Source organism: Petromyzon marinus, unplaced genomic scaffold (genome assembly GCF_048934315.1).
Source record: "Petromyzon marinus isolate PM22_M1 ecotype Great Lakes invasive population unplaced genomic scaffold, UKy_Petmar_22M1.pri1.0 PM_G_Scaffold_19, whole genome shotgun sequence".
NCBI classification, from domain to species: domain Eukaryota; kingdom Metazoa; phylum Chordata; class Hyperoartia; order Petromyzontiformes; family Petromyzontidae; genus Petromyzon; species Petromyzon marinus.
The window spans coordinates 2,164,246-2,236,334 of NW_027422750.1; the positions used below are offsets into that span (position 1 = coordinate 2,164,246).

At 47.5% G+C, this 72,089-nt stretch overlaps 2 protein-coding genes and 2 long non-coding RNA genes across 7 annotated transcripts in view; 3 read left to right on the forward strand and 1 right to left on the reverse strand.

The window, feature by feature from the left end:
- Nucleotides 1-5,563: 5,563 nt before the first annotated feature.
- Nucleotides 5,564-10,232, forward strand: LOC142912110 (lysophosphatidic acid receptor 1-A-like). Its single transcript, XM_076060427.1, has 3 exons — nt 5,564-5,632; nt 7,197-7,969; nt 8,922-10,232. Exons 2-3 carry the CDS (start codon nt 7,234-7,236, stop codon nt 9,251-9,253), a joined length of 1,068 nt encoding a protein of 355 aa, XP_075916542.1. The 5' UTR covers nt 5,564-5,632; nt 7,197-7,233; the 3' UTR covers nt 9,254-10,232.
- A 13,239-nt stretch (nt 10,233-23,471) lies between these two features.
- On the reverse strand, nt 23,472-28,784 carry LOC142912153 (uncharacterized). 2 transcript variants are annotated; one of them, XR_012933933.1, is made up of 3 exons: nt 28,695-28,784; nt 27,911-28,103; nt 23,472-23,642 (listed from the first exon to the last, which is right to left on the reverse strand). It is a non-coding gene; the product is annotated as an uncharacterized LOC142912153 (long non-coding RNA). The 2 variants fall into 2 exon arrangements; XR_012933934.1 differs by having other exon boundaries at nt 27,911-28,052; nt 28,695-28,778.
- A 630-nt stretch (nt 28,785-29,414) lies between these two features.
- Nucleotides 29,415-35,850, forward strand: LOC142912111 (uncharacterized). The gene is made up of 4 exons (XR_012933924.1): nt 29,415-29,791; nt 31,578-32,106; nt 32,835-33,179; nt 34,958-35,850. It is a non-coding gene; the product is annotated as an uncharacterized LOC142912111 (long non-coding RNA).
- Nucleotides 35,851-69,658: 33,808 nt separating this feature from the next.
- Nucleotides 69,659-72,089, forward strand: part of LOC142912112 (uncharacterized) — a 10,625-nt gene continuing 8,194 nt past the window's right edge. For all 3 annotated transcript variants that reach the window (XM_076060428.1, XM_076060429.1, XM_076060430.1), the window contains exon 1: nt 69,659-69,847. The gene's annotated coding sequence lies outside the window, so the exon portion shown is untranslated. The remainder of the gene's footprint in view (nt 69,848-72,089) is intronic.

Consider the following 72,089-nt stretch of genomic DNA (forward strand, 5'->3'; position numbering starts at 1 on the left):
GACCCACAGACTCACACAGAGACCCACAGACTCACACAGAGACCCACACTCACACAGACTCACACAGACACCCACAGACTCACAAGAACCCACAGACTCACACAGAGACCCACACACTCACACAGAGACTCACACGAACCCACAGACTCACACAGAGACCCACAGACTCACAAGAACCCGCAGACTCACACAGAGACCCACAGACTCACACAGAGACCCACAGCCTCACACAGAGACCCACAGACTCACACAAAGACCCACAGACTCACACAGAGACCCACAGACTCACACAGAGACCCACACTCACACAGACTCACACAGACACCCACAGACTCACAGAGACCCGCAGACTCACACAGAGACCCACAGACTCACAATAACCCAATGACTCACACAGAGACCCACAGACTCACACAGAGACCCACAGCCTCACACAGAGACCCACAGACTCACACAGAAACCCACAGACTCACACAGAGACCCACAGACTCACACAGAGACCCAAAGACTCATACAGAGACCCGGAGACTCACACAAAAACACCACACACTCACACAGAGACCTACAGACTCGTACAGAGACCCACACACAGAGAGACCCACACATTCACACAGATACCCACAGACTCACATAGAGACTCACACGAACCCACAGACTCACACGAACCCACAGACTCACACATGGATCCACAGACTCACACAGAGACCCGCACACTCACATAGAGACTTACACGAACCCACAGACTCACACAGAGACCCACAGACTCACACAGAGACCTGCACACTCACAGAGACTCACACGAACCCACAAACTCACACAGAGACCCACAGACTCACAAAGAGATCCACAGACTCACACAGAGACCCACAGACTCACACAGAGACCCACAGACTCACACAGAGACTCACACAGAGACCCGGAGACTCACACAAAAACACCACACACACACAGAGACCTACACACTCGTACAGAGACCCACACACACAGAGACCCACACATTCACACAGAGACCCACACACTCACATAGAGACTCACACGGGGGAGGGGGAGTTTACCTATTGATGGTGTGAAAAGGGAATTTTCACACCATCAATAGGTAAACTCCCCCCCCCCCCTGCGCCAAACGGCAAGTCCACCGGCACGTACACCACCTCTTTCCTAAAATCCGCCAATCAAATGCTAATTTTTATGCTAATTTCTTTGTCAGAACACCCTGTTTGCTCGCACACAGTTTAAAGGTCCGCTGTCTGAGCGTGGTTGTGTTTCGTTAAATTCTCCTCTTTGATGAGTACTAGGTGCCTCGGTGAATGTATATGCTCTGACTTTAACATAGCTATTTCTGTGACCAGTTACAAGCTAATCACTCAGCAATTTCAATGCTAAATTCTATGCTAATTCCTTTGTCAAGGGGTACCTCTGCGGATGTGTATACTTTAACTTAGCTATTTCAATGAGCCATTTCAATGCTAAATTAAATGCTAATTCTTTTGTCAAGGCGCTTTGTGTTTTTCTTCTCACACAGCTTAAAGGTCGTGATCTAAGCGTGGCTTCTCTCACTCCAGCGCTGTCCTCCAGACAGTCTCGTCCCTTCACCTGATGAAGGCCGCTTATGTTGTGGCCGAAACGTCGTGATTTTTTGTTATTTTATTTTCACCTACGTGACTTTACCCAATAGAACCAAAGAGTATGCATCCACACACTCACACAAAGACCCATGGACTCACACAGAGACCCACAGACTCACTCACACAGAGACCCACAGACTCACACATAGACCCACAGACTCACACAGAGACGCACAGAGACCCACAGACTCACACAGAGACCCGGAGACTCACACAGAGACCCACACACTCACACAGAGACCCATGGACTCAAACAGAGACCCACAGACTCACTCACACAGAGACCCATAGACTCACACATAGACCCACAGACTCACACCGAGACCCACAGACTCACACAGAGACCCGGAGACTCACACGAACCCACAGACTCAAACAGACTCACACAGACACCCACAGACTCACAAATAGACCCACACACTCACACAGAGACCCACCGACTCACATAGAGACCCACAGACTCCCACAGAGACCCACAGCCTCAAACATGAATCTACAGACTCACACAGAGACCCACAGACGCACACAGAGACCCACACACTCACATAGAGACTCACACGAACCCACAGACTCACACAGAGACCCACAGACTCACAAGAACCCGCAGACTCACACAGAGACCCACAGACTCACACAGAGACCCACAGCCTCACACAGAGACCCACAGACTCACACAAAGACCCACAGACTCACACAGAGACCCACAGACTCACACAGAGACCCACACTCACACAGACTCACACAGACACCCACAGACTCACAAGAACCCACAGACTCACACAGAGACCCACACACTCACACAGAGACTCACACGAACCCACAGACTCACACAGAGACCCACAGACTCACAAGAACCCGCAGACTCACACAGAGACCCACAGACTCACACAGAGACCCACAGCCTCACACAGAGACCCACAGACTCACACAAAGACCCACAGACTCACACAGAGACCCACAGACTCACACAGAGACCCACACTCACACAGACTCACACAGACACCCACAGACTCACAGAGACCCGCAGACTCACACAGAGACCCACAGACTCACAATAACCCAATGACTCACACAGAGACCCACAGACTCACACAGAGACCCACAGCCTCACACAGAGACCCACAGACTCACACAGAAACCCACAGACTCACACAGAGACCCACAGACTCACACAGAGACCCAAAGACTCATACAGAGACCCGGAGACTCACACAAAAACACCACACACTCACACAGAGACCTACAGACTCGTACAGAGACCCACACACAGAGAGACCCACACATTCACACAGATACCCACAGACTCACATAGAGACTCACACGAACCCACAGACTCACACGAACCCACAGACTCACACATGGATCCACAGACTCACACAGAGACCCGCACACTCACATAGAGACTTACACGAACCCACAGACTCACACAGAGACCCACAGACTCACACAGAGACCTGCACACTCACAGAGACTCACACGAACCCACAAACTCACACAGAGACCCACAGACTCACAAAGAGATCCACAGACTCACACAGAGACCCACAGACTCACACAGAGACCCACAGACTCACACAGAGACTCACACAGAGACCCGGAGACTCACACAAAAACACCACACACACACAGAGACCTACACACTCGTACAGAGACCCACACACACAGAGACCCACACATTCACACAGAGACCCACACACTCACATAGAGACTCACACGAACCCACAGACTCACACAGAGACCCACAGACTCACAAGAACCCACAGACTCACACAGAGACCCACACACTCACACAGAGACTCACACGAACCCACAGACTCACACAGAGACCCACAGACTCACAAGAACCCGCAGACTCACACAGAGACCCACAGACTCACACAGAGACCCACAGCCTCACACAGAGACCCACAGACTCACACAGAGACCCACAGACTCACACAGAGACCCACAGACTCACACAGAGACCCACACTCACACAGACTCACACAGACACCCACAGACTCAAACATGGATTCACAGACTCACACAGATACTCACACAGAGACCCACAGACTCACACATAGACCCACATACTCACACAGAGACCCACAGACTCATACATGGATCTACAGACTCACACAGAGACCCACAGACTCACAGAGACCCGCAGACTCACACAGAGACCCAAAGACTCAGAATAACCCAAAGACTCACACAGAGACCCACAGACTCACACAGAGACCCACAGTCTCACACAGAGACCCACAGACTCACACAGAAACCCACAGACTCACAGAGAGACCCACAGACTCACACAGAGACCCAAAGACTCATACAGAGACCCGGAGACTCACACAAAAACACCACACACTCACACAGAGACCTACAGACTCGTACAGAGACCCACACACAGAGAGACCCACACATTCACACAGAGACCCACAGACTCACACAGAGACCTGCACACTCACACAGAGACTCACACGAACCCACAAACTCACACAGAGACCCACAGACTCACATAGAGATCCACAGACTCACACAGAGACCCACAGACTCACACAGAGACCCACAGACTCACACAGAGACTCACACAGAGACCCGGAGACTCACACAAAAACACCACACACACACAGAGACCTACACACTCGTAAAGAGACCCACACACACATAGACCCACACATTCACACAGAGACCCACAGACTCACACAGAGACCCACAGACGCACACAGAGACCCACAGACTCACACAGAGACTCACACAGAGACCCGGAGACTCACACAAAAACACCACACACACACAGAGACCTACACACTCGTACAGAGACCCACACACACAGAGACCCACACATTCACACAGAGACCCACAGACTCACACAGAGACCCACAGACGCACACAGAGACCCACAGACTCACACAGAGACTCACACAGAGACCCGGAGACTCACACAAAAACACCACACACACACAGAGACCTACACACTCGTACAGAGACCCACACACACAAAGACCCACACATTCACACAGACACCCACAGACTCACACAGAGACCCACAGACGCACACAGAGACCCACAGACTCACACAGAGACCCACAGACTCACATAGAGACCCGCACACTCACACAGAGACTTACACGAACCCACAGACTCACAGAGAGACCCAAAGACTCACACAGAGACCCACAGACTCACACAGAGACCCACAGACTCACATAGAGACCCGCACACTCACACAGAGACTTACACGAACCCACAGACTCACAGAGAGACCCAAAGACTCACACAGAGACCCACAGACTCATACAGAGACCCACAGACTCACACAGAGACCTGCACACTCACACAGAGACTCACACGAACCCACAAACTCACACAGAGACCCACAGACTCACACAGGGATCCACAGACTCACACAGAGACCCACAGACTCACACAGAGACTCACACAGAGACCCGGAGACTCACACAGAGACCGGAGACTCACACAAAAACACCACACACTCACACAGAGACCTACAGACTCGTACAGAGACCCACACACAAAGAGACCCACACATTCACACAGAGACCCACAGACTCACACAGAGTCCCACAGACTCACACAGAGACCCACCGACTCACACAAGGATCCACAGGCTCACACAAAGACTCACAGAGACCCACAGACTCACACATAGACCCACACACTCACACAGAGACCCACAGACTCACACGGCCTTGGTACACGTGTATATATAGGCTATAGTGTATACTATAGTGTACACAGTATGTATATATACTATTATTCTATAGTGTATACTATAGTGTAAACACTGTATACTGTATAGGCTGTAGTGGATCAGGACACGTGGACTGAGCCCTCTGCTCCGCCCCCTTTCCTCTTGTCCTCCCCCGAGCTCCGCCCCCGGCCACGCCTCCCGCGTCACGTGTCCCCGGGCCCTGACATTCGGGCCTCCTGAACTCGCCTGGGCTGTCACGTGCAGGCAGGGCGCTCTTCCGTCAACTCCCTGCAGAGGAGGCCTCGGCGAGGTGAGGTAATTTACTCCTTGTTTTTACCGGGGTAAAGGGTTAAAGGTTTCGACGTGCCGAGGGGTTAGTCAAAAGGTAAAGGTAGGCTCGTTGTTTTTGTTCACTTGCCTTGCCGAGGCCTAGTGTCGAGGTCCGTGCCCTCACATCGTACAAACACTCCGTAGCGATGCTACTCACGTCCCTACGTACAGCCTACAGGATTCTGTTAGGTTTGCATTGCGTTCATTATTATTGTGCAGCGTTTGCATAGAGTGTGAACGCCACAAGTAACCGGGGCTCACCTTCACACTCACGGCCTTCTCTGTCTGCTTCTCCTCTCAGCCCTCTCAACCCTTGCCACAGGGCCGATTGCGGTTCAAGCCCCTTTGATTGTGTCCCCAACTCCAACGTGAAGACAATCTGCAATATAAACCATGACATTGTCATATGTAACGTGGCATTCCTTCCTAAATTACAAGCAATGTGAGTGTGGGAATGTCAACGTAGCCTTTGACCAACTCACTCACAATGCACGCAGTCTTTTCCGATTTTGTAAGCTAAGCAGGATTTCTCTGAAGTGCTTTGGATGGTTGACCACCACCTTCACCACAACCCCCGCTGACCAGCGTGGTGAAGTATGGTGAAATATCGCTCTCGACCCGACGCACAAGACGTGCGGAGGTCCTCATCCAGCAGTGGAATTAAACCGGACTGTACATGTATGATGCGAGAGTGCCTATACTTGTACACGCGTGTACGTACGTGTATAGGGAGTGTGCCCAGATGTGATCACCTCTTTTCGCGACCCTGAGCCAGTGGTGGAAATTCCACATTCCCGTGGGGGTCATTACATAGGACAATCAGTCACGGACGCCAGTGCAAATAATAAGATTGTGCAATTGTCTATGATTATGACGCTCACAGAAGGAACGCTATCGAGATGTAATTGTATAGCAACAGCTCTTTTAATGCATTGTTGACAACGACCCAGTATACTATAATACAGCGTGGGGTAGAGCGGTGGCACAGTGGGTAGCGCGCAGCGCTCCGAACCTGGCAACCTGGGTTCGATCCCCAGACGCATCTGACATCCGTAACGAGTGACATGCGGACCAGTCGTGAGCCCCTCGCTGTCGCTGACCCACACTGATTAATTATTCCACTCATCAGATGGCCCTTCGAGTGACACAGCATGCTGGGGGGGGGGGGGCGCTTTCGTCCATCATTGGGTTGAAACGAGAGCTGTAAATTATTATATAGTCAGCACATATCACGTACAATGTTATTGTTGTTGTGTTCATCTGTGTAAGATGAGATATACAAATAACAAAATAACAACTCCACAAGTTTGTCATAATAACACCGTGGACCTTAAAAACGGACAAAACATCTAACAGGCGATGTTTCAGGCAACAGTCGTCTTTCATAGCACAATATAGCCGCCTCATGAATTACCTTGTAACTTGACTACACGGCAAAAAACAATACTCAATTCGCCTTTTTTAAATATTAATCGGTCCATTTAAAAACATTTGGTTCGGGACAAGAGTGTAACGTTTCTCTTTAATGAATCTTCGCTTTGCAGGTGGGTGTCGGCGTGGGAAACAAAACGCGAGAACGAGATGGACGGCAGCTGCCACCACAATGAGACGATCACCTTCTTCTACACCAACATCAAAAGGCCGCTGTATGACGAGTGGTCTGGCACCAGCATGCTGGTCATGGTGCTCGGCATCACCATGTGCCTCTTCATCATGCTGGCCAACGTCCTCGTCATGCTCGCCGTATACATCAACAAGAAACGCCACCACCCCATCTACTTCCTCATGGCCAACCTGGCCGTGGCGGATTTCTTTGCGGGAGCGGCGTACGTCTACCTGATGTTCAACACGGGACCCAACACTCACAAGCTGTCGCTGCCGACCTGGATGCTACGCGAGGGGCTGATCAACACGAGCCTCACGGCCTCCGTTGCCAGCCTCCTGGCCATAGCCATAGAGCGGCACATCACGGTGTTCCGGATGCAGATGCATTCGCGGATGAGCGAGCGGCGCGTTGCGGTCGTCATTGCGATCATCTGGCTCGTGTCCATCATCACCGGTGCCATTCCCAGCATGGGCTGGAACTGCATCTGCAACATCAGCACATGCTCCACCATGGCGCCCCTGTACAGCACCAGCTACGTCATCTTCTGGGCCGGCTCCAATCTCTCCACATTCCTGATCATGGTGGGACTCTACGGTCACATCTTCGTGCACGTGTGGAGGAACACAATACCCGTGCCGCCGAATACCTCCAGGTCCACCCAGAGGAAAAAGGCCACCATGAGCTTGCTCATAACGGTCACCATCATGTTGGGTAAGTGTTGTGGGTCTGGGCAGCAGGTGCTCATATTCGACAACACGATTCACATTCGTCTTCGAGCGTGTGTGTGTGTACAGCCCCTTGTGTCGATCCGGTGCATGTGTAGGGAGTCATTTTGTAGTGTGGGTTGTGTAAAGGTGGGGTAAATAGACGTGGGAGCATAGAAAGTGTAGTACAACAATGGAGATTGTTGCACTGGCCACCATGTAGCCTCCGGGGCAGGCTACATCAATCTGACGTGCGTGACAGTCGCCTAACCAAGCACCGTCTTGGCTCAACACTCTGCTCAGCTTCTGATCGGATTTTGTGAATGTTCTCTGGGTGATTTTGGTTGTGGGCAACATTCATGGCTCATATCGCATGCCGAACAGCTTTAGGGGAAACAGTGGCCCAGTGGTTAGCGTACTGGCGCTATGAACCCAGCGACTGCTGTTCGATTTCGAACCACGGCTAACGGTGGCGAGTCGTTATCGGCACCAGGTGCGGCACCTCCCCAGTCGTTTCACCAAACTGCACCGGCTAGGTTGAAGTAGGCAGAGGATTGACGAATGCCTGCGAATTATCATTCGTACGACGACTATTCTAGCACAGCGGTTGAAACAACGGGGCAAAGTTTTTTTTTATCTCCCCCCCCCCATCGCCTCTGTCCACCCGGCAGTACGTAGGGGTCTAGCCACAGTTTGTCGATCGGCAGGTCTGGGTGTGGCGAGGTAAAGTGTGGTTCCTCGTCTGGCCAACGGTGGAAAAGCAGGTGGGAAAAGAAGCCTCTAAAGGGCCTCTCCACAGTTCTCCTCTAGTGGAGGGGCCCTCCTTGCAGCAGTCGTGGAGCAAGCCATTGCAGGGTTGCGCCTTGACCTTCCACGGTTTTCAGGGAACAACGCTGATCTTGTTTCATACGTTGCTATCAAAATGCCTGACTCGTGTGTCTCGTGCCGTCGCCTCTCAGGAGCCTTCATCGTGTGCTGGACGCCAGGCCTGGTGATTCTGCTGCTGGATTCGTTCTGCTCGGACTGCAATGTCCTGGGCTTTGATAAGTACTTCTTGCTCATAGCGGAGCTCAACTCCGCCATGAACCCCATCATCTACTTGATTCGGGACGAAGAGATGGTCGCCACTTTGCAGCGAATCCTGTGCTGCCAAAAGGCAGAAGCCATCATCGCCAATGGCTCCGATAACGTATCCAATAAATCAACGTCCACGGCGAATCACAACCTGGTCACGCCTATCAGTCACGTGACCACCACAAGTGCGATGAAGATGAATCAGTTTGTCGTCTAATATCTAATTGGGCTAACAATGCATGGTTTTCCTACCTGATGATGATGATGATTGCTTGTGTTGCAATCGAAATGTCGTGATTTATTTTATTTTATTACCTACGTGACTTTACCAAAAGAACCAAAGAGTATGTTTCTCTTTGCGATAAAATATCATTGAACCTGGGTACAATGTATGTGTGTGTGTGCACCCTTGTGGAGATAATGCATACTAGAATTTAAATACAAACCTAGTGGCATTTGGTACGCTTCGTACCAAGACAGTTATATATCCATACGGTTTTATTTTCTGGGTGAGATCACTTCAATATAAGTGTCGTTAAACCCGCCAACCAATTGGTATGGTGTCACATAAATAGAACGTGGCCAATTCCTTACTAGTACAGCACACCGGTATGTTTGAGGGTAAATTGAACGTGGCCAATTCCTTACTAGTACAGCACACCGGTGCGTTTGAGGGTAAATAGAACGTGGCCAATTCTTTACTAGTACAGCACACCAATGTGTTTGAGGGTAAATAGATGTGGCCAATTATTTACTAGTACAGCACACCGATTTGTTTGAGGGTAAATAGACGTGGCCAATTCTTTCCTAGTGTAGAGGAGTAGTGGAAGACGTCATGTCACTCAGGGGGGTGAAAAGGGATGATGTCAGAAGTTACGGGGGATATATAAGGGGGAACCCGTGACGTAGAGGGGGTCGTCGCGAAGGGCCAGGAACGGAGAGAGTTGGGGGGTCGGGATCCAGGGTAGGGGGAATCAGCGCCAGGCGAGTGTGATACTTCACCCGGCCGACCGAGTTGGGTGATCCCTCGGTCGGTGCTGGGGGGGGAGATCACGTATAGCCTGGGTGGAGCTAGGGACCTCCCAGTACCCTTTCCCCTGGGGAGATATTAGGGTTGTCACCTGTTGGGCGTAAGCCTTTAATAAGTTACCGGCAGTAGCCCTTAATAAACCTTGGCATCAGCCACTACTAAAGAACCGTGTCCATGTTGTCAGTTGCACCTCAACATCTGGTGCCAGAAGTGGTTTTGTTACGCGCCGCAATGCCTAGATCCGGCGCGAAACGAAAGACTACGCCTAGGGTGCACCAGGGCGACAAGGATGTCGGCGAGCTGGCGAAGATCCCGGAGACCGGGGGCCCGGTGATGTTCCCCGTGGAGATGGTCCATTCGGGGCCAGAAGAGGCGGCGGTCGGGGGAGCTGCCGCGCCGCCGTCGGACGAGTGGTGCGCCATCGCGGCCAGGCTGGAGACGCTGCAGCTCACGATGGCGCAGCTCGCCGTCGCTTTGGCAGAGGTGGGGGACCGCGTACACTCGGCGGGCGGTGATTTTCGCCAAAACCGCGGGATCGCCGACATCGCGAATCCCGCCAAAACCATAATTCCCGCCAACGCGCCGCCTGGTGCGCCGCGGCAATCGGGTGCCATTTTTTATGCGCCGCCGGATCCAGCCGCCATTGTCGCTGCGATGCGGGAACCGGCCACCATTGTTGGCACGACGCCGGAACCGGCTTCGCATCATACTATCGTCGGTTTCGTTCGCGATTTTGCGACTTGCGAAGCCACTGCACGCACTTTCGGCCAAAGGTACAAAATTTTGCTGGGGGATGGAGGAGGAAAACGCCTTTGTGGCGCTTCGCACGGCCCTGGCGGATGCGCCGCCCTTGGGGTATCCCGATTTCTCTAAACCCTTCTTGACACCGATGCCAGTGACACGGGCATTGGAGCCGTCTTGGCCCAGGTGATTGATGGGGTGGAACAGGTGGTGGCCTATTGTCTCCCACTGAGCAGCGGTACTGCGTCACCAGGAGAGAGCTGCTGGCTTTTGTTTTTTTTGTCCAGCTGTACTGGCCGTATTTGTATGGTCGCCGGTTACCGTCAGGACTGACCATGCAGCCCTGCAGTATTCCCTGTGAATTGACCAGCCCTCGGGTCAGCTGTCCCACTGGCTCGAGGCGCTCCAGGAGTACCCCTTCGATGTCATCCATAGGAAGGGGACTCGGCATGGGAATGCGGACGGCCTTTCCAGGCTGCCCCCGGACAGCGGGTGCGCTTGTGCCCTGGGTTCCAGCCGCTGTAAGGCCCCAGTGAACACTGCGGCCCAGTTGGTCGCATCGGCCGAAGCGGCACCCCCTCCGGGTGTGGCATTGCATTGCCTGTTGATTTTGGCCTGGGACTCCCCCGGGAGGTATGCTTCAAGTTGCAGTTGGAGGATTCCTCTCTGCTGAGGCTGCGACGCCGGGTTGGGTCAAAGGCCCGTAGCTCGGCTCCGTCGGCGGCCCCGGTGATCGTCGTACATGACGGCCTCCTCATGCGTTGGGATGCCCAGTTGGAATGCTATTGTGTGGTGGTGCCCATTGGCTTACGAGGAAAATTGACCCGGGTCATTCATGAGAAACTTATGCACTTCGGCTACCATAAGACCTTGTTGACCCTTAAACGGGATTATTATTGGCTGGGTGTGGAGGATGATGTGGCTCTGATTTTGAAAGGTTGCCACGACTGTGCGCGGAGGAAGGCCCCTGTTGGTCAGGATCGGGCGCCGCTGCAGTCCATCCGGGTTTCTCATGTCAATGAGCTCGTGGCACTCGACATTCTGGGGCCATTCCCTGCATCCCAACGGGGCCATAGGTACCTCTTGGTGGGCGTGGAGTATCTCACACGTTGGCCTATGGCGTGGCCTCTGGTGGACCAATCGGCCTCGTCCATCACTGAGGCGTTGTTCAGGGGTACGTCCTTGACAAAGGGGCGCCAGCACAGCTCTTGGTGGATCAGGGGCGGAATTTTTCTTCCCGTTTGCTCAAGGAGGTCTGTGACCTCCTTGGGACGAAGAAGGTCCACACCTCGCCCTACCACCCCCAGTCCGACGGGATGGTAGAGCGATTAAACTGCACGCTCACGTCCATGCTGTGTCATCATGTGAGCACGTCCCAATTGGACTGGGACCTGTCCATCCCGGGGGTGCTGGCCACGTACAGGTTAGCTCCTCATGCCTCGACGGGGTTCTCACCATTTTACCTCATGTATGGAAGAGAACCCGAACCCCTGATGCACATCCAACTGGACCTCGGGCCTGCCAAAAAGGGTTCACCTGTTCCCATCCAGATGAGGATTGCGCTCGATCGGCTGCGCGAGGCGCGGTTGGCGGCGTTAGATAATTCGGCCAGCCGATAGGCGGCCTCCGAGCATCTGCCCAAACACCAGGCTGTCGACCGCCCATGGGAAAAGGGCCAGTTGGCGTGGCTGCACTGCCCCCAAGTGCCGGTGGGTACGTCTCCTAAATTACATCGCCCATGGCAGGGCCCTGTCGAGGTCGTGGAGGTCCGCTGTCCGCAATGTGTCCGCATCCGGTGGGGCCGTCGTCACTGGATTGTGCACCCGTCGCCGCTCAAGCGGGTGGTGCCACCGGGGCTCCCTGATTCATCCCTATTTTTGGAGCGGTCGGCGAATGCTGTGTCCGACGAGCCGGGCTGCGGGGGTTGTGGAAATGCGAGCGATGCCCTGCTTTTGTGTATGCCCGCAGAGCCACCGACAGTGACGCCGCCAACAGCGGGCCGTCCAGGGGGTGTCCCGGCGGCGACCCGGCCTCCAGGCCACCGCCCGGTCCGGACACCGACGCCACAGGGAGCAGTGGGCCGCCGTTAGAGGCGCCAGCTGAGCCCCTGCCAGTGGTGCCGCCGGCGATGCCTCAGCTCGGCTACGTGCCGGCTGGCTCGGCTTTGGCCGGCGCACCGTCGCCTCAGGCGGCCGACAACACACGGGGGAGCGGGCCGGCGGCGGGCACGCACTCAAGGGGCGTGCGCATACACTGACGGCCCGCGAAGTCGTCTACTTTGATCCCCTGCCATGTCGCCACTTACGTTGCCAGGTGGTGACTGTCCAGACTTTTCTGATCCCGTGCTGCCCTAGTGTTGTGTTCTACTAGCAGCCGGGGTTGTCTCTATACGCATGCGTCCTTGGGGTTCGCATAATTGTTGCAGACGGGTCGGCTGGGTTTTTTTCACGGGGGGGGGGGGGGGTAATGTAGAGGAGTAGTGGAGGACGTCATGTCACGCAGGAGGGTGAAAAGGGATGACGTCAGACGTTACGGGGGATATATAAGGGGGAACCCGTGACGTAGAGGGGGTCGTCGTGAAGGGCCAGGAACGGAGAGAGTTGGGGGGTCGGGATCCAGGGTAGGGGGAATCAGCGCCAGGCGAGTGTGATACTTCACTCGGCCGACCGAGTTGGGTGATCCCTCGGTTGGTGCTGGGGGGGGGGGAGATCACGTATAGCCTGTGGGGAGCTGGGGACCTCCCAGTACCCTTTCCCCTGGGGAGATATTAGGGTTGTCACCTGTTGGGCGTAAGCCTTTAATAAGTTACCGGCAGTAGCCCTTAATAAACCTTGGCATCAGCCCCTACTAAAAAACCGTGTCCGTGTCGTCAGTTGCACCTCAAAACTAGTACAGCACACCGGTGTGTTTGAGGGTAAATAGAACGTAGCCAATTCTTTACTAGTACAGCACACCGGTGTGTTTGAGGGTAAATAGAACGTAGCCAATTCTTTACTAGTACAGCACACCGGTGCGTTTGAGGGTAAATAGAACGTGGCCAATTCTTTACTAGTACAGCACACCAGTGTGTTTGAGGGTAATTAGAACGTGGCCAATTCTTTAATAGTACAGCACACCGGTGTGTTTGAGGGTAAATCCACAACATTTACTATTTGAGGATGCTGTTTCACCAGTAATTACAGCCGGCATCGTCAGGCGACAGCCAGATTTGGCTCCCCAACACACAACCGGTGTCGTGCTGCACTTGTAACGAATTGGCACGTCTTGTTCACGTGACAAACCTTCCTCATTGGCTGTCGGGTGGTGGCGGGTTTAACGACATATTTAAGTGATCTAACCCCCCCAAAAAACCCCCTCATGGATAAAATTGGTCGCAAAAGCTTCCTACTACTACCACGTGTTCAAGTGTTTATACATTTCGTATATTTTGATGGTAAAGTTTTTTTGACGTCTGTTGCAGTCATGCAAAACCGAACATTAAAACGTTAATAACGGATATGAATACCGAGTCTGTGGTTTCTGATAGTCTCCCTTGACGGAACGTGCATATATCGCGACAATCGTACCTAATAGCGAGAACTGGTATCGTACCATGCACAATGACACCATGACAACACTCATCACAACCCAGCTGGTATAGCAGGTTATTGTTGCAGCTTGTTATGCTAAGTGCCTCTTGTAAAGCTGCCCTCTTGCCTTCCTTGAAGCAATGTCGGTTGAAAAGAAATTACTGGAAGCCTTAGAGCAGGGGTGGGGAACCTTTTTTCTGCCAAGGGCCATTTGGATATTTATATAACATTATTCGCGGGCCATACAAAATCATCCACTTAAAAATGTGCCCGTTATATTTGGTCAAACATTTTATTAACTTGCCCATAATGCGATGGCTGGAACTGCTTCTCTTTGGTGAGGCGTGTGATGTTAGCTGGTATTGATGTTGCTGCTACTCGCAACTGCTTTTCCAGGTTTGCTCCTAGATGTATTTAATTTCGAGTCCAGCCTGCGGTTGCTTTGGCAGGGCCAGACCCAAATAATTTCGCGGGCCTCATACGGCCCACGGGCCGAACGTTCCCCACCCCTGCCTTAGAGACTCAAACATAAACCCGGGTCCCACACACACATAACGGAGATCAATCTTGCAATTGAAATGCTCTCGAAAATCACGCGACTTCGTCATAGTCACCACCTGCGACTGCTTTGTCCACATCCGAGCGATTAGTTGGCCCAGTAAGGAAACTCAACCTCGTGCTGTGTTCGGGAATGTGACGATACATTACCGAGCAGATCGAGGCCTTAAGATGAAAGTTCATCCCGAACTGTAAGCAACCAATAAGCATATAGGCCTCAATTGTGGCAGCCAAACATACCGACGATAAATGTCGACTTAAAACTTTGGTGACGACGGCATCGACGACATTGTTGGGTCTCTCGTTAAAATCACGTGGATAGGTAAAGTCACAAGCAGGTGACGTCACTCTACATGGGGGGGGGGGGGGGGGGGGGGGAGACACCTCATCCCTCCTCAGCGTCAACTTACAACCCTCACTACAAAGGCAGAACCCTCATCACGTCACGCGATCTCCGTAATGCTGTTGTTGAGACATCAAAGTAAAAAGGTGGTCACGATAAACAAGGGATTATAACCTTGACGTGAAACAGGTCTGTGTCACTGCGGCCTCACAAATTGCACACGAATTGATGCAATTAATAAGCCGCCGCGATATGCCTTTTGCTTGTATGTTTCAGATTTACAGCAATACACCTGTCCTTGGACGGGCAAAAGGTGAGTTTAACAATATTAACACTGCAAACTGCCAATAACTATTTAATTATTATTAAACCATTAACAAATAAGTGTACACACAAATATATATCAAACCTCTAACATCAACGTGCTAGCGTCATGATTGCCCCCCCCCCCCCCCCCCCCCCCCCATATAAATATCTCCCCATCTTAAAAATCCTTAGGGAATACGTCTCACACCATGAATGTTACCTGTGTAGTGACTGAGAATATCGCTGTGTCGTGCCGGGCCTGCGAGGCCACGGCAGATGTTACATTGTTGTTGTGGACAACACGGATACGGGGTGTAGTACCAGCCCTAGTGGGGGCTTGGGCGAGCGCTGGTTAAGCGTGGGGACACCACGCATGGCGTGCGGTGCGGGCTCCCGTTGAGGGAGCGAGAGTCAGCCAGGGTTACGATCGGTCGTGATACTCTGGCTGACTTGGGGACACGTGACCGGATGATACTGGAGGGGGGCCACCAGTAGAGGGGGCCAGTGGGTGGTCACATGGTCCGGGAAGAGCTTTCGAGAGCCTTCGGGTAAGGGCGAGAGAGAGGCGGAGGCAGCCCCAGCCCTGCCCAATATAAGGGGGTTCCCCTGAGAGGAGCTCGGGGTTCTTACTGTTGGAGAGGCAGGAGATCCACGTCAAGCTAAAGAAGCCTCCAGCCAAGCGGTATGGGACCCAGCTTGTGGTACGGAACGGGATCGCAAACCCATAGGTGTGGTTCGCTGTAGCGTTGTTAGTCGGGTGGACACCTCGCCTGGGGTATGTTGTGTTAATAGTTTAATAAAAGTGTTGCTCCTAAAGACAACATCTGCCACTCAGTTGGACTCACTATTCATGTTTTAATTGATGTTAAAATATTTACAAAAATTCAAGAGTTACAAGTTCACGAACATCAAATACATTTTATAAAACATAAACGCGTCAGTGATTATTTTATTAACAAGGATGGCTAAAGATTAAATGTTATATATATTCTTAGCTCTTTCGGTAAAGTCACATTGAAGGGAAACAATAAAATAATAAAATATATATAATAAAAATTCTCACGACGTTTCGACCATAACACAAACTGTCGTCATCAGGTGTGAAAAACCAACGGCAAGAAACATTTGAAAGAAGTGCCGGTTCGCATTAATTTATTTATTTTTTCAACGGTTTATTTATTTATAAAACACGTCAGCGCCACGTGCAGCGATTTGGCAGTTTATTTAGAAGGACAAGTCCATCTATGTTCTGAAAAGAGGAGGGGGGAGACGAAAAATTAATGTATAATGTCTGGAAGCCACCGTAAGCGTGAACAATCAAATAAGACCTAACTACTACCACAGAGGCAACTTAGTTACATTGGAGAAACCAAACACCATGTCTCAGACCGCATTCGTGAACACAAAGCAGACCTTAAACATGGTAGGACCAACACCTCGGCCGTGGCAGATCATTGTTATAATTCAGTAGGCTCACATGACATTGACTTTTCCAAGACAGAGGTTCTTTGTAAGCCATCTGGCTACCATGAGAGATTCGTTCATGAGGCTATCCACATATACAAGCACAGAGACAATTTCAACCGAGAAGATGGATTCTGGCTTAGCAATCATTGGAAGGATTTGATAAACCATTTCAGGTCTTAATTGATTGTTCACGCTTACGGTGACTTCCAGACAGCATACATTAATTTTTCGTCTCCCCCCTCCTCTTTTCAGAACATAGATGGACTAGTCCTTATAAACAAACTGACAAATCGCTGTCCGTGGTGCTAACGTTTAAAAATAAATACAAACCGCCACTTCTTTCGAATGTTTCTTGCCATTGGTTTTCACACCTGATGATGACTGTTTGTGTTACAGTCGAAACGTCGTGATAATTTCATTGTTTTATATATTTTATTATTTTATTGTTTCCCTTCAACGTGACTTTACCGAAAGAACCAAGAATATGAATTATTGCAGTCACGAAAGCTTTAAATCAAAATTTAACCACCTCTACGGGGAGGGTTTCCACATAACTTTAAGATCCTTCAACAAACTCCGGGATAAGAAGGCTCAGCTGATCGAGTCTCTCACCTTTCTGAAGAGATGTCGCGACTCTGGGGTAATACCAATCGCATTTACACTGACCTCTGCTGATGTAACTTCTTCTAATGCGAAACGAATTCTTTTCAAAACTAGCTTAGCTCTTATCTCAGAGAAAATCTGACTTATACGCACCGAACTAGATCAGTTAGACAAGACACTCTACAAATCACACTTATCATTGACGGCAACAATGTCCACATCAGATTGGGAACATGTAGACAATATGACTGCCTCTTCAGCTGCTACTATGTCAACCAAATGTAAGGACAACCTGATTTCCAAATTTAACCTCCTCTCCAACAAAAGACCGGACCCACACACCAAAAAGTTAGACGTTAACAAAGTCGTAATTAATCGTAGTAACAGTTCTATTTCCGATGGTCTGAAATCCGTTTTAGCTAAAGGTCTAAACTTTGCAGTCACCCCTAAACACATACCAGTTACTGATATCATTGCCCAAGTAGACGTTGTTCTCAAGGGCCTGGGTCACATCGCTGCAGACGTAGCAAGATCTGAAATCGCTGCAACCCTCAAAAACGCTAAGATGCCAGCTAGCAACCTCAGCAAAGATGAGCGTTTTGAATTATACAAATTAAAAAAGAGGGATGACATTGTAATCCTCTCAGCTGACAAGGGCAATGCTACTGTCATCATGGATAAAATAGAATATAACAACAAAATGAAAGAATTACTCGACGATGGCAGCTATACAAAAATAAAAAGAGATCCCACCAACAGCCTCGTCACACAAACCAACAAAATTATTTCTGATTCAACCGCATTAATTGATCAATCTAAACAGTTTTTGTTGAAACCTTCTGCTGCCAGGCCACCAAGATTATACGGCTTACCAAAAATGCATAAAGTAGATACACCCCTCCGTCCCATCATCTCTATCAACTCCCCCACCTACAAACTGGCTCGTTTTCTGTCTGAAATCCTGCGTCCTTTCACTGGAAAAACCACCTCTGCGGTACAAAATTCTACTCACTGGTATCGACAATCAAGGGTATTTCCCTGTCCCCAGACGACCTGCTTGTCAGTTTTGATGTAGTTTCCTTATTCACCAAAGTTCCTGTACCTAACACCATCGCAATCATTGAAGACTTGGTTCATCAAGAACTAAACATTGAGGTACCCCCCCTGGTGAGACACTGCTTAACCAATACATACTTCACTTGGAATGGAACTTTCTACAAACTGAGGGAACCCCAATGGGCTCCCCCCTATCTCCAGTTATAGCCAACATTTTCAAGGAGAAATTTGAGACTGACGACATCCAGACTGCCACTCTCGGCCCAACCTTATGGAAGAGGTACGTGGATGACACTTTTGTCATCTGCCACATGGCCGGCCTGCTCTAGACCAATCCTTCGACCACATCAATTCCATATACCCAGCCATCAGATTTACCATGGAAGTCGAAAAAGATGGCAAGCTACCTTTTTTGGATGTCTTAATAAAAAAGAGACCTGATGGTTCAATGAGCCACTCTGTCTATAGGAAAGCTACCTATACGGATGCATATCTGAAACCGGATTCCCACCACCATCCATCACAGAAGAATTATCTCATCAAGACTCTGCACCATAGAGCCCAATGCATATCCGACCAGGAACACATAGGCAGTGAACTCAAGCACGTACACCAAGCTCTTAAGGCTAATGGTTACTCCGACTATACAATCTGCAAAGCTATCACTCAAACCATGAAGAATGACCCTCTTGAGGAGCCTTTCAAAACCATTACTTTACCCTACGTTGCGGGGATCACAAAAAAGATCTCCAAATCTTGAATAAACACAAGATCCAGGTCAGTTTCAACACATTACATAACATCCGTGATCTGGTTTCGTCTGTAAAAGATGTGATTCTGGACATACAGTACCCTGGTGTCTACAAACCAAGTTGCCTCTGTGGTAGTAGTTACATTGGAGAAACCAAACGACATGTCTCGGACCGCATTCGTGAACACAAAGCAGACCTTAAACACGGTAAGACCAACACCTCGGCCGTGGCAGATCACTGTTATAATTCAGTAGGCTCACATGACATTGACTTCTCCAAGACAGAGGTTCTTTGCAAGCCATCGGGCTACCACGAGAGATTCGTTCATGAGGCTATCCACATATACAAACACAGAGACAATTTCAACCGAGAAGATGGATTCTGGCTTAGCAATCATTGGAAGGATTTGATAAACCATTTCGGGTCTTAATTGATTGTTCACGTTTACGGTGGCTTTCAGACAGCATACATTAATTTTTCGTCTCCCCCTCCTCTTTTCCGAACATAGATGGACTCGTCCTTATAAACAAACTGACAAATCGCTGTCCGTGGTGTTAACGTTTAAAAATAAATAAATACAAACCGCCACTTCTTTCAAATGTTTTTTGCCGTTGGTTTTCACACCTGATGATGACTGTTTGTGTTACAGTCGAAATGTCGTGATAATGTTATTGTTTTATATATATTTTATTATTTTATTGTTTCCCTTCAACGTGACTTTACCGAAAGAACCAAGAATATAACTTTACTCAGTTTAATAACTTTAGTCGTCCGATGAATACACTCATAGAGACCCATAGACTACTCACACAGAAAACTCATTGACTACTCAGAGACCCATAAACTACTCACACAGAGATTTACAGAGATACATAGAGACTCATTGACACACATGGAGGCTGGTTGAGATACATAGCGACCCTACATAGAGATACACAGAGACCCACAGAGACACACAGATACTCTGCAAAGAGATACAGAGACACATAGAGACTCATAAAGATACATAGAGACTAATTTAGATACATACAGATACATAGACATCCACCCACCCACTCACTCACCCATCAACTCACAAGGTTTGGCAACTTACTCCGATATCAAAGGATTTGCAATCACCACACACACACAAACATCTCTCTCTCTCACCCAGCCACTCACCCACCCACTCACCCACGGCGCTGTGTCGTGGAGGGACGGACACACAGGACAGCGGAGACCACTCCCCTGCCTTCCGCCGCAGGAAGTCAGCGATGACCCTCGCACGGACACAGTACTCATCAGCGTCTCCAGGCGGAGACACCGCGTGGTGGCAACTGACGAAGTTCACCTGGAGTAGCAGCATCATCATCAGTAGTAGTAGTATCATCATCAATAGTCGTGTCATCAAGCTGTAAGCTCCACGTCTACAAGCTGGCAGCTCCATGTCTACAAGCTGGAAGCTCCACGTCTACAAGCTGGAAGCTCCACGTCTACAAGCTGTAAGCTCCACGTCTACAAGCTGGAAGCTCCACGTCTACAAGCTGGAAGCTCCACGTCTACAAGCTGGAAGCTCCACGTCTACAAGCTGGAAGCTCCACGTCTACAAGCTGGAAGCTCCACGTCTACAAGCTGTAAGCTCTACGTCTACAAGTTTGAAGCTCCACGTCTACAAGCTGGAAGCTCCACGTCTACAAGCTGTAAGCTCCACGTCTACAAGCTGGAAGCTCCACGTCTACAAGCTGGAAGCTCCACGTCTACAAGCTGGAAGCTCCACGTCTACAAGCTGGAAGCTCCACGTCTACAAGCTGTAAGCTCTACGTCTACAAGCTGGAAGCTCTACGTCCTACAAGGCATCAACATGTGGCCGGGGACCCGAGTGAGGGTCCGACCCTTCGTAGCTGTAACTCTGACGTATAGATTAGTTAGCTGGGTGGTCACCACCCCTAGGCTATATCTGGTAAAGGGGCAGTTACCCCTTTGTATGTCACGTGTTACAACAAATGTGTTGCCTCTAAAGAATAACGTCTGCGACTCAGTTGGACTCACTAAAGTCGTAGTGAAGTGACACAGAATGGGTCACTACGGCACGTGGTGCTGGTTACCGACAGAGAGAGGAGATGTGGGCGTCACAGCCATACCTGCCAGCAGAGCAGGGTGCAGCTGCCGTTCTGGCAGCAGAGATTGCAATGCCACGGAGTGGGTTACTCGGGTGCGTGACGCGCGCTGCTGGCAGTAGGGGGCATATGAGGACGTGGCAAACCGGCCGGCTGGTGGAGCACGTGATAAGCCGGGGTAAGGGATGTGTGGCAAGGGTGCCCGAGGGGACACGTGAGGTATGGCCCAGAGCCTTCTGGTGGGTTCCAGAAGGGGGCGTGGCCAAGGGCGGAGCCAGGCCACGCCGGGGAGGCATAAAAGGGAAGTCCGGAGGCTGGATAAAGGCTGTCTGTCAGTGGAGTGGAACCCAATGTGCTACGTCTTCATCTCCGTTGCCGTGGGTCAGGCAGCATGCCGGCTGCTCTGACTAGTCTGTAGTTATCCCGTGTGTGAACAATTGTTAAATGTGTAGAATAGACGTGTTGCCTCCTACGATTAGTGTCTCAGAAGTGGTACACTACAGAGGTATCATCAGTAGTAGAGTAGCATCACTCACTCACCCACTCATTAACTCTTTCACTAACTCACCCACTCACAAGGTTTGGCTACTCCCTCCGATACCCAAGGCTTCTCAATCACCACTCACGTCCCCCCCACAACCTTCCAACCCCCGTCACAACCCCCGCAACCGCTCACCGCATTCGGAGCGCCCCCTTTTGCCGAGTACTCCGCTTGAAAAAAGAAATCCAGTCGGTGCCCCACCATCCTTCTCAGCAACAAACGCTCAACGTAGGCCGACATTGACAGCTCCCAGACCTCCGGCTCTGCGTCAACCACCGCGTCTACCTTCCCAGCCACCCCACGATCGCCGTCGTCACCGCTGTCGTCACAGCCGTCGCCATCACCCTCCTCTACCGTCCTTTTCTTGGTGAGCTTCAGGGTGAATATCGGAGCACTGAGGACAGCTGAGACACCGGGGGGGGGGAGTCACGCGTGGGGGGGGGGTGAGGTGTTATCTCCCTCGCCTAGTGAGCCGGAGGCCGTTGGTTCGAATCAAGACCCTGACGATGCCTGCTGTTGTATATTTGGAGTTTGTGTGATCTCCCCCTGTTCTACAGAGTGAGTGAGAGTGAGTGGGAGAGTTACAGACAGACACAGACAGAAAGAGGCACAAACAGACACAGACAGAGACACACAGAGACACACAGACACATGGACAGACACAAACACAGACACTCACACACACAGAGACACAAACACAGACACTCACACACACACAGACACACACAGACACTCACACAAACAGAGGCACACAGACACATGGACAGACACAAACACACTCACACACAGAGACACAAACACAGACACTCACACACACAGAGACCTAAACACAGACACTCACACACACAGAGACACAAACAGTTACACAAAGAGACACACATAGAGAGACAGAAACACACACAGACACATAAAAACAAGATCTCTCATATATTTCGATTTAAAGCTTTCGTGACTGCAATGATTCATCTTCTTTGGTTCTTTCGGTAAAGTCACGTAGAATGAGAATAAAATAATAAATTGATAAAATAGATAAATTGATCAAATAAAATAACACAATAATATATTATTGTGTTATTTTATTGTGTTATTTTAAATAACACAATAATATATTATTGTGTTATTTTATTTTATCAAAAATCAATATAACACAAAAATATTTTATTGTGTTATTTCATTTTATCAATTTATTATTTTATTCTCATTCTACGTGACTTTACCGAAAGAACCAAAGAAGATCTCTCATATAGCTTGCACAGACCGTTGGGGTAAGTGCTGTTGGCGAGCACACAACATCAACAACCGCCATTTAGCACACAGACACACACAGAGACAGAGACAGCGGCACATGGCCGATCTTACGCCACTCACTTGTCTTCAAGTGCACGACCTCAACCACGACCCAGGGTGAGGACAGTGGTGATGATGAGGCGGTGGATCTGACGTGGAGGTGGTAGCGGTCGGTGAGGTCTTCCAGCGCTGAGGAGACATTGCACCGCGTCTCTGTTGTGGCAGAGCAGACGATCTGCCAGTGGACTTGTCCAAAGCTGCACAGACAGAAACATGGAAAGGAAATGGTGAGGAGTGGTGAGGAGCGAGTGAGCAGGTGACTGAGAGAGACGTGTGTATGTGAGTGAGTGAACTAATGGGCGAGTGGATTGGTGAGTGAGTGGATGAGTGGGTTGTCGAGTTAGTGGCTGATTGAGTGGGTTGGTGAGTGAGTGGGTGAGTGGGTTGTCGAGTGAGTGGCTGAGTGAATTAATGGGCGAGTGGGTTGGTGAGTGAGTGGGTGAGTGGGTTGTCGAGTGCGTGGCTGAGTGAGTGGGTGGGTGAGTGGGTGGGTGAGTGGGTTGGTGAGTGAGTGGGCATTTGTAGCCACCACAATGGTCAAATGGAGCTCTGGACGTGTGCAAGGGGCTGTTAACCGCTCCACCTTCAATTAATTACCACTAAACAACACGCAAAATATCTAATTATGCGCTTTGTTTAGTGCCCTGGCGGGACAGGCATCGATGACGTCTCCTTACAAAACCCCATTTGGAAACAGCAAAAAACCACTGTGGGTGGCCACGTGGAATGTTCGAACGCTCACTGCGAAGGAGAGGCTGCCACTCCTCTGTCGGGAGCTGGACCGGTACCGCCTGGATCTATGCGGTATTCAGGAGGTCCGGTGGACCAGCTCTGGCTCCTGCCACCATGAGGGGTGGACAGTCCTCTACTCGGGGCAGGAGCCTGCCAAACAACAGGGAGTGGCTCTTCTTATGAACAAAATAATGAAGGGGTCGTGGGAGTGTGGCGGTGAGGTGTGGGAAGCTGTAAGCCCCAGGCTACTTTGGGCTCGCCTTCCCATCAACCAGAGGTGAGGAGCGGTGGTCATCGTTACTTATGCCCCCACCGAAGACGAACATCCGTGGAGGGACGCAGGCAAGGCCGATGAGTCAGATGCCTTCTATGACCTCCTGTCACAAGTGCTAGCTAAAGTGGCCCCTCGGGATAGAGTCACATTGTCGGTCAACTTTAATGCCCGAGTTGGTCATGATGCTGGCACCTGGTCTGGAGTGATTGGAAGGCATGGGCCAGATCAGCTCAATAACAACGGTAGAAGGCTGCACGATTTTTGTGCAGCCCATAGGCTTGTAATTACCAACAGGCTGTTCTGGCATCGGCGCATCCACGCAACATCATGGATGCATGCCAGGTCCAAGCAAAGAACATCTGCTGGACTACATAGTGATGGAACAGCAGATGCTGGCCCATGTCCTTGACACAAGGACCTACCATGGAGCTGATTTGCTCACTGACCATCGACTTGCCATCTGGAAGATGCGCCTGCCATTCTTCTACTCCAATGGTGGGTGTATACCCAGGACCCCATTCAAACCCATAGTGGCCTGGTCTCAGCTGATGAAAGTTGCAAGTGAGAATTTCATCATCGCTTGCAGCTGGGGTTGGCATTGTCCCCCACTCCTGATGTCGAGGGGAAATGGGCGAGGTTTTGGACTGTGACTCATGCAGCTTTAATGGCTGCTTGGGAATACGGTCCAGACCTCGCCAGAGACCCTCACTGACAGAAGGTGTTCAGGCTGGCTGAGAAAAGTGACAGGCCCACTCTAATCGTCTACAGCATCCCACGTCAGAGAATGAGGAGGCTTACTGCAGCCTTCGCTCGGAGGTTCGGAGAGCCGTGAGGTGTTCCAAGGATTGGTGGTGGTCGCGGGTTGCTGAGCAGATGGAATCTGCCTCAATGGCCCGCGATCACAAATCACTCTTTAACTCCGTCAAAAAAGTAACTTGCAGCGCCACACCTATTTCCATATTTATCGGAAAGAACGGTGATTCAATTTCCGACCCCCAGGAACAGGTTTGCAGATTTGCTGAGCATTTCTGTGAGGTCTTGCGGGAGGGAAAATCCCTCAGCCTGGAAAACATTGTGGGACAAAGTGGGGATGACCCTGCTGAGGCTGCGGTGCCTCAAATATTGGAAGTCACCCCCTGTAAGTGGCTGGGTGAGGTGCCATCTGTTGAGTACTGAAGGCAATCCAGAGTCTGAGACCAGGAAAGGCCCCGAGCAAAATGCTGAGGGAGGGTGGCGTTTGTGCACATGACATCATAACAATAGTCTGGACCACTGGACGGGTTCCGCAGGATTGGAAGGATGCCCTGGTGGTCCCCCCTCTTTAAGAAGGGAGACCGCACAGATTGTAACAACAACAGGGGCATCTCACTCCTCAGTGTGCCGGGAAACGTCCTGGCAAGGATTATTCAACATCGCCCTGCCAGGCATGCTGAGGAGAGGCTTTGCGGAGCCACAATGCAAGTTTCAGGAAAGGGCGGTCCTGCACAGATGCCATATTTTCCGTCCATCTGCTACAGCAGAGGTGTGCACATGACATCATAACAATAGTCTGGTCCACTGGACGGGTTCCGCAGGATTGGAAGGATGCCCTGGTGGTCCCCCCTCTTTAAGAAGGGAGACCGCACAGATTGTAACAACAACAGGGGCATCTCACTCCTCAGTGTGCCGGGAAACGTCCTGGCAAGGATTATTCAACATCGCCCTGCCAGGCATGCTGAGGAGAGGCTTTGCGGAGCCACAATGCAAGTTTCAGGATAGGGCGGTCCTGCACAGATGCCATATTTTCCGTCCATCTGCTACAGCAGAGGTGTAGGGAATTCCAACAAGACCTACATCTCTGCTTTATTAACCTGGTCAAGGCCTATGATACCATCAGTAGGCCTGGGCTCTGGGTTACTCTTCATGCTTTCAGAGTCCCTGACCCTCTGCTTACAATAATTAAGGACCTTCATGATGGTGAGCGGGCCCGGATAAAACTACGTGACTGGGAGTTGGAGCCATTACCTGTTCACCTTGGGTCCCACATTATTTAACACCTATTTCGACCAAGTAGTTTGTGAAGCCTTTGATGGCTGTACCGGTGGAATTTACGTCTGGTACAGATACAATGGGAGGATGATTGATGCCCAGGTGCAGTCAAGGGATGGCTCCCTATTGGTCAACCATGTTACATATGCTGATGGTCTGGTAAGTGCTGCTCACTCAGAGGAGGAGTTGGAGGTGCTGCTGCTGAACCTGGAGCTTGCCACCAAGAGGTGGGGCCTTACCATCAGCCCCACCAAAACTAAGCACCTGCCTGGGTATTTTGTACCATCAGACACTCCACCCCCACAACTCCCAATTGGTGATGGGGCATTTGTGGAGAGAGTTGAGAGTTTCCCATACCTGAGCAGTGTGCTCATGACCGGCTAAGGTTTGACAGTAGAGGTCTCACTCTGAATTAGTCGCGTGGCAATATCTTTTCATCGGTAACGTTGTGTGGAAGCTACCTGGTCTGTCGCTCTGCACGAAGCTTCAAGTCTTCTTGGCCACAATCATTCCCTTCCTTCTCTACGCTTGAAAAACGTGGAGCCCCCTAATGGAACATCTTTGCCAGTTCGAAACATTTAGGCGGGCCTGCCTACAATCTATCCTGGTTCTTTCGGTAAAGTCACGTAGAATGAGAATAAAATAATAAATTGATAAAATAAAATAACACAGCGCTGTCCTCCAGACAGTCTCGTCCCTTCACCTGATGAAGGGCGCTTGTGTTGTGGCCGAAACGTCGTGAGATTATTGTGTTATTTTATTTTATCAATTTATTATTTTATTCTCATTCTACGTGACTTTACCGAAAGAACCAAAGAAGATGAATCCTTGCAGTCACGAAAGCTTTAAATCGAAATTTAATCCATCCTGGGTTTAACCAGGAAGGATTGTGTGAGGAGCTCACAAATTCCTGAAAGATCTGGACAAAGTCCCATCGGTGGGCTACTCCAGCATGCTCCTGCCAGCGGGCGTTCGACACTTGACGTGGCCTCAACGTGCATATAGTCTGGCACAAGTGCCATGATGATGTCACAGCCAATTAGTGGCAAATCGCGGTTGTTGTTGAGTGAGTGGGTTGGTGAGTGAATTAATGGTTGAGTGGGTTGGTGAGTGATTAGGTGAGTGGGTTTAAGGGTGAGTGAGTTGAGTGAGTGACGGATGGGTGGGTGAGTGAATGAGTGGGTGAGTGAATTCAGCCGTGAATGGATGGGAGGTTGAGTGGGTTTGTGGGTGGGTGATTAGGTGGGTGAGTGGGTGGGTGAGTGACTGGGTGGGTGAGTGAGTGGGTGAATAGGTGAGTGGGTGAGTGAGTTAGTGAGTGGATAAGTGTGCGGGTAGTTGAGTGAGTGGGTGGTTGAGTGAGTGGGTTGGTGAGTGGGTGAGTGAGTTGGTAAGTGATCAAGCGGGTGGGCGAGTGAGGGAGCATCTCACAGTTTGCTCTGAACTGTGTAGGTAACGTCCAGAAAAGTTGAGTTGGCCGTGGTGGTGGTGGTGGTGGAGTCGATGGTTGAAGGCTCAACAATTGGGGGTCTATCCCCTTTGGGGTCAACTTCACCGGGGTCCCAGCAGAGGTCTGTAAGGAGGTCTCGAGATTCCAAACGGACATTCAGTGGGGAAGGCGGAGCTGGGGAGATGAGTGAAAAACACAGTGAGCAAACCACTGCACCACCACTCCCCACTCACACAGTGCGCTAACCACTGCACCACCGATCCCCACACACACACAGTGCGCTAACCACTGCACCACCACTCCCCACTCACACAGTGCGCTAACCACTGCACCACCACTCCCCACACACACACACAGTGCGCTAACCACTGCACCACCACTCCCCACACACACACAGTGCGCTAACCACTGCACCACCACTCCCCACTCACACAGTGCGCTAACCACTGCACCACCACTCCCCACACACACACACAATGTGATAACCACTGCACCACCACTCCCCACACACACACACAGTGCGCTAACCACTGCACCACCACTGCCCACAAACACACAGTGCGCTAACCACTGCACCACCGCTCCCCACAATTACACAGTGCGCTAACCACTGCACCACCACTCCCCACACACACACACAGTGCGCTAACCACTGCACCACCACTCCCCACACACGCACACAGTGCGCTAACCACTGCACCACCGCTCCCCACGTACACCACAGCTTGGTACCAGATGTATCGACCTCTGTCCCGCTCGGCTCACCGTGGCTGCAAGTGACGAGGTGGAGGAGGAGGAGGAGAGGCAGGAGGAGGTGGAGGAGTCGACCAGGTCCGTTTAACTGCCCCATCTCCATGAACCTCACGTGGAGGGAAAATCGATTCTCGGTTCGATTAAAATACTCGCGTCGATTCCTTTGCGGATAACATGGGAATCGATTGTTGAAGAATTTTGAAGGTATGTAGTCGATTCCCGTTGTGATAGCATGGGAATCGATTGTTGGTGAATGGTGCTCATGGAATCGATTTTCAATGGGGATAAAGTGGGAATCGAGTTGGTGGTAGTGATTATAGCTGTTGGAATCGATTACCGTTGGGATAACATTGGAATCCATTGTAGAAGATATTGGTGGAGTTATATTATTGTTATTGCTCCTCTGTTTCAATATAATTTACGTGTAAACTTTTCCGACTACACACTTATTAAAACAATGCTCTCGATAACTTTTACCCCGGGGTTTAAATATTGTTTTTGTGATTTTAAAAAAACCCGGAAAGAGCGGGAAACATTGAACACCCTGCTCACTGATTGGTCCAAGCGGCACCCAGCCACCTCCCACCATCGCCTTCTCCTATTGGACGCTGCCTTCAGCAGCGTTGCGTTCCTATTGGCTCAGCAACGCCGACCACGATTCGCGTTTCGTAATCATAGCTCGACACGATTCAGGACGAGAAGGAAACGAAACAACGGAATCGCGTTTGAGTAAAAAACATTTGATTTAAATATGGTACGTCAACAATAAAACTTTTATTTTTTTACATTTATTTACACCGGCGCGAATGCCAACGCGAGTTTTATTGTCGATGTTGAGTTTTGTAATTTCTTACTGTAAAAAAGTTTTCCTCAAAGTCGCTCCCGCCTCGGAGCCAATCGGATTTGGCGTCTCCCTTCCCACGTGACGCGAAGTTTTTTTTTTCCCGCCAATTTGTTTTGGCTCCTCCCCCTCACCCACCGCCATTTTTTTAATCCGTGAGGGGGGTGCAGACGCCGGAAAATTTATTTTTGTTGCTCAATTAACGACGAGGAGGAGGAGGACGACCCGCTAGGAGTGTGAGGTCGCCACTTTTGAGAGAAAGCGTGAGGTAAAGAATGCCCTCTACCGTCCAGGTTGTGGCGTGTAAGTTTGGCCTTTAAGGGTTGGTGTTTAAAGGCTGCTGTTTAAGGTTTGGTGTTTAAGGGATGGCGTTTAAGGGTTTGTTTTTAAGGGTTGGCGTTTATGGGTTGGCTTTTACGGGTTTGCGTTTAAGGGTTGGTGTTTAAGGGTTTGTGTTTAAGGCTTGGTGTTTAAGGCTTGGCGTTTAAGGATTGGTGTAAATTTAACGGGTGGTGTTTAAGGGTTTGCATTTAAGGGTTTGTGTTTAAGGGTTGGTGTTTAAGGCTTGGCGTTTAAGGATTGGTGTTTAAGGGTTGGTGTTTAAGGGTTGGTGTTTAACGGGTGGTGATTAAGGGTTGGCGTTTAAAGGTTGGTGTTTAAGGGTTGGTGTTTAACGGGTGGTGATTAAGGCTTGGTCTTTAAGGGTTGGTGTTTAAGGGTTGGTGTTTAAGGGTTGGTGTTTAAGGGTTGGTGTTTAAGGATTGGTGTTTAAGGGTTGGTGTTTAAGGGTTGGCGTTTAAAGGTTAGTGTTTAAGGGTTGGTGTTTAAGGGTTGGTCTTTAAGGGTTGGTGTTTAAGGCTTGGCGTTTAAAGGTTGGTGTTTACGGGTTTGTGTTTAAGGGTTGGTGTTTAAGGGTTGGTGTTTAAGGGTTGGTGTTTAAGGGTTGGTGTTTAAGGGTTGGTGTTTAAGGGTTGGTGTTTAAGGGTTGGTGTTTAAGGGTTGGCTTTTAAGGCTTGGTCTTTAAGGGTTGGTGTTTAAGGGTTGGTGTTTAAGGGTTGGTGTTTAAGGGTTGGCTTTTAAGGCTTGGTCTTTAAGGGTTGGTGTTTAAGGGTTGGTGTTTAAGGGTTGGTGTTTAAGGGTTGGCGTTTAAGGGTTGGTGTTTAAGGGTTGGTGTTTAAGGGTTGGTGTTTAAGGGTTTGTGTTTAAGGGTTGGCTTTTAAGGCTTGGTCTTTAAGGGTTGGTGTTTAAGGGTTGGTGTTTAAGGGTTGGTGTTTAAGGGTTGGTGTTTAAGGGTTGGTGTTTAAGGGTTGGTGTTTAAGGGTTGGTGTTTAAGGGTTGGTGTTTAAGGATTGGTGTTTAAGGGTTGGTGTTTAAGGCTTTGTCTCTAAGGGTTGGTGTTTAAAGGTTGGCGTTTAAGGCTTGGTCTTTAAGGGTTGGCGTTTAAAGGTTGGTGATTAAGGGTTGGCGTTTAAAGGTTGGCGTTTAAGGCTTGGTCTTTAAGGCTTGGTGTTTAAGGGTTGGTGTTTAAGGGTTGGTGTTTAAGGGTTGGTCTTTAAGGGTTGGTGTTTAAGGGTTGGTGTTTAAGGCTTGGCGTTTAAGGATTGGTGTTTAACGGGTGGTGATTAAGGGTTGGCGTTTAAAGGTTGGTGTTTAAGGGTTGGTCTTTAAGGGTTGGTGTTTAAGGGTTGGTGTTTAAGGGTTGGTGTTTAAGGGTTGGTGTTTAAGGGTTGGTGTTTAAGGGTTGGTGTTTAAGGGTTGGTGTTTAAGGGTTGGCGTTTAAAGGTTGGTGTTTAAGGGTTGGTCTTTAAGGGTTGGTCTTTAAGGGTTGGTGTTTAAGGGTTGGTGTTTAAGGTTTGGTGTTTTAAGAGTTTAAGAGTTTTCACGTTTAAACAGAGAGAAAGCGTGAGGTGTGTGTGTGATGGTGTGGTGATGTACACTCTGTGTGTGTGATAGTGTGGTGGTGTGCACTCTGTATGTGTGATAGTGTGGTGGTGTGCACTGTGTGTGTGATGGTGTGATGGTGTACACTCGTGTGTGTGTGTCCTCTCCCGCAGCCAATCGGAAGCGAGTTCAGGGGGCAAGGGTCGCGAAATTTCAGAATTTGTCGATGGCCGCCTCGAAGGCCTCCACTTAGGCTGCGACTTTAACCATTTAACTTTACGACTTTAAACATTAAAGTACAAATAAACAACGACTATACAACAGCTATACAACGACGACTATACAACAGCACAACAACGACTATACAACAGCTATACAACGACGACTAAACAACAGCACAACAACGACTATACAACAGCTATACAACGACGACTAAACAACAGCACAACAACGACTATACAACAGCTATACAACGACGACTAAACAACAGCACAACAACGACTATACAACAGCTATACAACGACGACTAAACAACAGCACAACAACGACTATACAACAGCTATACAACGACGACTAAACAACAGCACAACAACGACTATACAACAGCTATACAACGACGACTAAACAACAGCACAACAACAACAACTTCTCCGGCGATGTCTACGATGGACAAAGAGAACTCGCGCGCCTCAGCTGCCCAAGGTTCGAGTGCTTTTGAGGGCGAAATTTTTTTTAAATTTGTTTTAATTTATTTAAGTCGAAAAATGTTTTAAGTTTTTAATTTAATTTAGTCGAATTTTTTTTTTAATTTAAAGTCGAACATTTTTTATTTAAAGCTTTCGTGACTGCAGCCGCCCACACCTCCTGCACCACCACCACCACCACCACCCCAGCCGCCCACACCTCCTGCACCACCACCACCCCAGCCGCCCACACCTCCTGCACCACCACCCCAGCTGCCCACACCTGCACCACCACCACCACCCCAGCCGCCCACATCTCCTGCACCACCACCCCAGCCGCCCACATCTCCTGCACCACCACCACCCCAGCTGCCCACACCTCCTGCACCACCACCACCCCAGCCGCCCACATCTCCTGCACCACCACCACCCCAGCCGCCCACACCTCCTGCACCACCACCCCAGCCGCCCACATCTCCTGCACCACCACCACCACCCCAGCCGCCCACACCTCCTGCACCACCACCACCCCAGCCGCCCACATCTCCTGCACCACCACCACCACCCCAGTCGCCCACATCTCCTGCACCACCACCACTCCAGCCGCCCACACCTCCTGCACCACCACCACCACCCCAGCCGCCCACATCTCCTGCACCACCACCACCCCAGCCGCCAACATCTCCTGCACCACCACCACCACCCTGGCTGCCCCCCCTAACATCACGGCCCCCCCTTCCACCGCAGCGCCGGCAGCCCCCCCCTCGCGGCCGCGGCTCGTGACGCCGGTGCGCCGCTCGGCGCGGATCCACGCGGCGGGGGGGGCGGTGGGGGGGGGGGCGACCCCCCCGGGGAGGGCCCTGAGGGACGGCGACACGGTGGGAGGCATTGCGGAGCTGCTGCTGGCAGCGGCCTACGCGGAGGAGGAGGAGGCGGACGAGGTGGTGGTGCAGGAGGGCGCTGCTGGCAGGGGAGGGAGGGGGGGGGGAGAGGCGGCGTCACCGCACGAGGTTCCTGCTGAGGGCCAACGCGGCGCTGGGGGACAACGCCCCCCAGCAGCAGCAGCAGCTCGGGCTACTGGGGGGCTGGGCGGTGAGCGGAGTGAGATGAGTGGTGGGGTGAGCGGAGGGGTGAGTGGAGGGGTGAGCGGAGGGGTGAGCGGAGGGGTGAGTGAGATGAGTGGAGGGGTGAGCGGAGGGGTGAGCGGAGGGGTGAGTGGGTGAGTGAGATGAGTGGAGGGGTGAGTGGGGTGAGTGGAGGGGTGAGTGGGTGACTGGGTGAGTGAGATGAATGGAGGGGTGAGTGGGGTGAGTGGAGGGGTGAGTGAGTGAGATGAGTGGAGGGGTGAGTGGTGGGGTGAGTGGAGGGGTGAGTGGGTGAGTGAGATGAGTGGAGGGGTGAGTGGAGGGGTGAGTGGGATAAGTGGAGGGGTGAGTGGGTGACTGGGTGAGTGAGATGAGTGGAGGGGTGAGTGGGGTGAGTGGAGGGGTGAGTGAGATGAGCGGAGGGGTGAGTGGGGTGAGTGGAGGGGTGAGTGAGATGAGTGGAGGGGTGAGCGGAGGGGTGAGTGGAGGGGTGAGTGGAGGGGTGAGTGAGATCAGTGGAGGGATGAGTGGAGGGGTGAGTGAGATGAGTGGAGGGGTGAGCGGAGGGGTGAGCGGAGGGGTGAGTGGAGGGGTGAGTGAGATGAGTGGAGGGGTGAGCGGAGGGGTGAGCGGAGGGTGAGCGGAGGGGTGAGTGGAGGGGTGAGTGGGTGACTGGGTGAGTGAGATGAGTGGAGGGGTGAGTGGGGTGAGTGGATGGGTGAGCGGAGGGGTGAGCGGAGTGGTGAGTGGAGGGGTGAGTGAGATGAGTGGAGGGGTGAGCGGAGGGGTGAGCGGAGGGGTGAGTGGAGGGGTGAGTGGGTAACTGGGTGAGTGAGATGAGTGGAGGGGTGAGCGGAGGGGTGAGTGGAGGGGTGAGTGGAGGGGTGAGTGGATGGGTGAGTGAGATGAGTGGAGGGGTGAGTGAGATGAGTGGAGGGGTGAGTGAGATGAGTGGAGCGGTGAGTGGAGGGGTGAGTGGAGGGGTGAGTGGGGGGGTGAATGGGGTGACTGGGTGAGTGAGATGAATGGAGGGGTGAGTGAGATGAGTGGTGGGGTGAGTGGAGGGGTGAGTGGAGGGGTGACTGGGTGAGTGAGATGAGTGGAGGAGGGGAATGTTTCTGCAGCTGGCTGATGGCCTGTGGTGCTGTCCACCCCCCTATCTCCCCACCCCGGAGTGCCCTACAGTGCTGCCCTTAATTGCTACTCCCAACAGAACTTGCCACAAAAGTGTGCTGAGGCTACTGGGGGTGCCTTTGTCTTTGTATAGGCTGCCTGTCCTCCTCGCATCGCGTGTCACCGAGGCCACGTGGTTTGCTGTGCGTTTCAAGCTTTATTATCCAGCCACTCCGAGCGTAGCTGCCGTCACTACACACGCCACGTGATGGGGGCACGGCCACGCCCACTGGTGGGGCACGGCCACGCCCACTAGTGGGGCCCCTCGGCGCGAGGGTTTCCCGACGTTCAATTGCTGACCAGGATCGGAGGTCAGAATGAAACCACCAGATTCTGATGTTTATTTCTGCATTCACAAACGATGAGGATCATCAACCTCGTCAACCTCATCATCTTCCCCTAGGAGGGAGCTCGAGAGCGATGGGTGACAGGGTGAGCTCGGAGCGACCCCACAAACTTTCACCACTTTTGCTCGACTCACCATTACCGCCACCACATGGACAAACCCCGCACGCACGCAACAATATTTACACGCCGCAAGACAAAGGTCCACCACCACCACCCCCCCCCCCCCTCTCTATCTCGCTCCCCCTACCCTATGGCTTGGAACAGACTGGCGAGCGACGTTTAGCGGCGAAGGCGGGCAGGGGGGGCGCCCAGTAATCATCGCCAGCACCCGCAGCCACCTTAATCTCCCCAGTGGCGATGTTCACGATACGTACGGCGTGAAAGAAGTTCGACATGCACCATACGGCCGCCACCACTACCGCCATCACTACCACCACCGCGCGTCACTGTAGACACACACAGACACATAGACACATGCAGACACATAGACACACACAGAGACACATAGACACAGACACATAGACAAACACACAGACAGACACACGCAGAGATATATAGACACAGACATACACAAGACACATAGACACACGCAGAGACACAGACACACAGAGACACAGGCACACGCAGAGACACATAGACACACACGCAGAGACACATAGACACACACAAAGACACAGACACACGCAGAGATACATAGACACAGACACACACAAGACACAGACACACGCAGAGACACAGACACACAGAGACACAGGCACATGCAGAGACACACAGACACACACGCAGAGACACATAGACACACACACACAAAGACACAGACACACGCAGAGATACATAGACACAGACACACACAAGACACATAGACACACGCAGAGACAGACACACACAGAGACACAGGCACATGCAGAGACACACGCAGAGACACAGACACAGACACACACAAACATACTCACAGACACATAGACACACACACAGAGACACAGACACATATAGACAGGCGTGTCTGTGTGTCTGCCAGGATAAGTAAAAAAAGGTGTCGTCTATCGACTTGGAAATAATCCCACGGGAACGCTGTCTCGAGAAAGAGATGACCGATAAAAGTGTTTTGAAGTTATATCCGTTGACTTGTGAGCCGAATAAATCCTGTGTTCTTCACACATTGAGTCTCATCATCGTTTTTCTTTTCTTACCTATAAAAGGCATTTTTTCTGTGTGTCTGTCTGTCTCTGTGTGGACGCACACTTGCTCGTGAACCGTGGAGTTTACGTTTAAAAAAAGTAGCCGGGTACCACGCCGCAAGCCCCGTGGTGAGCCAGCACCATTCCGTTTTCCCATCCGTAAACTTTAAAATTGTTAAATTAACAATTTATTGCTATTTCGCAGTATTTAAGTATTTCCTTGCACCGCTAAAGCTGCCCGGGGGTTGCCCCTAGCAATGCTCGCGCGTCATCGGTGGAGGGTGGGGGGGGATTTCTCATTCGCGTTCAAAATGGTTTTACTTAACTTGATTCCTCTGTTTGTCGTGGTCAAATGTTGTGATAAAAATTTTGTCCACTTCCCGCCGTCCAATCAATTCCACATTTTGCACACGGTACTCAGATCCGGTGACAATGCATGCCTGTATCAAAATCGGCATCAATGAATCAATTAATTGGCTCCTTTAAAGCGATTAACATTTTGTATGTACGCCTTATTCATATATATGTGTGTAGGTCAAAAACGCCGCGGTCCCTAAACTGTGGAATCGCCTCGCCTGCTCCGTGTGAACGAGCTACGGGCACCCTCACTCCACACAAACAAAAGTTGTACATTGAAGATTGATTTATAAAATAACCAATTAATTCAAGTAAGCGTTGATGTGGGAGATGGCGCCGCATCATTGACGCACTTCTCGATGGTCAGTTGAACGAAGTTGTGACAAAAAAGTTATTAAACTTCATTCCTGTGTTTGATGTCGTGGTCAAATCTTGTACTCAAGATGTCGTCCACTTCCCGTTGTCCAATCGATTTCTTTACTTTTTAGTGCACTTTAAAATAAAACCGTTTTTAAAAGGAGTTTTTCACTATTCAAAAGCCACCACAACCATTTCAATGCTACGACGCTTGGGCAATTATAATTGAATTAATAAACATTCTTGTCATAACCATTCTTGTATTACTATCCGAGTGTCTACCCTTAATTAACTCCTGTCTGGTTCTCATGAATTAACCAAAGCAGCATTACATTTTTGTGAACAGGGCTGAGGGTTCAGAGCATATACATTCTAATCTCAAATCATCAGTTACGTCGATAACTGGAACAGATGAGTATTCTTGGTTTTTTCGGTAAAGTCACCTCGAAGGGAAACAAAATAATAAAAATATAAAACAATAAAATTCTCACAACGTTTCGACTGCGGCGTGGGGAGGCCTTCGTCCAGCAGCGGAGTGGAAGAGCAGCTGTCCGTGTGCGCAATGGGAACCGTCATGAGACCGGGATGCTCATGGAGCTTTGTTTTCAAGGATTCTTTCATCAAAGCCAGACGCCTGTTTGAACGATGAGATCCTGCAGGCATATTGCCACATGACGTTGGTGCTGATGTTACGTAGGCCAGGCGTTACTCACAATGTTTGGGACGCTTTCAATCGGCAACCCAAGCAATCGGGATGGCGAGATTAATCTTCTTGGTTCTTTCGGTAAAGTCACGTAGAATGGGAATCAAATAATAAAAATTAAACATAATAACTAAAGCGCTGTCTTCCCGACAGTTATGTTCCTTCACCTGAGGAAGGCTACTTGTGTTGTGGCCAAAACGTCGTGAGAATTTTATTTTATTATGTTTTATTTTTACTACTTTATTTTATTATTTCCATTCTACGTGGTGATTTTACCGAAAGAACCAAGAAGATGAATTCCTGCAGTCGCGAAAGCTTTAAAAAGGCAAGATTAATGTTTAGTTTTTGGCTGCTACAAATTTGCACGTACAATCTTAATTCGTTGAGCTTTAATTTGAGATAGCAAGGTCGCTTCTGAAATAGAACTATATAGCTCACTGGGCCTTACCTGGTAAAATAATAAATAGTTGTAATAGTTTAGTTGTAATGTACCATCCAAGGTTAGCATGCTTATATATGTGTGTGATATAACCTATCCTTGGTACATTAGCAGTGGGATGATTGGCTGCCACCGTGTTCTAAACTTGTGTTTACTACTGCACTTGTAATGACTATCGATCTATGACTTAAAGTTCTCGCTTTTAAACTCCTGGGGAATTTGATTGGACAAGCACACACACATCTCATTTTCATTATTTCCTTTTGGGAGCACAAATCTGCTCTGGAGCTGATTTGTTCATACGTCAGAGGTATTCCTGTGAGTTCCAAAAGCGTTCTGGTTCCATACACCTGCAAATATGATTAGAAGAACCAAACATCGGTAAGAGAGGAAGGGCGGAGGTCAAGTAGAGAATTAAACAAATATATTTGTTGCGGCTAAGGTTGGGGGTGTTAATACTTGAGCTCTGTCTGTCTGTAACTTGGGCTCACAATTGCTCTCGTCAATATGATCTAATACGCGTACAACTTTAGTTTTAACTTGCGTTATATGGCTGCTGGTTCATGTATATATGGCTTCTGGTTCATGTATATATGGCTTCTGATTCATGTATATATTGCTTCTGGATCATGTATATATGGCTTCTGGTTCATGTATATATGGCTTCTGGTTCATGTATATATGGCTTCTGATTCATGTATATATTGCTTCTGGATCATGTATATATGGCTTCTGGATCATGTATATGGCTTCTGGGTCATGTATATATGGCTTCTGGTTCATGTATATATAGCTTCCGGATCATGTATATATGGCTTTGATTCATGTATATATGGCTTCTGGTCCATGTATATATGGCTTCTGGTTCATGTATATATGGCTTCTGGTTCATGTATATATGGCTTCTGGGTCATGTATATATGGCTTCTGATTCATGTATATATGGCTTCTGGGTCATGTATATATGGCTTCTGGATCATGTATATATTGGTTCTGGTTCATGTATATATGGCTTCTGGTCCATGTATATATGGCTTCTGGTTCATGTATATATGGCTTCTGGTTCATATATATATGGCTTCTGGTTCATGTATATATGGCTGCTGGTTCATGTATATATGACTTCTGGATCATGTATATATGGCTTCTGGTTCATGCATATATGGCTTCTGGTTCATGTATATATGGCTTCTGGTTCATGTATATATTGCTTCTGGATCATGTATATATGGCTTCTGGATCATGTATATATGGCTTCTGTTTCATGTATATATGGCTTCTGGTTCATGTGTATATTGCTTCTGGTTCATGTATATATTGCTTCTGGTTCATGTATATATGGCTTCTGGTCCATGTATATATGGCTTCTGGTTCATGTATATATGGCTTCTGGTTCATGTATATATGGCTTCTGGGTCATGTATATATGGCTTCTGATTCATGTATATATGGCTTCTGGGTCATGTATATATGGCTTCTGGATCATGTATATATTGGTTCTGGTTCATGTATATATGGCTTCTGGTTCATATATATATGGCTTCTGGTTCATGTATATATGGCTTCTGGTTCATATATATATGGCTTCTGGTTCATGTATATATGGCTTCTGGGTCATGTATATATAGCTTCTGGTTCATGTATATATGGCTTCTGGTTCATGCATATATGGCTTCTGGTTCATGCATATATGGCTTCTGGGTAATGTATATATGGCTTCTGGATCATGTATATATGGGTTCTGGTTCATGTATATATGGCTTCTGTTTCATGTATATATGGCTTCTGGTTCATGTGTATATTGCTTCTGGTTCATGTATATATTGCTTCTGGTTCAATAATAAAATAACACAATGTTCATTGAAACTGTCGTCCCGACAGGTATGTTCCTTTCACCTGAAGAAGGCCACTTTTGTTGTGGCCGAAACGTCGTGAGAATTTAATTGTCAATTTATTTTATTAATTTATTATTTTATTCTCATTCTACGTGGTGACTTTACCGAAAGAACTAAAGAAGATGAAGCCTGGAAGAGTTTGTTGTTTGTCTGGGCGACCGTCCGCGTGGCGAGCACAGGGCTCTTTGTTTCGCCCGCTCTCCTGCAGCCTCTTGACAGGGCAATGTGGACGCCCTGAATGCGCGTGGAGTTATTCACGTCCCCGGGATCTAGAGTGCCTGCGCCGGTGGCCTTTATCCGCCCCAAATAAATCGAGCTCATCTCCTTTGGTTCTTTCGGTAAGTCACCGCCACGTAGAATGAGAATAAAATAATAAAATAACACAATAAAATTCTCACGACGTTTCGGCCACAACGCAAGCGGCCGTCTTCAGGTGAAAGGTACAGAACTGTCAGGACGACAGAGCTTCAATATACACTACTATACACTACAGTATATCACGACAAGCAGGTCGTCTGGGGACAGGCAAATGCCTTTGATTGTCGATACCAGGTGAGTAGAATTTAGTACCGCAGAGGTGGTTTTTCCAGTGAAAGGTCGCAGTATATCAGCAAGAAAACGTGCCAGTTTATAGGTGGGGGAATTGATAGTAGAGACGATGGGACGAAGGGGTGTATCTTCTTTGTGTATCTTTGGAAGGCCATATAATCTTGGTGGTCTGGCAGCAGAGGGGTTCAACGAGAACTGTTTGGTCTGATCAATTAATGCTATTGAATCAGAGATGATTTTGTTCATTTTGGTAACCAGGTTGTTGGTGGGATCTCTTTTTATTTTTGTATAGCTGCCATCGTTGAGTAGTTCTTGAATTTTGTTGTTATATTGTTTTGTCCATGATGACAGTGGCATTGCCCTTGTCGGCTGAGAGGACGACAATATCTCCTTTTAATTGATCATTCAAATCACCTCTCCAACAAAAAATCGGATCCACACACCGAAAAGATAGACGTCAACAAAGTCGTAATTAATCGCAGTAACAGTTCCATTTCTGATGGTCTGATATTCGTTTTAGCTAAAGGTCTAAACTTTGCTGTCACACCGAGACACATACCGGTTAATGATATCATTGCCCATGTCGACGTTGCACTCAAGGGCTTGAGTCACATCTCTGCAGACGTAGCAAGATCTGAAATCGCTGCAACCCTCAAAAACGCTAAGTTACCACCTAGCAACATCAGCAAAGATGAACGCTTTGAATTAGTAGTGTATAAGTGTATATTGTAGTGTATAGTAGTGTATATTGTAGTGTATAAGTGTGTAGTGTATAATAGTGTAGTGTATAATAGTGTAGTGTATAGTAGTGTATATTGTAGTGTATAAGTGTATAGTGTAGTGTATAATAGTGCATATTGTAGTGTATAGTAGTATATATTGTAGTGTATAAGTGTATAGTGTAGTGTATAATAGTGCATATTGTAGTGTATAGTAGTATATATTGTAGTGTATAAGTGTATAGTGTAGTGTATAATAGTGTAGTGTATAATAGTGTATTGTAGTGTATAGTAGTGTATAAGTGTATAGTGTAGTGTATAGTGTATTGTATAGTGTATAAGTGTTTAGTGTAGTGTATAGTGTAGTGTATATTGTAGTGTATAAGTGTATAGTGTGGTGTATAGTGTATAGTAGTGTATAGTGTATTGTATAGTGTATAATAGTGTTTACTGTAGTGTATAGTGTAGTGTATAGTAGCGTAGTGTATAGTAGTGTAGTGTATAGTGTAGTGTATAGTAGTGTAGTGTATAGTAGTGTAGTGTATAGTGTAGTGTATAGAAGTGTAGTATATAGTGCAGTGTATAGTGTAGTGTATAGTGTAGTATATAGTTTAGTATACTAGTTATCACGTGACTAGTGAAGCTAGTCAGGTGGTGACCACACTACTGCGTGCATCTCCACTCGTCCGTGTTTGCAAGTAAGCGCTCGTGTGTGTATGTGCACCCGTGTGTTTGTTCGTGTCTGTATGTACGCACACTGTTGCACATGGTTCGCTCGTGTGGGTGCGTAGTGGAACGCACTGCTCATGAAAACGTTGCCTCGTTACGCGGTAAATGCTGCGGCACAACAGGAGGGAACTGCAGGGATGAGGCTCTCCGCTTTGTGCTGTGAATTAAAACAGCGCCAGGGTGGAGAGTCCCGTCCCTACAGCTCGTAGCTGTGACGGAGCGAGAGTGATCAGAGGACAGCCACCATGGTTGCCAGGTAAGGGGAGACTTCACCCGGAACTCTCCTCCACACGTGTTTCCCGTGAACATTGTCGCAATAAACGTACGATCAGGAATCTTTAAAATATTCGACCTTTGTCGTTCCGCAAGAATATTAACGCTCAAACTCGTATCGAACTCTTCATGAATTCACTTGGTCAAACAGTTCAGGTACTCGGCAAAGCATTTCACCACCCGGTATGCAACTGTTAAACAATCTACTCCAAATCAACACCGAAATGTCAAATCATCATCCACCATTGACTTCCACATCGATGGAAGCTATTTGCCATGACGTCCAAGCCATTAAACACCGGAACAACGAACGTGCCATTCAAGTACATCTTGAAACCCATTATCTGAAGCAGTTTGTATTAAACAATAACTAAATAATAGAAACACGTTTACAATATTGAGCGAAGTTATAGTCACGGACATTTTCCAACTTTAGCTCAACAGGACCACAAAAGATCAGATATGTAGTGCATAATAAATGAATCAATCTGATTGAAATCATCAACTGGCTAAACACTTTTCGATTTCAACATCACCTTATAAAAGAATAACATTTTAAATATAAGCGCACAACTTTATCTATGTGATGAGCGCTGCACTTTCCGTTGTTTTCATGCAGGGGGCGCTGCAAACCTACGCACCCCCTGCATGGACGACGGAGGCGCAGGGACAGACGTTCGATTACGTTGGAATCGATCTGCAGACGGCGGTCTTCTCGCACGGCCAGCTCCGTGTCGCCTTATCTCGATCCCGCGGTCCCAAACAGTTGAAAGTCCGCATCGAACCGAACCACCGGCAAGGCCATCTACTTAACGACGAGAGAAAATTAACACGAAATGCCCTTTTCAATGAAGTCTTCCAGATGTAAATTGATACAAGCATTTAATGAAGAAGTAAAATCATCCAATTCAAAACATAACACAATTCAAAGATGTTTCATTTTAAAACTTCAAAACGGAGCATGGGGTACTTGCGTGAATGCGTCCTTCGTGTGCCGTAAATGTTGTGACTTTCCTGGCCTGAAGGCCGTCAATGTGTTGGACCCTTATTGGTGCACAGCGTCTCAACAACAGCAGTGGTGTTTGCTTCAACCGATAGGTAACGAACATCCAGACGTCAATCAGCAAGGTGCATTTCTAGTCCCAGTTAGACAAAATATACGTCAACACGTAAGACAAAACTACAATTCGTGTTGTAGAGAATGTACCTCCTCCTATACGTGTAACTTTCAAGTGGTATGCCTTGTAACTGATGAATGATCCGAGCGTGCGACCTATTTCAAAGACAATGAGTTGCTCCAGATGCTTCGTGGAACACAAAAACACCGTTTGACCTGTATCACAAGAACAAAGGGTCTCACCTGAGTTCTCTGTACAGGTTACTTTCAAACACACACACACACACACTTTGTCCTAACATCACTTATTCAATGTTTGACCCTTACAGATCAAATGTTACAAGTATGCACAAAACCAGACAAGTATACATTCTAAATTATTGTCAGGCATATTAACAAAATTGGATTACTGCAGTGAAATATACTGCATCACGTTACATCGTATTAACAAGAAACTTTAAAAAAAATGCACAGTCTGCTTCACAGTGTATGTAAAACATACTACTGTGTCATTCAAAACGAGTAGGCCATTGCATGCTGGCGTCTGAGTGAAAATGTAGCAAATTCTAAACATTACCTACAAACTACACAACTGAGATTATGCATCAATCATCGCCCCCTACTGACAGGCTCTTGTCCACATGCAGGCCGGTGCAGGGCCACCACCTTGTGCCACACAGGGGCAGCTGCCACTTGGGGATGCTCTTTGAGTGTTTCAGGCGAGTTACGACACAAAACTCCGAGTTGCTGAGGCGATTAAGCAAGCACCATGTAAAAGCAATTATTATAACATAGTGAATGCTTGGGAGCTTATTGGCTCTTGCTCCTGGTTAGAGATCTACCCAACCCACGGGCCCACAAAGTGTTCAACTTCACATTCTTGTCATTAAAGGCCTGTGACAAAGGTGCATCTATTGTAGCGACATCGTCTCTGGCTTACACATCTACCGGGTCTCCACTTGACTTTGGATTGTCTCGGAGGAAGTCCACCCACACCTCCACTTCCACAAACTGCTGGGAGTTGCCTCACAGTCAGAATTCTCCTCCTGCTTCACGTTGCCTCCATCGATGTGAAGGTCCCATTTTGGAGTTGAATCTTCATCTTCACATTTCACCTTCACTTCTTCCCTCTTCACCATCACTTCTTCCCTCTTCACCATCACCTCTTCATATTTCACCTCGAAACCTTTAAAAGTGTCCAAGCTGGGATTTTCGTCCGGTTCTTGTTTCATGAGGGATGGGCTTATTGTGGCACTTTGACTTTCACAAGCTGATTTCAGATTCCACTCCTTGCAGATCTTCTGATGCTTTTGTGTTCTCTGGTGTACTTGAAGATTTTATGAATGTGCAAACACCTTCCCGCAGTGCACCTGAAGGGTTTCTCTCCCGTGTGTGTTCTCTGGTGTACTTTAAGATGTGATGACTGTGCAAACATCATCCCACACAGAGTGTACCTAAAGGGTTTCTCTCCTGTCTGTGTTCTCTGGTGTACTTGAAGATTTGATTAATGTGCAAATGCTTTCCCACACACACTGCACTTGAAGGGTTTCTCTCCCGTGTGTTCTCTGGTGTTTTTTAAGAGCAGATGACCGTGAAAATGTCTTCCCAGAAACACTGCACTTGAAGGGTTTCTCTCCCGTGTGTGTTCTCTGGTGTTTTTTAAGAGTAGATGAATCTGAAAATGTATTCCCACACACACTGCACAAGGGTTTCTCTCCCGTGTGTGTTCTCTGGTGTGTTTTAAAAACAGATGTCCGTGAAAATGTCTTCCCACAAACACTGCACTTGAAGGGTTTCTCTCCCGTGTGTGTTCTCTGGTGTTTTTTAAGAGTAGATGAATCTGAAAATGTCTTCACACACACATTGCACCCGAAGGGTTTCTCTCCCGTGTGTGTTCTCTGGTGTTTTTTAAGAGCAGATGAATCAGAAAATGTCTTCCCACACACACTGCACAAGAAGGGTTTCTCTCCCGTGTGTGTTCTCTGGTGTGTTTTAAGAGCAGATGACCGTGAAAATGCCTTCACACACACACTCCACTTGAAGGGTTTCTCTCCCGTGTGTGTTCTCTGGTGTTTTAAGAGCAAATGAATCTGAAAATGCCTTCACACACACACTGCACTTGAAGGGTTTCTTTGTCTCCCCAGTGGCGATGTTCACACCACCACAGCAGTTACTCGTTTGAGGCTGAGTCGACCTAGGGGAGGCCCAGAAGCGGTTCAAATAATCATTACCGGTGGTGGCCGTGAGCGGGAATCGGGTCGCCGGGTTCGTTGCGCAGCGTAGCGCTAACCGCTACACTACAATGAGTTACTTTTCCACACACACACACAGACACACACACAGACACACACAGACACACACACATACACACACAGATACAGACACACAGATACAGACACACACACAGACACACACACACAGATACACAGAGACACACAGACACACACAGATACACACACACAGACACACATACACACACACACAGACACACACACACAGACACACACAGACACAAACACACAGACAACGCTAACCACTACACTACAATGCGTTACTCTTCCACATGCGAGGGTCACGTGACAGATTTGACGTCACAGCTCATTGGCCGTGCAAAAAATCTATACATTATTGAGCTCCCCCCCCCCAACAAAAACACAAAAGTGTATTTGTATATTGTTTGCATGGTATACAGTCTGGAAAGTACCCACATGGCAAATTTCCAGTTTGTTGCATGTCGGGAAGTACGCTAAACATTTTGAACAGACACACAATCACAACTTTGCCTTTTTTATATATATTTGGAGATGCAGTGAAAAACTTTCCCAAATTCATCACGCGGTTTCAGTTTTTTGATTTTCAGTTTGATTTATTTTGGTTATAGTCCCGTGAGCCATTCGGCTCTTGAATCGGGTGCAACCACAACAAGCAACAAAACAAAAACACGACTAAGAAAATCATCTTACAGTGACTATGTGTGACTGTGCAAACAGCACTGTCATGGCACGCAATGAGAGGGCAAATGTCATAAATATTCCTGTAAGCCCTCGCATCTTCAACATTAATGTTGCCATAGAAACGTTGTGGGGTTTTTTGCTTCATTTAAAAAAAGAAAAATTATTTTCTGTTATATTAATTTCATTTTCTATCTACGTGACTTTACCGAAAGAACCAAGAATATTAATTCCTGCAGTCACCAAAGTTTTAAGTCAAAACATTCACACACGTTGACAAAGCCTCACCTTGTGTTGTTGTGGGCAGGTCGCTTCTGATAACAAGAGCGGTATAGCAGCTCAAGCGGGCTTGGCCTGCTAACAAAAGAAAATAAAAACTGCGTGAATATTTACAATAAAACAAAGTTACAAAGTGGCGAGCCGGGTGAAGACAAATTAAACTTAAGTGAGATAATTAAAGTGAATGCAATCAGGCGAGGGCAGGAGGCAAGGCCCCGCGTGGCTAGGCCCCGCGTTGTAAAGTTCCAACCTGGACATCGATTCCCATGCTCGCTGCTACTCAATTGACATCCCTACGAGAGAGAGGCTCTACCTTGGTAAACAACGACCACCACAACAACCACCACCACAACAACTACGACCACCAACACGATAATAATTTATCACCTCGGATTTCAGTGCAAGAGCGAAGCGATCGCTTCCTGTTAGCTCGTGACGTCATGCGGCAGCAGGTGACATGACGTCACATCCGGGGTACAAGACACTCCCCTCCCACGAGCGGCTCCGTAACTGAATAAAATTATGTTAATGAACCGGGCCATATGTCGAGGGATGGGGGCGTGGGTGCTGAACCCGTCCCAATCAACTCGCGACGGCTTTCACGAACTCATTATATTAATGAGCCGCCAGTCACTGAGCGTAGCTTTGCTCAAATAAGGATTGTACCGGAACAGATATCGGCAGTGACCAAGCAGAGGTGACGTCACGCTCAAGGGCGCGGTGGACGGGGGTGGGGTGAATACCTTGGTGACATGACGTCACTAGCGAGGCACACCTCCCCCTGGCGTTTCACACCGATGAGGTCATGCTGAGTGGTGACGTCACAGAGCAGGGATGGAGTTTAAGTTTAGATTCATTTTCCATTGCTCCATCTCTTGAACAGAAACCCCTTGCGCGCGTGAGCTCAGCAACTACAACGTGGACACTATAGTGTGTACACACTGTTTCTGTGTGTACACACTGTGTGTGTGTACACTATGTGTATACACTGTGTGTGTACACTGTGTGTGTGTACACACTGTGTGTACCTGTATCTCTGTGTGTGCCTCTGTCTCTGCGTGTGTGCCTGTGTGTGACACCTGATGATGATTGCTTGTGTTGCAGTCAAAACGTCGTGAGAATTTAATTGTTTTATATTTTTGTTATTTTGGTTCCCTTCTACGTGACTTTACCGAAAGAACCAAGAATAAATATCAGCTCTATGTTCATCTTCTTTGGTTCTTTCGGTAAAGTCACGTAGAATGAGAATTAAATAATAAATTGATAAAATAAAATAACACAATAATATTCTCACGACGTTTCGGCTACAACACAAGCGGCCTTCATCAGGTGAAGGGACGAGACTGTCTGGTAGGACAGCGCTGGAGTGAAAGAGCCACGTTCAGATCACGACCTTTAAGCTGTGAGAGGAAACAAAGCGCCTTGACAAAGGAATTAGCATATAATTTAGCATTGAAATGGCTGAGTGATTAGCTTGTGACTGGTCACAGAAATAGCTATGTTAAAAGTTAAAGCATACACATCTGCAGAGGCACCCCTTGATAAAGGAATTAGCATAGAATTTAGCATTGAAATAGCTAAGTTAAAGCATACACATCCGCAGAGGCACCCCTTGACAAAGGAATTAGCATAGAATTTAGCATTGAAATAGCTGAGTGATTAGCTTGTAACTGCTCACAGAAATAGCTACGTTAAAGTCAGAGCATACACATTCACCGAGGCACTTAGTACAAATCAAACAGGAGAATTTAGCATTGAAATAACTAGGCGAATTTAGCATTGAAATAACTGAGTGATTAGCTAGTGACTGGTCACAGAAATGACTATGTTGAAGTCAAGGCCTACATATCTGAGCTATTCGCAGTACTATATAGTGAACCAATAAAAAACTAAAATATAAATTACCTTAATGTTATCAATAAACTCTATATTCTCCAATCAGCTAAGCTACCAACAATAAGCCGTTATATATCACAATGCTATATGGCGAAAAAATGGGTGGATTCTTACCCTCAACTTTAGCACCACGGATAGCTACGGGCCCCGTTCAGACGGACGAGTTCATCCATGGTCAGAACAGAGGAGGGGGAGAGAGACAGCTGCGAGGCGCTATTATACTCCATGTTGTAAACTATACCATTAACCGTGGTGTGAGAGGTATTAAGAGTCAATGCTGGTGAAAGAGCTGCGGTCTGAAGGTCATCGTAAAATACAATTAATTAAGAAGAGAAATGGTTTAAAACATCTTTCCAATGGTTACTAAGCCAGAATCCATCTTCTCGGTTGAAATTGTCTCTGTGCTTGTATATGTTAATGGCCATGAACGAATCTCTCATGGTAGCCGGTTGGTTTGCAAAGAACCTCCGTCTTGGAGAAGTCAATGTCATGTGAGCCCACTGAATTATAACAGTGATCTGCCACGGCAGAGGAGTTCGTACTACCGTGTTTCAAGTCTGCTTTATGTTCACGGATGCGGTCCGAGATATGTCGTTTGGTTTCTCCAATGTAGCTACTACCACAGAGGCACTTTAGTTTGTAAACGCCCGGATACTGTATGTCTGGAACAACATCTTTTACAGATGGAACTAAATCACGGATTTTATGTACTGTGTTGAATCGGACCTGGATCTTGTGTTTATTCAGGATTTTGGAGATCTTTTTAGTGACCCCTGCAATGTAGGGTAAGGCGATGGTTTTGAGTGGCTCCACAAGAGGATCCTTCTTCATGACTGGAGTGATGGCTTTGCGGTTTGTGTAGTCGGAGTAACCATTAGCCCTGAGAGCATGGTGTACGTGCTTGAGTTCACTGGTAATGTGTTCCTGGTCGGAAATGCATTGGGCTCTATGGTATAGAGTCTTGATGAGGGAGTTCTTCTGGGATGGATGGTGGTGTGACCAGTTACAAGCTAATCACTCAGCTATTTCAATGCTAAATTCTATGCTAATTCCTTTGTCAAGGGGTGCCTCTGCTGATGTGTATGCTTTAACTTAGCTATTTCAATGCTAAATTCTATGCTAATTCCTTTATCAAGGGGTGCCTCTGCGGATGTGTATGCTTTAACTTTTAACATAGCTATTTCTGTGACCAGTCACAAGCTAATCACTCAGCCATTTCAATGCTAAATTATATGCTAATTCCTTTGTCAAGGCGCTTTGTTTCCTCTCACAGCTTAAAGGTTGTGATCTGAACGTGGCTCTTTCACTCCAGCGCTGTCCTACCAGACAGTCTCGTCCCTTCACCTGATGAAGGCCGCTTGTGTTGTGGCCAAAACGTCGTGAGAATATTATTGTGTTATTTTATTTTATCAATTTATTATTTTATTCTCATTCTACGTGACTTTACTGAAAGAACCAAAGAAGATGAGTCATTGCAGTCACGAAAGCTTTAAATCGAAATTCAGCTCTATATTTTCAAGTAAATACATTTTGGGTAGTGAATAAATTATAGTCTAAAGAAGCTACACATGACCAATTGTAGGTAATTATAGTTATAATCAAAGACATTTTTAAACAATCACGTGGTCCCTGTAGTCGCCGTTAGAGACAAAATATCTGCTTGAAAACAGTTTATCAACATATATGAATACATTGATTCAAATAAGCAGAGTTAATTTCCTATTTATGGCATGCCAGTTATGTGTCAGTTTTCGATATCAACATCACCTTATAAAAGAATAACATTTAAAAAATAAGCGCGCAACTTTATCCTTGATGAACGCTGCACTTTGTCGTTTTCATGCAGGGGGCTGTGTAAACCTACACGCGCCCCCTGCATGCGAACGACGGACGCGCAGGGACAGACGTTCGATTATGTTGGAATCGATCTGCAGACGACCAGCAGCTCCGTGTCGCCTCATCTCGATCCCGCGATCCCCTACCAGATGAAAGTCCGCATCGAACCGAACCCCCGGCAAGGCCATCGTCTACTTAACGACGAGAGAAAATTCACACGAAATGTCCTTTTCAACGAAGTCTTCCAGATGTAAAATTAACTTTTAATGAAGAAATAAAATAATCTAAATCAAAACACAACACAATTCAAAGATGTTTCATTTTAAAACTTCAGAACTTGCGTGAATGCGTCCTTCGTGTGCAAATGTTGTGACTTTCCTGGCCTGAAGGCCGTCAATGTGTTGGACCATTAAATGGTGCACAGCGTCTCAACAACAGCAGTGGGGTTTGCTTCAACCGATGGTTACGAACATCCAGACGTGAATCAGCAAGGTGCATTTCTAGTCCCAGTTAGACAAAATCTACGTCAACACGTAAGACAAAACTACAATTCGTGTTGCAGAGAATGTACCTCCTCCTATACGTGTAACTTGTAAGTGGAATGCCTAGTAACTGATGAATGATCCGAGCGTGCTCCCTATTTCAAAGACAATGAGTTGCTTCAGAGGCCGACGCTTCGTGAAACACAAAAGTACCCTTTGATCTGCATCACAAGAACAACGGGTCTCACCTGAGTTCTCTGTACAGGTTACTTTCAAACACACACACACACACCTTGTCCTAACATCACTTATTCAATGTTTGACCCTTACAGATCAAATGTTACAAGTATGCACAAAACCAGACAAGTATACATTCTAAATTATTGACAGGCATATTAACAAAATTGGATTACTGCAGTGAAATATACTGCATCACGTTACATCGTATTATCAAGAAGCTTTTACAAAAAAAGTTGCATAGTCTGCTTCACAGTGTATGTAAAACATACTATTGTGTCATTCAAAACGAGGCCATTGCATGCTGGCGTCTGAGTGAAAATGTAGCAAATTCTAAACATTACCTACAAACTACACAACTGAGATGACGCATCAATCATCGTCCCCTACTGACAGGCTCTTGTCGACATGCAGGCCGGTGCTGGGCCAGCACCTTGTGCCACACAGGGGCAGCTGCTACTTGGGGATGCTCTTCGAGTGTTTCAGATGAGGTACGACACAAAACTCCGAGTTGCTGAGGCGATTAAGCAAGCACCATGTAAAAGCAATTATGATAACATAGTGAATGCTTGGGAGCTTATTAGCTCTTGCTCCTGATTAGAGATCTACCCAACCCACGGGCCCATAAAGTGTCCAACTTCACATTCTTGTCATTAAAGGCCTATTTACAAAGGTGCATCTATTGTAGTGACATCGTCTCTGGCTTACACATCTACCGGGTCTTCACTTGACTTTGTATTGTCTAGGAGGAAGTCCACCCACACCTCCACTTCCACAAACTGCTGGGAGTTGCCTCGCTCTGCCTCAGTCAGAATCTCCTCCTGCTTCACGATGTGAAGGTCCCATTTTGGAGTTGAATCTTCATCTTCACATTTTCCCTTCACTTCTTCGCTCATCACTTCTCCACATTTCACCATCACCTCTTCATATTTCACCTCGAGAACCTTTAGCTGGGATTTTCGTCCGGTTCTTGTTTTATGAGGGATGGGCTCATTGCGGAACTTTGACTTTCACAAGCTGATTTCAGACTCCAACTCCGCTCCTTGTGGATCTTCCGATGCTTTTGTGTTCTCTGGTGTCTACGAAGAGTTGATGAATCTGTAAACGGCTTCCCGCACAGAGTACACTTGAAGGGTTTCTCTCCTGTGTGTGTTCTCTGGTGTTTTACAAGATCAGATGACTGTGCAAACGCCTTCACGCACACACTGCACTTGAAGGGTTTCTCTCCCGTGTGTGTTCTCTGGTGTACTTTAAGATGTGGTGACTGTGCAAACGCCTTCCCGCACAGAGTGCACCTGAAGGGTTTCTCTCCCGTGTGTGTTCTCTGGTGTATTACAAGATTACATGAATCTGAAAATGTCTTCCCACACACACTGCACTTGAAGGGTTTCTCTCCTGTGTGTGTTCTCTGGTGTACTTTAAGATGTGGTGAATGTGCAAACGCCTTTCCGCACAGAGTGCACCTGAAGGGTTTCACTCCCGTGTGTGTTCTCTGGTGTGTTTTAAGAGCAGATGACCATGAAAATGCCTTCCCACACACAGTACATTTGAAGGGTTTCTCTCCTGTGTGTGTTCTCTGGTGGGTCTGAAGAACTGATGGCCATGCAAATGCCTTGTTACACACAGTACATTTGAAGGGTTTCTCTCCTGTGCGAGTTCTCTGGTGCCGTGTCAAATTTCCAGTCCGATCCGTGCTGTATGCACGCTGGTCGCAATGTTGACTTGTCGTACCGAGCTGCGCTGACTGCATTTGCTCCATCAGACCAATTCTGCAGAGGAAGCGTCTGCTGCAGACAGAAAAAAATAATATCCACACCATCTACACGTCAGGCACAGAGGAATGCACACGTGACTTACACGTCTATACTTATTAATATATTCAAGATGTAGTGAAAAAGTTTCCCAAATTCATCAAATTTGATGAATCTGCAAACGCCTTCCCGCACAGAGTGCACCTGAAGGGTTTCTCTCCACGGGCTGCTATGGCACACAATGAGAGGGAAAATGTCATTAATATGCCTGGAAGCCTTCATATCATCAAGATGAATGTTAACTCAAAACTCTAAGCACACAATTTCGGCTGTCTGACTAGAAAAGGAAAATTTATGAAAGCTAAATTCAGCTGACATAGCAAAGGGTGTTGAAAACAATACTATTTGTGTTATGCAGAAATTAATGTTCAATCGCAACTTAGAGGTGTGAATCCAGGCTCAGATGTCCTTGAATGCTGGGATGAACAGTTCCGACTTCAGCTGAATGTGTGTGCTGTGTTCACCTCCTGTTTCCATTCTTATAAAGAGTTCCAGAGGAAAACAAAAATAAACTATTGTTTTGATATAACCTCCGTGTGCAGTAGAGTTAATAGACTTTACTGCAAACACAAACTTGACACTGTCACACACTGCCATGAGTAAACAGGTGGTGGTGTGACCAGAACCATGCCTGGCCACCTTCATCTGCTCAGCATTAATTCTTCCTCACTCCACCAAGTAATGAATCGAGGATCAATCAACATAGCCGAGGCTATCCGTGTCTCTGTGTCTCTCTCCCCATGGTGAAGGTGTTCCCCTCCACATATTCAGAGCCAACAGCGACACGCGCTTAGTGACTTTGACCGATAGATACATTGACGCACGTATTGTTGATTTTTTCAGTAAAGTCACGTAGATAGAAAATAAAAATAACAGATTAAATTCAATAAGATAAAGACCACTTGTGTTGCGATCAAAACGTCGTGGGTTTTTTGCTTCATTTAAATTTTTTTCATTTAATTTAGCATCCGATATTTTTATTTAATTTTCTATCTACGTGACTTTACCGAAAGAACCAAGAATATTAATTCCTGCAGTCACCAAAGTTTTAAGTCAAAACATTCACACACGTTGCCAAAGCCTCACCTTGTGTTGTTGTGGGCAGGTCGCTTCTGATAACAAGAGCGGTATAGCAGCTCCAGCGGACTTGGCCTGGTGAAAAAAATGAAAATAAAAACTGCGTGAATATTTACAATAAAACAAAGTTACAAAGTGGCGAGCCGGGTGAAGACAAATTAAACTTAAGCGAGATAATTAAAGTGAATGCAATCAGGCGAGGGCAGGAGGCAAGGCCCCGCGTGGCTAGGCCCCGCGTTGTAAAGTTCCAACCTGGACATCGATTCCCATGCTCGTTGCTACTCAATTGACATCCCTGAGAGAGAGAGGCTCTACCTTGGTAAACAACAACAACAACCACCACCACCACAACGACCACCACCACCACAACGATGAGAATTTCTCACCTCGGATTTCAGTGCAAGCGCGCACACGGCAGCTTCCTGTTGCCTCGCGACAGCAGGAAGTAGTATGACGTCACTTCCCTCCCACGAGCGGCTCTCTAACGGAATAAATTATGTTAATGACGCTGGACCCTACGTCGAGGGATGGGGGCGTGGGTGCTGAACCCGTCGCAACAAACTCGCTACGGCTTTAACGGACACATTATGTTAATGAGCCACCAGTCACTGGGCGTAGCTGTGCCCAAATAAGGATTGCCACTGGAACTATATCGGCAGTGACCCAAGCGGAGGTGACATCACGCTCAAGAGCGCGGTGGACGCGGGAGGGGTGAATACCTTGGTGACATGACGTCCCTAGCGAGGTACACCTCACCCTGGCGTTTCACGCCGATGAGGTAATGCAGAGTGGTGACGTCACAGAGTTGTAGTTTAAGTTGATTTAGATTAATTTTCCATTGCTCCCTCCCTTGGGTGTGTGAGCCCAGCTACAACAACGTGGACATTATTGTGTATACACTGTGTGTGTGTACACTGTGTGTGTACACTGTGTGTATACACTGTGTGTGTACACTATGTGTGTATACACTGTGTGTATACACTGTGTCACTGTGTCGCTCTGTCACTGTGTGTCACTGTGTGTGTCACTGTGTGTGTGTACACTGTGTGTGTACATTGTGTGGGTGTACATTGTGTGTGTACACTGTGTGTGTACACTATGTGTGTACACTGTGTGTACACTGTGTGTGTACACTGCGTGTGTGCACACTGTGTGTGTGCACTGTGTGTATACTGTGTGTATACACTGTGTGTGTGTACACTCTGTGTGTGTACACTGTGTGTGTGTACACTGTTTGTGTCTGCATTGAACCGAACCCCCGGCAAGGCCATCCACTTAATGACGAGAGAAAATTCACACAAAATGTCCGTTTCAATGAAGTCTTCCAGATGTAAATTGATACAAGCTTTTAATGAAGAAATAAAATCATCTAATTCAAAACACAACACAATTCAAAGATGTTTCATTTTAAAACTTCAAAACGGAGCATGGGGTACTTGCGTGAATGCGTCCTTCGTGTGCAAATGTTGTGACTTTCCTGGCCTGAAGGCCGTCAACGTGTTGGACCCTTATTGGTGCACAGCGTCTCAACAACAGCAGTGGGGTTTGCTTCAACCGATGGTTACGAACATCCAGACGTGAATCAGCAAAGTGCATTTCTAGTCCAAGTTAGACAAAATCGTACGTCAACACGTAAGACAAAACTACAATTCGTGTTGTAGAGAATGTACCTCCTCCTATACGTGTAACTTTCAAGTGGTATGCCTTGTAACTGATGAATGATCCGAGCGTGCTCCATATTTCAAAGACGATGAGTTGCTCCAGAGGCAGACGCTTCGTGAAACACAAAACACCCTTTGACCTGTATCACAAGAACAACGGGTCTCACCCGAGTTCTCTGTACAGGTTACTTCCAAACACACACACACACTTTGTCCTAACATCACTTATTCAATGTTTGACCCTCAGACAAAATGTTACATGCACGCGAACAATCAGACAAGTATTCATTCTAAATCATTGACGGGCATATTAACAACATTGAATTACTGCAGCGAAATTGACTGCATCACGTTACATCGTATTAACAAGAAGTTATTTTACAAATACGCACCGTCTGCTTAACAGTGTTTGTACACCGTAGTATTGTTGCGTCATTCCAAACGAGTAGGCCGTTGCATGCTGGCGCCTGGGTCAAAATGTAGCAAATTCTAAACATTACACTACAAATAATAGATCACGGCGTTTCGATGGCAACACAAGCAATCGTCATCAGGTGGGACAAGCACAGCAGCAACAAGAAGAAACTGCTGGAGTAGGTGCCTACTACTTCAGCAGTTTCTCTTGCTGTGGTTGTCCGACCTGATGACGATTGCTTGTGTTGTGATCTAAACGCCGTGACCTGTTATGTTTCTACCCACGTGGTGACTTTACCGAAAGAACTCAAGAGTGTGGATTCCTACAGTCACGAAAGCTTCGAAATCAAGATTGCCTACAAACTACACAACTGAGATGACGCATCAATCATCGCCCCCTACTGACAGGCTCTTGTCCACATGCAGGCCGGTGCAGGGCCACCACCCTGTGCCACACAGGGGCAGCTGCTACTTGGGGATGTTCTTCGAGTGTTTCAGACGAGGTACGACACAAAACTCCGAGTTGCTGAGGCGATAAAGCAAGCACCGTGTAAATGCAATTATAACAGTGAATGCTGGGGGGCGTATTGTCTCTCGCTCCTGGTTAAAGATCTACCCAACAGACAGGTCCACAAAGACTGGCCGCACTTACTCTGCAGGTTGAACCTAGCAACTGAGTGTCCAACGTCACGTTCTTGTCATTAAAGGCCTGTGACAAAGGTGCATCTATTGGAGCGACATCATCTCAAGCTTACACATCTACCGGGTCTCCACTTGACTTTGTATTGTCTCGGAGGAAGTCCACCCACACCTCCACTTCCACAAACTGCTGGGAGTTGCCTCGCTCTGCCTCACAGTCAGAATTCTCCTCCTGCTTTACGTTGCCTCCATCGATGTGAAGGTCCGATTTTGGAGTTGAATCATCTTCACATTTTACCTTCACTTCTTCGCTCTTGACCATCACTTCTTCCCTCTTCACCATCACCTCTTCCCTCTTCACCATCACCTCTTCACATTTCACCATCACCTCTTCACATTTCACCATCACCTCTTCATATTTCACCTCGATACCTTTAAAAGTGTTCAAGCTGGGATTTTCTTCCGGTTCGTGTTTCATGAGGGATGGGCTCATTGCGGCACTTTGACTTTCACAAGCTGATTTCAGACTGCACTCCTTATGGATCATCTGATGCTTCTGTGTTCTCTGGTGTACTTGAAGATTTGATGAATCTGAAAATGTCTTCCCACACACACTGCACTTGAAGGGTTTCTCTCCCGTGTGTGTTCTCTGGTGTGTTTTAAGAGCAGATGACTGTGAAAATGCCTTCCCACACACACTGCACCTGAAGGGTTTCTCTCCCGTGTGTGTTCTCTGGTGTTTTTAAGAGTAGATGAATCTGAAAATGCTTTCCCACACACACTGCGCCTGAAGGGTTTCTCTCCCGTGTGTGTTCTCTGGTGTGATTTAAGAGCAGATGAATCTGAAAATGTCTTCCCACACACAGTGCACTTGAAGGGTTTCTCTCCCGTGTGTGTTCTCTGGTGTTTTTTAAGAGTAGATGAATCTGAAAATGCTTTCCCACACACACTGCACCTGAAGGGTTTCTCTCCCGTGTGTGTTCTCTGGTGTGGTTTAAGAGCAGATGAATCTGAAAATGTCTTCCCACATACAGTGCATTTGAAGGGTTTCTCTCCCGTGTGTTCTCTGGTGTTTTTTAAGAGAAGATGACTGTGAAAATGACTTTCCACACACACTGCACTTGAAGGGTTTCTCTCCCGTGTGTGTTCTCTGGTGTCTTTTAAGAGCAAATGAATCTGAAAATGTCTTCACGCACACAGTGCACTTGAAGGGTTTCTCTCCCGTGTGTGTTCTCTGGTGTCTTTGAAGATGAGATGAATCTGAAAATGCCTTCCCACACACACAGCACTTGAAGGGTTTCTCTCCCGTGTGTGTTCTCTGGTGTGTTTTAAGAGCAAATGAACCTGAAAATGTCTTCCGACACACACTGCACCTGAAGGGTTTCTCTCCCGTGTGTGTTCTCTGGTGCATTTTAAGATTAGATGAATCTGAAAATGTCTTCCCACACACACTGCACCTGAAGGGTTTCTCTCCCGTGTGTGTTCTCTGGTGTGTTTTAAGAGTAGATGAATCTGAAAATGCCTTGCCACACACACTGCACTTGAAGGGTTTCTCTCCCGTGTGTGTTCTCTGGTGTCTTTGAATATGAGATGAATCTGAAAATGCCTTCCCACACACACAGCACTTGAAGGGTTTCTCTCCCGTGTGTGTTCTCTGGTGTGTTTTAAGAGCAAATGAACCTGAAAATGTCTTCCGACACACACTGCACCTGAAGGGTTTCTCTCCCGTGTGTGTTCTCTGGTGCATTTTAAGATTAGATGAATCTGAAAATGTCTTCCCACACACACTGCACCTGAAGGGTTTCTCTCCCGTGTGTGTTCTCTGGTGTGTTTTAAGAGTAGATGAATCTGAAAATGCCTTGCCACACACACTGCACTTGAAGGGTTTCTCTCCCATGTGTGTTCTCTGGTGTGTTTTAAGAGCAAATGAATCTGAAAATGTCTTCCCACACACACTGCACCTGAAGGGTTTCTCTCCCGTGTGTGTTCTCTGGTGAATTTTAAGAGCAGATGACTGTGAAAATGCCTTCCCACACACAGTGCACTTGAAGGGTTTCTCTCCTGTGTGTGTTCTCTGGTGAATTTTAAGAGCAGATGACTGTGAAAATGCCTTCCCACACACAGTGCACTTGAAGGGTTTCTCTCTTGTGTGTGTTCTCTGGTGGGTCTCAAGAACAGATGGCCATGCAAATGCCTTGTCACACACAGTGCACTTGAAGGGTTTCTCTCCTGTGCGAGTTCTCTGGTGCTGTGTCAAATTTCCAGTCCGATCCGTGCTGTATGCACGCTGGTCGCATTGTTGACTTGTCGTACCGAGCTGCGCTGAGTGCCTTTGCTCCATCAGACCAGCGTCAGCTGCAGACAGAAAATAAGAATATCCACACCATCTACACGTCAGTATCGAGCCATGGAGGAATTAATATATACAGTCACACGTGACTTACACGTCTATATTCATTCATATATTCACGACTAGCTATACTACCCGGCTTCGCCCGTGACTTGGATCCACCACGTCCGGCCGCCTTTGTCTCCCCAGTGGCGATGTTTACATCGCAACAGTTACTCGTTTGAGGCTGAGTCGACCTAGGGGAGGCCCAGAAGTGGTTCAAATAATCGTCGCCGGTGGTGGCCGTGAGCGGGAATCGAACTCGGGTCACCGGGTTCGTAGCGCGGCATAGCGCTAACCACTACACTACAATGCGTTACGCTTCCACACACACACAGACACACACACAGACACACACAGACACACACAGACAGACACACAAAGACACACACACACAGACAGACACACACACACACAGACACACAGACACACACACAGACACAAACACACAGACACACACAACAACAACAACCGCCATTCGCCACTAAGTGGCGGTGACGTCACCACGACGCTTGTGCCAGGCTATGTGCACCCTGAGGACACGTGAAGTGTCGAACGCCCGCTGGCAGGAGGTCACGGGGCAGACCCAGGTGCCACGGGTCGACTGACTGAGATGACTGGCTGATGCACCACCTGTGCCCCCTACTGTGCCAACCTGCTGTGCTTTAGCCACCCGGCGCTCCGCTCGTTGTTGTGAGCGTCGCTCCTCCGCCCTCCGTTGTTGTTGGAGGGCGACTACCTCCAACTGCCCAGTAGCATCCTTCATGAGCCTCCTCCACAGAGGCCGATCTTGACACCGCTGGTACCAGTCATCGGCAAGTCCACTCAGCTCCACGTCCTCCTGTACCACATCACTCCATCTCTTCTCTAGCCCGTGCCGCGCCCGCTTTGCCGCCTCAATCCGGCCGAACAAAAGCTGTTTTGGCATGCGGTGGCTGGGCATGCGGGCTACATGACCCAGCCATCGCAGCCTTGCCCGCCGGAGGAGCTCACCGATGGGACCTTGCCCAGATCTTTCAAGGATTTGTGAGCTCCTCACACAATCCAGTCTGGTTAAACCCAGGATGGATCGTAGGCAGGCCAGCCTAAATGTTTCTAACTGGCGAAGATGTTCCATTAGGGGGGTCCACGTTTCGCAAGCGTAGAGAAGGGAGAAAATGACCGTGGCCGAGAAGACCTGAAGCTTAGTGCGGAGCGACAGACCAGGTAGCTTCCACACAGCGTTACGCAACCGATGAAAAGATATTGCCGCTCGACTGATTCGGAGTGAGACCTCTGCTGTTAAACTGGAGCCAGTCATAAGCACACTGCCCAGGTATGGGAAACTCTCCACTCTCTCCACAACTGGCCCATCACCGATCGGGAGTTGTGGGGGTGGAGTGTCCGATGGTACAAAATACCCAGGCAGGTGCTTAGTTTTGGTGGGGCTGATGGTAAGGCCCCACCTCTTAGTGGCACGCTCCAATCTCAGCAGCAGCGTCTCCAACTCCTCCTCTGACTGAGCAGCTATTACCAAATCATCAGCATACATAACGTGGTTGAGCAATAGGGAGCCATTCCTTGACCGCACCCGGGCATCGATCAGCCTCCCATTATATCTGTACCATATGGAGATTCCCCCGGTACAGCTATTGAAGGCTTCACGAACTACGTGGTCAAAATAGATGTTAAATAATGTGGGAGCCAGAGGACATCCCTGTCGCACCCCAAGGTGTACAGGGAATGGCTCTGACTCCCGGCCACGTAGTTTTACCCGGGCCCGCTCACCATCATGAAGGTCCTTAATGATCGTGAGCAGAGGGTCAGGTACTCCAAAAGCACGAAGAACGACCCAGAGCCCAGGCCTACTGATGGTATCATAGGTCTTGACCAGGTCAATAAAGCAGAGATGTAGGTCTTGTTGGAATTCCCTACACCTCTGCTGTAGCAGACGGACAGAAAATATGGCATCTGTGCAGGACCGCCCTATCCTGAAACCGCATTGGGGCTCCGCAAGCCTCTCCTCAGCATGCCTGGCAAGGCGATGCTGAATAATCCTTGCCAGGACCTTTCCCGGCACACTGAGGAGTGAGATGCCCCTGTAGTTGTTACAGTCTGTGCGGTCCCCCTTCTTAAAAAGAGGGACCACCAGGGCATCCTTCCAATCCTGCGGAACCCGTCCAGTGGTCCAGACTGTTGTTATGATGTCATATAGGGCAGTCTGTGCACAAACGCCGCCCTCCCTCAGCATTTCGCTTGGGAGATCATCTCTGCCCGCTGCCTTTCCTGGTCTCAGACTCCGGATCGCCTTCAGTACTTCCTCAACAGATGGCACCTCAGCCAGCCACTCACAGGGGGTGACTTCTTCGAATATTTGAGGCACCGCAGCCTCAGCAGGGTCATCCTCATTTTGTGCCACGATGTTTTCCTGGCTGAGGGATTTTCCCTCCCCCAGGACCTCACAGAAATGCTCAGCAAATCTGCAAACCTGTTCCTGGGGGTCGGAGATTGGATCACCGTTTTTTCCCCTAATGATGGTAATAGGTGTGGCGCTGCAGGTTACTTTTTTGATGGAGTTAAATAGAGATTTGTGATCACGGGCCACACACACACAGACACACACACAGACACACACACACAGACACACACACACAGACAACGCTAACCGCTACACTACAATGCGTGACGCTTCCACGTGCGAGGGGCACGTGACAGGTGTGACGTCACAGCTCACTTGCCGTGCAAAAAATCTATACATTATTGAGCTCCCCCGTCCCCCTTAAAACAACACAAAAGTGTATTTGTATAATGTTTGCACGGTGTACAGTCTGGAAAGTACCCACATGGCAAACTTCCAGTTTGTTGCATGTCGGGAAGTACGCTAAACATTTTGAACAGACAACACACACAATCACAACTTTGCCTTTTATATATATTTGGAGATGCAGTGAAAAACTTTCCCAAATTCATCACGCGGTTTCAGTTTTTTGGTTATAGTCCCGTGAGCCATTCGGCTCTTGAATCGGGTGCAACCACAACAAGCAACAAAACAAAAACACGACCAAGAAAAACATCCTACAGTGACTGTGTGTGACTGTGCAAACAGCACTGTCATGGCACGCAATGAGAGGGCAAATGTCATAAATATTCCTGTAAGCCCTCGCATCAACATTAATGTTGCCATAGAAACGTTGTGGGGTTTTTTGCTTCATTTAAGAAAAGAAAAATTATTATCTGTTATTTTTATTTTATTTTCTATCTACGTGACTTTACCGAAAGAACCAAGAATATTAATTCCTGCAGTCACCAAAGTTTTAAGTCAAAACATTCACACACGTTGACAAAGCCTCACCTTGTGTTGTTGTGGGCAGGTCGCTTCTGATAACAAGAGCGGTATAGCAGCTCAAGCGGGCTTGGCCTGCTAACAAAAGAAAATAAAAACTGCGTGAATATTTACAATAAAACAAAGATACAAAGTGGCGAGCCGGGCGAAGACAAATTAAACTTAAGCGAGATAATTAAAGTGAACGCAATCAGGCGAGGGCAGGAGGCAAGGCCCCGCGTGGCTAGGCCCCGCGTTGTAAAGTTCCAACCTGGACATCGATTCCCATGCTCGCTGCTACTCAACTGACATCCCTACGAGAGAGAGCGAGGCTCTACCTTGGTAAACAACAACAACAACAACCACCACAACCACCACCACCACAACGATGATAATTTCTCACCTCGGATTTCAGTGCAAGCGCGCACACGGCAGCTTCCTGTTGCCTCGCGACAGCAGGAAGTAGTATGACGTCACTTCCCTCCCACGTGCGGCTCTGTAACTGAATAAATTATGTTAATGACGTCGGCCCATATGTCGAGCAATGGGAGCGTGGGCGCTAAACCCGTCGCAATAAACTCGCGACGGCTTTAACAGAAACATTATGTTAATGAGCCACCAGTCACTGGGCGTAGCTTTGCCCAAATAAGGATTGTACCGGAACAGAATCGGCAGTGACCAAGCAGAGGTGACGTCACGCTCAAGGGCGCGGTGGACGGGGGTGGGGTGAATACCTTGGTGACATGACGTCACTAGCGAGGCACACCTCCCCCTGGCGTTTCACAGCGATGAGGTCATGCTGAGTGGTGACGTCACAGAGCGGGAATGGAGTTTAAGTTGATTTAGATTCATTTTCCATTGCTCCATCTCTTCAACAGAGACCTCTTGGGTGCGTGAGCTCAGCAACTACAACGTGGACATTACTGTGTGTACACACTGTTTCTGTGTGTACACACTGTTTCTGTGTGTATACTGTGTATGTACAGACTGTGTGTGTACACTGTGTATGTGCACACTGTGTGTGTACACACTGTGTGCCTGTATCTGTGTGTGCCTGTGTCTCTGTGTGTGTGCCTGTGTGTGACACCTGATGATGATTGCTTGTGTTGCAGTCGAATTGTCATGATAATGTAATTGTTTTATATTTTTGTTATTTTATTGTTTCCCTTCTACGTGACTTTACCGAAAGAACCAAGAATAAATATCAGCTCTATGTTTTCAAGTCAATACAGTTTGGGTAGTGAATAAATTATAGTCTAAATAAGCTACACATGACGAATTGTAGGCAATTATAGTTATAATCAGAGACATTTTTAAACAATCACGTGGTCCCTATAGTCGCCGTTAGAGACACAAAATCTGCTTGAAAACAGTTCATCAACATATATGAATACATTGATTCGAATAAGCAGAGTTAATTTCCTATTTATGGCATGCCAGCTATGTGTCAGTTTTCGATATCAACATCACCTTATAAAAGAATAACATTTAAAAAATAAGCGCACAACTTTATCCGTGATGAACGCTGCACTTTCTGTTGTTTTCATGCAGGGGGCGCGTGTAGGTTTACAGCGCCCCCTGCAAATGACGGAGGCGCAGGGACAGACGTTCAATTACGTTGGAATCGATCTGCAGACGACCAGCAGCTCCGTGTCGCCTTATCTCCATCCCGCAATCCCAAACAGGTGAAAGTCCGCATCGAACCGAACCCCCGGCAAGGCCGTCTACTTAACGACGAGAGAAAATTCACACGAAATGTCCTTCTCAACGAAGACTTCCGGATGTAAAATTAACTTTTAATGAAGAAATAATCTAAATCAAAACACAACACAATTCAAAGATGTTTCATTTTAAAACTTCAAAACGGAGCATGGGGTGCTTGCGTGAATGCGTCCTTCGTGTGCAAATGTTGTGACTTTCCTGGCCTGAAGGCCGTCAACGTGTTGGACCCTTATTGGTGCACAGCGTCTCAACAGCAGTGGGGTTTGCTTCAACCGATAGGTAAAGAACATCCAGACGTCAATCAGCAAGGAGCATTTCTAGTCCTAGTTAGACAAAATCTACATCAACACGTAAGACAAAACTACAATTCGTGTTGTAGAGAATGTACCTCCTCCTATAGTGTAACTTTCAAGTGGTATGCCTTGTAACTGATGAATGATCCGAGCGTGCTACCTATTTCAAAGACAATGAGTTGCTCCAGATGCTTCGTGGAACACAAAAACACCGTTTGACCTGTATCACAAGAACAACGGGTCCCACCTGAGTTCTCTGTACAGGTTACTTTCAAACACACACACACTTTGTCCTAACATCACTTAATCATTGTTTGACCCTTATGGATCAAATGTTGCAAGTATGCACAAAACCAGACAAGTATACATTCTAAATTATTGACAGGCATATTAACAAAATTGGATTACTGCAGTGAAATATACTGCATCACGTTACATCGTATTAACAAAAAGCTTTTATTGTGTCATTCAAAACGAGTAGGCCATTGCATGCTGGTGTCTGAGTGAAAATGTAGCAAATTCTAAACATTACCTACAAACTACACAACTGAGATGACACATCAATCATCGCCCCCTACTAACAGGCTCTTTTTTTCGATTTAAAGCTTTCGTGACTGCAAGGATTCATCTTCTTTGGTTCTTTCGGTAAAGTCACGTAGAATCTTAGCAGCGTTCATTGTAGCTCTGTCGTCCCGACAGGTTTGTTCCTTTCACCTGTCGAAGGCCACTTGTGTTGTGGCCGAAACGTCGTGAGAATTTTATTGTTTTATGTTATTATTTTATTCTTATTCTACGTGACTTTACCGAAAGAACCAAAGAAGATGACAGGCTCTTGTCCACATGCAGGCCGGTGCAGGGACACCACCTTGTACCACACAGGGGCAGCTGCTACTTGGGGATGCTCTTCGAGCGTGAGATGAGATACAAAACTCCGAGTTGCTGAGGCGATTAAGCAAGCACCATGTAAAAGCAATTATTATGATAACATAGTGAATGCTTGGGAGCTTATTGGCTCTTGCTCCTGGTTAGAGATCTACCCAACCCACGGGCCCACAAAGTGTTCAACTTCACGTTCTTGTCATTAAAGGCCTGTGACAAAGGTGCATCTATTGTAGCGACATCGTCTCTGGCTTACACATCTACCGGGTCTCCGCTTGACTTTGTATTATCTAGGAGCAAGTCCACCCACACCTCCACTTCCACAAACTGCTGGGAGTTGCCTCACTCTGACTCAGTCAGAATTCTCCTCCTGCTTCACGATGTGAAGTTCCCATTTTGGAGTTGAATCTTCATCTTCACATTTTACCTTCACTTCTTCGCTCATCACTTCTTCACATTTCACCATCACCTCTTCATATTTCACCTTGATACCTTTAAAAGTGTCCAAGCTGGGATTTTCGTCCGCTTCTTGTTTCATGAGGGATGGGCTCATTGCGGCACTTTGACTTTCACAAGCTGATTTCAGACTCCACTCCTTGTGGATCTTCTGATGCTTTTGTGTTCTCTGGTGTCTTCGAAGAGTTGATGAATCTGCAAACGGCTTCCCGCACAGAGTACACTTGAAGGGTTTCTCTTCTGTGTGTGTTCTCTGGTGTTTTACAAGATCAGCTAACTGTGCAAACGCCTTCACGCACACACTGCACGTGAAGGGTTTCTCTCCCGTGTGTGTTCTCTGGTGTATTACAAGATTACATGAATCTGAAAATGTCTTCCCACACACACTGCACTTGAAGGGTTTCTCTCACGTGTGTGTTCTCTGGTGTTTTTTAAGAGAAGATGACCGTGAAAATGCCTTCCCACAAACACTGCACTGGAAGGGTTTCTCTCCCGTGTGTGTTCTCTGGTGTGTTACAAGATTACATGACTGTGTAAACGCCATCCCACAGATCGTGCATCTGAAAGGTTTCTCTCCCGTGTGTGTTCTCTGGTGTGTTTTAAGAGTAGATAAATCTGAAAATGTCTTCCCACACACACTGCACCTGAAGGGTTTCTCTCCTGTGTGTGTTCTCTGGTGCTTTACAAGAGCACATGACTGTGCAAACGCCTTCACGCACACACTGCACTTGAAGGGTTTCTCTCCCGTGTGTGTTCTCTGGTGTTCTACAAGAGTAGATGAATGTGGAAACGCCTTCCCACACACACTGCACTTGAAGGGTTTCTCTCCCGTGTGTGTTCTCTGGTGTATTACAAGAGTAGATGAACGCGCAAACGCCTTCCCACACACAGTGCACTTGAAGGGTTTCTCTCCCGTGTGTGTTCTCTGGTGTATTTTAAGAGCAAATGACCGTTCAAATGCCTTGTTACACACACTGCACTTGAAGGGTTTCTCTCCTGTGTGTGTTCTCTGGTGCTGTGTCAAATTTCCAGTCCGATCCGTGCTGTATGCACGCCAGTCGCATTGTTGCCTTGTCATACCGAGCTGCGCTGAGTACATTTGCTCCATCAGACCAATTCTGCAGAGGAAGCGTCAGAGGAAGCGTCAGCTGCAGACAGAAAAAAATAATACCCACACCATCTACACGTCAGTATCGAGGCACAGAGAAATGCATATATAGTCACATGTGACTTACACGTCTATATTCATATATTCATGATGTAGTAAAACGTTTCCCAAATTCATCACACGGGCTGTTATGGCACACAATGAGAGGGCAAATGGTCATAAACATGCCTGGAAGCCCTCGTATCTTCAAAATGAATGTTCACCCAAAACTCCGAGTACACAATTTCGGCTGTCTGGCTACAAAAGGAATATTTATGAGAGCTAAATTCAGCTGACATAGCAAAGGGTGTTGAAAACAATACTATTTGTGTTATGCAGAAATTAATAAATTAATGTTCAATCGCAGCTTAGAGGTGCGAATCCAGGCTCAGATGTTCTTAAATGCTGGGATGAACAGTTCCGACTTCAGCTGAATGTGTGTGCTGTGTTAACTTCCTGTTTCCATTCTTACAAAGAGTTCCAGAGGAAAACAAAAGTAAACTACTGTTATGATATAACCTCCGTGTTCAACAGAGTTAATAGACGTTACTGCAAACACAAACTGTACACTGTCACTGGGTAAACAGGTGGTGACGTGTCTAGAATCACGCCTGGCCACCTTCATCTGCTTGGCATGAATGCTTCCTCACTCCACCAAGTAATTAATTGAGGATCAACGAACATATCCGAGGCTAACTGGAGTTTGCGTGTCTCTCTCCGTGGTGAGATGTTAACTACCTCACCCGGTATACAGGAAGTCGTGGGTTCGATCCCGACCCTGACGCCTGCTGTATATTTGGAGTTTGTGTGTCACTCCGTTTAGCGTCTTTGACCGATAGACATTGACACACGTATTGTTGGTTCTTTCAGTAAAGTCACGTAGATAGAAAATAAAAATAACAGATTAAATTCAATAAGATAAAGACCACTTGTGTTGCGATCGAAACGTCGTGGGTTTTTTGCTTTATTTTAAATTTTTTATTTTATTTTAATTTTATTTTCTATCTACGTAACTTTACCGAAAGAAACAAGAATATTAATTCCTGCAGTCACCAAAGTTTTAAGTCAAAACATTCACACACGTTGACAAAGCCTCACCTTGTGTTGTTGTGGGCAGGTCGCTTCTGATAACAAGAGCGGTATAGCAGCTCAAGCGGGCTTGGCCTGGTGAAAAAAAAAACTGCGTGAATATTTACAATAAAACAAAGTTACAAAGTGGCGAGCCGGGTGAAGACAAATTAAACTTAAGCGAGATAATTAAAGTAAACGCAATCAGGCGAGGGCAGGAGGCAAGGCCCCGCGTGGCTAGGCCCCGCGCTGTAAAGTTCCAACCTGGACATCGATTCCCATGCTCGCTGCTACTCAATTGACATCCCTACGAGAGAGAGCGAGGCTCTACCTTGGTAAACAACAACAACCACCACAACAACCACCACAACCACCACCACAACAACCACAATCGCAATGAGAATTTCTCACCTCGGATTTCAGTGCAGGAAGTGATAGCTTCCTGTTATCTCGTGACGTCACGCGGCAGCAGGTGACATGACGTCACTTCCGGGGAACGGGACACGCTCCTCCCACAATGAGCTTCTCCGTAAATAAAAAAATAGAGTATGAATAAATTATGCTAATGTCCATTTCGATATTAGTTCATTGCAGTTCATTTGTTTATTTATTTGGTATAGCCCTGTGAGCCATTCGGCTCTTGAATCGGGTGCAACCGCAACAAACAAAAAACATGAACAAGAAAACATCTTAAAATGATTATGTGACTGTGCAAACAGAAAATACAGGAAAAAATATCAAAATATTCCTGAAATAGCACCGTACACCAACTCTGTGTGCAAAAATCCCAGTGGGATGCAAGTCAAATAACAACAACAATAACCACAATAGAATCAGAATCAGAAAGGGTTTTATTCGCCATGAAAGTTCACACCGACACGGAATTTACTTTGGCAGGATGGTGCATACATTCAACATATAGGAATCTAAAATCTTAAATAAGTTTTAAACAAGTCTTACTATAATAATAAGGGTTAAAAGTCTAACACCAAGGGGCTGAAGTATGTAAAATTGAATAAATATCGAATATAAAATAGCTTTAAGATATAATTGAAAAATAAAAAATGCAAATAGGTTAACATAGTTAATATCGGCAAGGTGTCATTATGTAGATAACTAAGATTAAGGCCATCAGTCTAACTCCGTACTACAATAAACATTAACATAACCTAAACCAAAAAAACTTTTCGAAATCACCACAATAAAAGCCATAAATGCAATGTAACAGTGATCATAGGGAGTGTGACCGAATTTTTAACAATAAACTATATACATAAATTATAACGCCAAAATCTAGAGCCATATTTTAGGCCACTGAATAGCAGTGGCAGCTAGGGGTGTACAACTCCTCTAGAGCAGTTTTGAGTGAAGATCTCATAGGTAGTGATTCAAGTTGCAGTTTATTGGCAATAGCATTCCAGACCCTGGGGTCATGAATAGCAAAGGCCCTTCCTCCAGTTTTTGTACGGCAATAGGGAATGTGAAGCTGGTAAATGAGTGAAGACCTGAGGTCAAATTTGTTCTTTGAAACAGAGAGGAGATCCAGTAGGTAGTCTGCGGAATTTTTTGTAAGTACATCGTGAATAAATAAGATCTGGTGCACAAGCCGTCGAACTTTAAGAGATGTTAAGTTTGACCCAATGTAGAGATCACAGTGGTGAGTCTATGGGGCAGTGTTGAGTCTATGGGCAGTGTTGAGTCTATGGGCAGTGTTGAGTCTATGGGCAGTGTTGAGTCTACGGGCAGTGTTGAGTCTATGGTGCAGTGTTGAGTATATGGGCAGTGTTGAGTCTACGGGCAGTGTTGAGTCTACGGGCAGTGTTGAGTCTATGGTGCAGTGTTGAGTATATGGGCAGTGTTGAGTCTACGGGCAGTGTTGAGTCTACGGGCAGTGTTGAGTCTATGGGCAGTGCTGAGTCTATTATGGTGCAGTGTTGAGTCTATGGTGCAGTGTTGAGTCTATGGGCAGTGTTGAGTCTATGGGCAGTGGTGAGTCTCTGGGCAGTGCTGAGTCTATGGGCAGTGCTGAGTCTATGGGCAGTGTTTATCAGTTCTACAGAATCTGAGCCTCGCTCGCACTGCGTGTTCGCCTATCCGCACTACGATTTATAAAAGCGCCCTGCTAAGGCCTCACGTGATAGCAGCCCTGCCGAGTCGCCTGCCCGTGATTCAAGGCACGGGACGTCGAATCTCCTCCTCCACCACGACCACACGAGGACATTGTTTTGTTTGTAACCTCACCACGAAGGAGGATATAGCTCAAGACCCCCCCCCCCAGACACCTACGCAGCGTTGCGCTGGTGAGTGCCGTGTTGAGGCCTATTCCGGGAGTGTCACCGGTCTCGGCTAGATTGCCCAGCCGACCGAGGCGGCACTTTGGCCGGCTACAGATGCCGCTGTCATGCGATGGCCTCCATAGAGACCTGGAAGATGGTCTCTAGGTTATGTTGTGGGTTAGCAAGCTTCCCAAGGATGCGTGAAGGCTGCCGCTCGGCTTTTGTAACGAATCTTTGCTGCGTGTTTTAAACTTGAATTATTTGCAATGCACGCGTGTCAATGTGCTCTAGAGGAGTTGTACAACCCTAGCTGCCACTGCTGTTCAGTGGCCTAAATTATGGCTCTAGATTTTGGTGTTATAATTTTTTTATGTAGTTTATTGTTAAAAATTCGGTCACAGTCCCTATGATCACTGTTACATTGGATTTATGGCTTTTATTTTGGTGATTTCGAAAAGTTTTTTTTTGTTTTGGCCATGTTTTTGTTTATTGTAGTACGGAGTTAGACTGATGGCTTTAATCTTAGTTGTCTTGTGGTTGTTGTTGTTATTTGACTTGCATCCCACTGGGATTTTTGCACACAGCATTGGTGTACGGTGCTATTTCAGGAATATTTTGATATTTTTTTCCTATATTTTCTGTTTGCACAGTCACATAATCACTTTAAGATGTTTTCTTGTTCATGTTTTTTGTTTGTTGCGGTTGCACCCGATTCAAGAGCCGAATGGCTCACAGGGCTATACCAAATAAATGAACTATGAACTATGCGTCGCTCAAAGACTTCACTCGAGTGTGTCGTGTTCAAGCTCGCTTTGTCTACCTTAGGAGCTTACAAAGTGCCGCCCAATAATTTACCGTGCGTCTGCCTCTTAGACCGAGTGAATCGCTTGAACAAGTGCACATTCAGAAGCGTAAACTCTGCGAGTATCTCGTTTTGAATCTTGATGTGAAGCTTTCGTGACTGCAGTAATTCATATTCTTAGCTCTTTCGGTAAAGTCAGAGTTGAAAGGAAACAATAAAGCAATAAAATATATATAAAACAATAAAAATTCTCACGACGTTTCGACCTGATGACGACCGTTTGTGTTATGGTCGAAACGTTGTGAGAAATTTTATTGTTTTATATATATTTTATTATTTTATTGTTTACCTTCAACGTGACTTTACCGAAAGAGCTAAGAATATCTCATTTTATTCATAGTCTGTGTTTCCAAGGACAAAAAAATTGCACATTCTCATTACCAATACATCGACCTGGCTGGCGGTCACAGTTGCCAGGAGCCCCTTTCCCTGTCGGCTTGACATTTTTTTCAACTCAATTGTTTTTTTTACACAGCTCTTGGACAGACGTGCGGCAGTGTTGGTTTATATCCTGGAAGGTGCTCTCACTTCAGGGGATGTTTCATTGATGGGAAAAAAAACCTGAGCTGGGGCTGTAATCAATGTTGTTTTATTGATCTAGTTTAAAACATCAGCACGAACATCGGTGCCAAACTAACACGATGTGAGGCGCTAGATTTGAAGCTTTCGCGATGTGCAAGGATTCATACTCTTTGGATTTTTTTCGGTAAAGTCGCGGGGGTAAAAAAAAATAAAGTTAAACCCAAGTTAAACTTTAGCAGCCTTATAGTTTACAGCAGTATGCTCTGCAAGGCAACCAGTTTGTCAGCTTAACTACTGCCTCCTGCCTCTGGTTCACGTGTGTAACGCTCTTCAACCTGCACACGGCCATCTCTCCGTCCCCAACCCCCTGCAGCATAACAGAAGGCGGCTTAACTTAGCCCCCCCCACGGCCCTTCTTATCTCCCCCCCCCCCTTAACCTGTATACAATCTCGGGTGTCTTAGAGTTCTCTTCACCTGATGCAGCAATTTTGCCGTGACGGTTTCCACCTCAAGACGGAAGCTTGTGCTGCTGCCTCCGAAACGTCGTGATTTTAATTGTTGTTTTTTTCATTTATTTATTTTATAGATTTTTTTTTACCTACGTGACTTTAGCAAAAAAAACAACGAGTCCAATGCGAGGAGGCGTTTCCCCCAACGTTCGTTTTCTGCGGTGGCAAAAAATGCAGCCTCTGCAAAACGATGAGAACCTAAACATTTTTCTCAACGCAGGAGGAACATGTCCATCAGTGAGGGAGCCTTAGGCATGCATCCAATTGTCCCTTGTGAAGGAGGAGGTCTTTAACCCGGCATGGTTGTCACCTGGTGTACAGGAGGTCGTGGGGTTTGATACCGACCCTGACACTCCCTGCTCTATCTTTGGA

Excerpts from the sequence above, each read along its gene's own strand:
- LOC142912110 (XM_076060427.1), top strand. The coding sequence starts at position 7,234 with ATGGACGGCAGCTGCCACCACAATGAGACGATCACCTTCTTCTACACC. Across the intron at positions 7,970-8,921 it reads AACGGTCACCATCATGTTGG|GAGCCTTCATCGTGTGCTGG; the intron begins GTAAGTGTTGTG and ends GTCGCCTCTCAG.